The sequence below is a fragment of the Cibotium barometz genome, chromosome 17, assembly GCF_041138505.1.
Source record: "Cibotium barometz isolate CiBa-2024 chromosome 17, ASM4113850v1, whole genome shotgun sequence".
NCBI classification, from domain to species: domain Eukaryota; kingdom Viridiplantae; phylum Streptophyta; class Polypodiopsida; order Cyatheales; family Cibotiaceae; genus Cibotium; species Cibotium barometz.
The window spans coordinates 59,386,349-59,458,437 of NC_141062.1; the positions used below are offsets into that span (position 1 = coordinate 59,386,349).

General features: G+C 44.0%; 1 protein-coding gene across 1 annotated transcript; it reads left to right on the top strand.

The window, feature by feature from the left end:
- Positions 1 to 6,770: 6,770 nt before the first annotated feature.
- Positions 6,771 to 55,786, top strand: LOC147630235 (pentatricopeptide repeat-containing protein At1g07590, mitochondrial-like). Its single transcript, XM_086811902.1, has 3 exons — positions 6,771 to 6,939; positions 7,019 to 7,433; positions 53,913 to 55,786. The coding sequence occupies exons 1-3, from the start codon at positions 6,884 to 6,886 to the stop codon at positions 55,167 to 55,169; spliced, it is 1,728 nt and encodes a 575-aa protein (XP_086668028.1). The 5' UTR covers positions 6,771 to 6,883; the 3' UTR covers positions 55,170 to 55,786.
- The last annotated feature ends 16,303 nt before the right edge of the window (positions 55,787 to 72,089 follow it).

Consider the following 72,089-nt stretch of genomic DNA (forward strand, 5'->3'; position numbering starts at 1 on the left):
GAGAGGGAATGCATGTCAATGCTATATTCTATGAAGAAGTTTATGTTTTAGCAAATAAATTTCTATTCTATGTTGACCATCAAGCCTTACTTTCAGGATTTGGGTCCGGATGATTCTTCAAGGTGGCCCCAATGGCCTAAAATCTTTGCTTGTTGACATGTTCTTCAATAGGTTCTTCTATGAGGGGAGCCAACATTTTCTAATTGTTGATGCCTAATGCTTTTCATTTTGTTGACATATGTTGGAAAAAACTCATTTGATTTCGTGTCCAAACCCAATAATTGGATTTTAAGTCTGATTTTAGAGTTCTTTCCCTCAACCCCCCATATTATTGTTTGATTCATGCTATTCCCCTTTGGAGTTCTCTTTTGGTGTAATGTGCTATTTGAATGCATCACTCAATCCCAATGTAATGATAGATAGAGATTTTTCATCTCCGCAAGAATGGGAGCAATGGGGATCTCTTATCCTTAATTAATTCACCAATGATGGATATAGGTTTTTCATCTCTAGGAGAACGGGAGCATTGGGGATCTCTTATCCTTGATCAATTCATCAACGAATGCCCCATTAGGGGTTCTCTTATCCTTGATTAATTTACCAATGAATGTCCCATTATGGGTATTTTGAAGGAATAGTCCCAGACTGCGGTGGCAAAAGCTAAAGCAATGGATGGAGAGGGAGGAAATCCTAATAAATGGAAAGGTTATCTAATGCTGTGCTATGGTGAAATGGAAGTCAACAAGCCAAAGCTATGGGAGATTGATTCTTCCAATGTCAACGATGTGCTCATATGGATTGCTTGTCAATGCTCCTCCAAAACTCTACCTCTCTTTTCCATTGCTAAACTGCCATAGAATCCCCACTAACCTCAATAAATATTGTAACCTTGCATGTGATTTCCAAAAACACAATTAAAGAAAGAGAGAGAGAGAGAGAGAGAGAGAGAGAGAGAGAGAGAGAGAAGCAATCCACACAATGGCTCCCACCCCAATTAGGAACCCATTTGCTATTAAATTTTTCATTTACTAACTTGCTTCTTCATCCCTCTTGATGAACAAAGACATGCAACATTTCCTTATTAAAAAGATGCAGGGGAGAAGAGAGCTTGAGCTCTTGCACAATCACACACACGCACACACAAACCCTAGACGAGAACACACAAGGTGAGAGGCTGAAAATTCATCTTCTTCTTCACACAACAAAAGAGGTCTTCAAAGAAGATAAAGTGACTAACACACATAATAGAGTATATACAAGGAGTCCATAATGTGAACATGCTAGGTGGAGTGGGTAGGTGTGGACTAGTCAATGTAGTCTAGCTGTAGAATCTCTGGTGAAGATATGTCAGTGCCAACTACCAAACCCAACAATGATATAAATGTCGAACGGTCATGCAAGCGCCTCGTGAGTGTTAGCTCATGTTGAGCTTGACATCTCAATACTCCCCCTCAAGCTCAACTCCAGCTCATGAACTCCAAGCATATCTCGAAATCTATGGAGCTTCTCAGCTCCCAATGCCTTCGTGAAGATGTCAGCGACCTGATCTTGTGTGCTGACATAGGTCAAGTCGATGTTGCCTGTTAAGACTGTCTCCCTGATGAAGTGGCAAAGTACCTTAACGTGTTTCGTCTGCGCGCATGGAAAATTGGGTTCCTGGCCAATTGAATACTGCTAAGATTGTCACAATATATGACAACCTTTCTCTCCACATGCAATCCCAAATCAGCAAAGTAGCTTGCGTAACCAAGCTACCGCACATACTGCCACCGCAGCTCTTGTGTACTTTGCCTCTGTACTCGACAAGGCAACTATGGGCTTCTTCTTGATACTCCATGTCACAACAGCATGAAAACATAAATCCACTGGTAAATCTCATGTCTGAGATACTACCTACCCAATCTGCATTTGTGTACCCATATAGCTCCAATGGTACACTTGCTGCATTAAAAAATGCATAGTCAACATTGGCCCTCAAATACCGAAGTGTGCGTCGCACACTGTCAAGATGTGGTTTGCGCGGAACCTGCATAAACTGGCTCTCTAAGCTAATAGTGTAACTCAAATCTGGTATACTGATCATGACATAGATCAAACTCCCCACAATCTTCCTGTACATAGTGGGATCCTCCAACACATACCTGCATCCGCACTAAGCTTGCCATTTTGATCTAATGGCATCGAGATTAACTTACAATCAGACATCCCATACTTGGACAACATGTTCAATACATACTATCTCTATGATAGCCAAATACCCTCAGGTGTACAAATAACCTTAATTCCTAAAAAGTAGCGTAGATCTCCCAAATCCTTCATCTCAAACTTCCTTTTTAGAAGACTTTTCACATGCTCAATCTCATCCAAGTTGTCACCCCCAATAATAAGATCATCTACATAGATGGTGATGACCACAATACCTTTATCATTCTTGTACACATACAAAGACTGATCTGCATCTGCCATATGAAAACCAATAGTGACAAGATACTCAAAAATCTTGTCATGCCATGCTCGTGGGGCTTGCTTTAGCCCATACAAAGCCTTACGAAGCTTACATACATGCTTTGGGTGACCAGTATCCTCAAAACCAGGTGGCTGATTCATATACACTTCTTCTTGCAAGTCGCCCCATGCAAGAACACATTTTTTACATCCATTTGATGTAAAAACGAGCCTTACAGCCACCGCAATCACAACTCTCATAGTTGCCATATTTGCAACCAGGGCAAATGTCTCCTCATAATAAATCCCATGTGTATGCGCATATCCTTTGGCTACCAATCTAGCCTCGTACTTGCTTACAAACTGTTGTATTCTCTTGAGTGGTACTATACGGCACCCAAACTGTCACAACCAATGACCTCAATTGCATACATACACCCAATGGTAACTTTAAGACTCCTTTTGTAGTACACCCAATGTTTGCACAACCAATCGTCCTTCTTGTAGTTCCAAAAACAAAGTTCTAGAGAGAATCGAGACTTACCCCCGCAATGCCCGTGTGAACGCCTGGTGAACTGAAAAACGGAGGTCTAGATGCGCCCGAAACGCGTTTTTGGCTAGAAAAATTCTATCCAATGAACTATATAGTTGCCCTGTAGCTTTGCTCCTACAAAGAAAGCTCCTCAATCGAAGTTCGTTTACCGGTGCCTCCCGAAGAGCTAACGACAAGGGTGTAGTAGTCAACACAAAGGGAGGAGAGCAGATGAAGCTCTTACCCTCGTACCACTTCTTGTGCTTCTCCTGCTTGCTGCTCAGCCCTTAGCATGAACTAGGCTCTGATACCATGAAAAGATGCAGGGGAGAAGAGAGCTTGAGCTCTTACAAGCACACACACACTCACACAAACCCTAGATGAGAATACAGAAGGTGAGAGGCTGAAAATTCTTCTTCTTCTTCACACAATACAAGAGGTCTACAAAGAAGATAAAGTGACTAACACACATAATAAAGTATATACAAGCGGTCCATAATGTGAACATGCTAAGTGGAGTGGGTAGGTTTGGACTAGTCGGTGTAGTCCAGCTGTAGAATCTCTGGCGAAGATATGTTAGTGCCAGCTACCAAACCCGCCACTGATATAAATGCCGAACGGTCATGCAGGCGTCTCGTGAGTGTCAGCTCATGTTGAGCTTAGCATCTCAACACTTATCAACACTAAGCATACATCTACCCCTCGACAAAGTCTTCAATATGATCATCAACGAGGATGCGATCAACATCAGGAAGGGAGGGATGTTATCCTATTTTAGGCTTAACAAGGTTTGCCACACCCAATTATATGCCAAAACATGAGTAATCTACATCAAATGTCAAGGATAAACAAGCCAACCTCATTTACAAACAAGCCATGAAGCAATGGTGTCTAAATCGCAAACTTGGATAGGCACACATAAAGACCCAACGGATAATTAATGGTGTTTCTAGCTCCAAGAGCATGTGGTAGTGAGCTAGGATGTACTCTCTAGTGTTGTAATGCATCAATGTATTATGAGATGAAGCAATGCACAAGCAATAGGACAAATAGAAGCTTTGGGCACCTGCCTGGCCATAGTTTAAGTGTGTGTGGACACTTAATAGCCATGTCATACATAAGGTAATTTCTCTCATAATGCAAGGACACTCTCCCATTGTGTAATTGAGATTTTCCTCTTGCTAAACCTGTCTCTAATCTTCTCTCTAATTCATGCTAGTGAGTGTGTCTAAGTGATATGAGGTGAGACGCCCTAGTGCTTATAGTGCAACGCGACGGTGTGACAACACTCATGGGAGAAGGCAAATGGTAAGCTACCCATGGCGGTGTTGAGCTTGGAGACCTCAAGGGTTATGAGCTTAGCCATTGAAAAGATCCCCATAACATGTTGAAGTGAGTAGAGGTGAGTGGTTCCCTCTTTACTGTCTCTTAGCCTTAACACTTTGCTTGGCCTTGAAGTCCTAAGATCTAGGTCAGTGTTGGATGGGAAAACCCCCCTTGCCCAAACCTTCCTATCCTTCTTACTACCTCTCAGAGCTACTCTTAAGATGTATGTGTTACTGTTCTCGCTTGCATACATCACCTTCTCCATCTAAACTTAAATGTCTTTTTTGGAGTCGATTGAGGTTGAATCCATTTTGCCAAGGTTTTAGCAATTTTAGGATCTATTTTCAAGGCATCAAAGCTTGGCTTCCACATTAGATCCTGCCAATTAGTGGAGGTTCTCTACACACGGAGGTCGCGAAGGGGCCAGAGTTTCCAAAGCCCAAATCTAGGAAGAGCTTACCCTAGCAACCATAGCACTCCAGAGAGTTGAGCCAATGGCACGCAACCGACAACAGCTCATGGATGAGGTCCACAACCATATGTTCAAGCACTGTAAGGATTTTGAGAGGGCCATCGATGCAAAGGATGCACCCATTGCTCAACTCGACCAACACTTATCAGAGCTCACAGTCGGCGGACCCCAACCAAAGCAGGTTGCCCTCGACAACAATCGAGAGAAAGGTGGATAGCTCAGCTCAACCAACACTTATTAGAGCTCAAAGTCAGACCCCAACCAGAGCAGGTCACCCTTAGCAGCAATCGAGAGAAAGGTGGATAGCCTAATAGATGCGATACCGACCTATATCCCTCCCCAACCATCCTTTGACCTTCTTGAGCTGTAGCACTGCACCAAATTCTAACATGTGCACTAATAGCATCCCTGCATCCGAAATTATTTTTACTTATTATAGTCACATGTCCTCGCCTATGTTTTCTTTGTAGTAAGAATGAAAATGAATCATCAACCTATCTATGGTGTGCATGCTTCAGTTGCCATAAATACTTAGCTTTCTATACTTGAAGCAACAATGGGAATGAATCATTGACTAGTTAGCACTTTACATGCTTAGCAAAACATCGATTAACAAAGGCTTCTATGATTTCCAAATGTATTGTGATAAAACACCAAAGCCTTACTTTATCAATGTGTGATTTCCAAATGTATTGTGATAAAACACCAAAGCCTTACTTTATCAATATGTGATTTTGTTGACTAGGCTAGCCACCTCATGCCTCGATAAACATAATATCGTATTCTCAAATCTTTGCATCTCCCTTGTATTGTGCATTTTAAATGTACATGAAAAACACAAGCACAAGTTGCCTAAAAAATCTAGTTAAAATTCAGAACAAATATGGGTCCCAAATTTTCTTTAAGATTAATTAATTAGTTCAAAGAAGAGAACCTTAATGATATGGTTTTTAAAGAGAAAAGAACCTTAGTGAATAATTTTGGCTCTTTACGCGCGTGGCATGCAAGACTCGAGTTTTTTGGAGGGTTATGGGGAAGGTTTTAAAAGCCCTCTCCTCACATTTTCAATCCGAGGTAATAGGCTCCACGTGCATGCAAGAGAAATAGAGAGGACGGTGGTTTGATGAGAGAGAGGCGAACATATCTTCTTGTTCGTGTGCGTGGGTGTGTGTGTGTGGTGGCAGAACTTTTATTACACACACACACTACGGGAGAGAGAGGTATGAACGCCGGTAGAATGCAACACGAGGGCATATACGACCAACGGTGGGACTTGAACTCGGGTGGATCATGGCCTTTATAAGGGCCCTCGCACTAGCCAATCTGCCCCACTTGTGAGTGGCAGAAAGGTAGTGCGAGGGTCCTCTTTTAGGGGTATTAACGTCGGTAGAATGCAACACGAGGGCATATACGACCAACGGTGGGACTTGAACTCGGGTGGATCATGGCCTTTATAAGGGCCCTCGCACTAACCAATCTGCCCCACTTATGGGGTGGCAGAAAGGTAGTGCGACGGTCCTCTTTTACTACACACACACACTACAGGAGAGAGGTATTAACGTCGGTAGAATGCAACACGAGGGCATATACGACCAATGGTGGGACTTGAACTTGGGTGGATCATGGCCTTTATAAGGGCCCTCGCACTAGCCAATCTGCCCCACTTGTGGGTGGCAGAAAGAAAGGTAGTGCGAGGGTCCTCTTTTTTACACAAACACACACTATGGGAGAGAGAGGTTTTAACGTTGGTAGAATGCAACACGAGGGCATATACGACCAACGGTGGGACTTGAACTCAGGTGGGGAGAGAGAGAGAGAGAGAGAGAGAGAGAGAGGTCTCTATGCCTTGTGCGTTTGCCGTCCATTGCGCTATTGGAAGACCTAGATACGAGAGGGAGAGAGGCATTAATTAATTAAGGTTAATCAACCTTGATTAATTAATTAATTAACCAGGCCTGGTGAGTAATAATTGAGTAGCAAGTAGCAAGTAGCAAGTTACTTACTAGTTGCTACTATGGGAAAGAGCACAAGACAAATGCGTAGCTAGGTCAAAGCAACAAAATTGCTACGCTGCATGCAAACTACCGGAGAATTAATCTGTCTTTATCATGTGGGGGGCTGTCTGTCGGCGGAGAGGCCTTCTTCGAGGGGGCAGTGGCAGGAGGTAAGTCACAAATCGTATGATATGTTCTTTTTTCCCCTTCTGGAGTTTACTGTTTTGAACTGATGCAACTATGACACAGGCGGACAGCTGCACAAGCAAGGAGCTTGCTGTTGGAGGGCAAGTGGTATGTGCATGAAGAAGCTCTTTTTCCGACGCTAGACAGTCAGTGTTGTGTGCGCCGCTCGTGCACCACCACCACCACCACCACCGAGACGTATACGTTCGCATGGGGGCAGGCTTTCGAGGAGGGAGTCAGGGAGGAGGCGGAGGCTGAGGCAGTGGCTGCGGCAGGGGAGGGAGAGACTAAGGGTCCAGTGGCAGCGGCAGGCCAAACCGGCAGGCTGAGTCGGCTGCTTATCCGGCTCAGCCCTGATGCACCCGTCACCCCCGTACTCCAGCAATGGCTTGAGGAAAGCAACCCACTTCCCAAGAATGTCGTCATCGTGGCACTCACGAATCTGAAGCGCCATCGCCGATACAAGCAGGCTCTAGAGGTAACGTCTTTTGAACGGAGTGTAGGCCGGCCTTTCACGCATTCGTGATAAGTGCTGAAAAGATGATATGATGTGCTTTTTCAACCCACACCAATTGCCCACCCTGCAAGGCATCAAGTCGCTCAAAAAGTAGCTCCTTCCGTGGTGCGATCAAAAGTGCAGTAAAAAAGCCATAGCACCAACACATCGTTTGCATAATGCAAACTCCACACATATGCATGCACAAAGGTTGGGAGACTTATGCTGTTTTATTAAATTAGATCAGCACATAGTCAGAACAAGCTTTTTTCCTGTTAAAGAGGGATTTTAGATTTCTCATAGAAATGTTACGTCTCCGACAAAAGAAGTGATAAGTTTTGAAAAACCAATTTTCAACAATATATGAATATTTTAGAAACCATCATATACATATAAATGAGCAAGAAACAAATAAAAAAAACTTTGAAGCTTGAATTTGAAAGATTGAAACACAAAAGCATAAACTTCTAGACCCTGAGAAGCTTTTTGATTTCAACAAGGGACTACAAGAAATTTTGAAAGTGAGGGAGAGAGGTGAAAAATTTGGGGAGAGGAGATGGGAAAATTTGTTGAAATCTAGAGAAAATTGAAGAATGAAGAAAAAAAAGAGGGAAAGAAAGGAAGAAGAGAGGACTAAGAAGGGAGTGTAAGGAAGAGAAGAGAAATAGGGGAAACGAGAAAGAAGGGAGGATAGAAGAGAAGGGATTTGGGTGATCTCAAGCTGCAAACAAGCTTACAATGGGTTGGAATGGGCTGCCTGTGGGGAGCTGAAACAAGATGAAAACAAACACATGAAATGGGTGAGCAAAAGAGGAGGGCCTCCAGGGCGGGGCACGGGGGGGAGGGGGGGTGTGTGTGGGGGGGGGGAGGATGGACTTCAGAAAACATGGGCTAGTTTTCTTTTTTGAGGTTTTGTGGAAACATTTTGCTGGTTTTAACCCATGAAATGTGTTTTATTTGTTTCCATGGCTGAACAAGGAGTGAAGCCATTCTACAAGTTGTAGTATGGCTTTTGCATGCAATGTGGATATGCATGCTACGACAATTCCAAGAATTTGGTTCACATTTCATGGAAATGGCATAGATTGAAGGTCCAATCTCATATCTATCCACATGTACATTTTGTCATGGCTTAGCTAACAACCACAACAAATAAGTTCATAGCTTATGCCTATGCATGTTGTTGTGGCATATTGATTTATATTGAATTTTGGAACTGCTGTATTCATACATTTGAATAAGGGCCACATACTTGAATATGTATTGCGATATCGATAATTATGGTTTAAACTTTGGTAGAGGAGAAGAAAGAACTTGACCGCTTAAAGTACCTTTTACCATGCCTGAGCCTTTAATATTGCTAGAAACAGTTAGTCTTGCTCGTTTTTTTTTTCCACATAGGGATCTTGTTAGCAAAATTGCTGCCCACCCGTAGGTGAAAGGTGTCCATCGGCTGGAGCAAGCCGGGATCAAACTTGAGACCTTTTGCTTAAGGGTTAGATCAACAACCAACTCACTTACACTCCGCAGATCAATCCTGCTTTTTACTCTCCACTCTCAAGGCAGCTTTAGTGGTCCATTACGCCATTACATTGCTTAACATTCTGGGGAAGACGACATGGCTAGATGGCGTTGCTTCTAAGTGTCCAATTTTTGGGGGTTGCTTGGATGGACCATGATGTTTCTTGAAGAGGACAAGACACTAATACTCCAGCAGGTGATGCAAAGGATTGGTGCCTGTAACTACACCGGCTCGGTGTGAATGTCCTTGGGCACCGTCTCGTGAACAATACATGTGTCAACGCTTAAAATGTAACAACCGCAATGCACAAAACAAGTGAAAGATACATCATTGCCCAAGATAATCTGCAAGAGACAAGCACTGCATAGTATTACCACCACTGGGGCCACGAATGTGCCGACCCCCCCTCCGTACTGAAGTATATTATTGGAGTATTTTAATATGTACAAAGTTCCTAGGGCTTGCCAACCAGATAATCCAATGCAATGTAAATATGAAGACAAGTTATCCAAACAAAAGTGTGTTGAAGTAGATTGTCGATGCCGGACTCGTCGAATGAGGCAAGTAGCCTAGCCACACCAATCTTATACACCTGAAGGAGAGCGAACGTCCAGACCATGCACAAACAGATGCTCTCGTACTAGAGCCTTGGCTCACACCCTCGTAGAGACCGTGGTTCAAGCCTCCTTGGGTGCAAGTACACAAATAGGTACATGCACACGAACAGGTACAAGTACACAAATAGGTATTGGTTCACGGTTTCCAATAGCAAGCACTTAAATAGGTACATGCGGAGTTGGTTCACAACCAGTTCATCAGGTGCAGTAGGTACTATTGTAAGCACAGCAGGTTCAATAGGGTTTCCAGCAAGTACTGTAGGTACAGTAGGGGTTTCCAATAGGTACTACAGGTGCAATAGGGTCTTGCAGAAGGTACTGTAGGTATAGTAGGTTCTTGCAGCAGGTACTGCAGGTATAGTAGGCTTTATGGTTGGTGTTTCAGCTAGTGCAGATGCAAGACAACGGATATAGCTGAAGGTATGGGTGGCACAACACCTTTGAGAGAAGGTACTATCACCCACCTGTGTTTGTGAGAAACCCTAACCATGTACATGGAATCTTGTATCAAGAATCTTGAAGATAAATATAACTTGGACATGTTGTTGACTTAGCACGACAGGCTTCATGATTAGAGATGAGTTCTTATTCTAGAGGAACCCATGAATGGACATGCTTCCATCCCTAAGCGAGGAAGTATAATTGGACATGCTTCCATCCCTGAGAGGGGAAGTATGATTGGCCATGGACATACTTCCATCCTTAAGTGGGGAAGTGTGATTAGACATGCTTTATAAAGCATGATGGATTATGCACTTTTACCTTTAAGGGGGAGAGCATAGATGGATACAAAGTGTATTGAACGGATGGTATTCACCTTAGGCACATGCACATTAAGTTACTTGATGAACTTGCATCGAATATTGTTTTGGGAATACGTGAACATGTAGGCATTCATCCTTAAGCATCAAATGCCTGCATGTTACTGGTTGTTGATCTAGTTGCTTGTATTTTGGAGGAGATTAAGTATTCTTATCACCTAAATTTCAACAAATTTTAAAGATATACTAACTTTTAGGATCTAAATTTGATTTAAGGGATTTCCCTTCATCTTTTGGAAAAACGGAGGTCAGAATCAAAATCAGAACGGTCGAAAACCCTAAGAGCCAAAAAAAAAAGAGATGATGTGGCATTTGCTCGCCCGTGCTAGCTCAGCAACTTTTCCTTCCGCTGAACATGCAAGCTCGTTTTAGAAGTTTAGTTATCAGCATCTCTTTCTATTTCTTGAAGGGGGAAAGTTACTTGTGAAGAACCATGACTTTCTATTTTAAAAAAGAAGAGTAGACTATTTCTTTCTAATTTGAGGAGAGAACTATTAAGAAAGTTTCTCATGCACACTCATTCTTTCTATTTTCAAAAAGGTATTCCTGTGAAGGGGCCCGACCGTTTTGGGTCTATGCTGTGTTGGTTTCTCTCTTCCATTCTTCTATCTCTCTCAAGTGATTGTTGAAAATTTTGAGTGGTTTGCTTCAAAATTCAGCAGTGATTAAAGTTGGCTAAGTGTGATTAGCAGTGAATAGTTTGTTATGCAATCGCGGCGAGTTTCATTGGTATCAAAGCGGTGTTATCTTCCTTACCTTGTTGGTAACTATATTCCTATGAAGGGGCCCGGCCGTTCCAGGTCTATGCTGTGTCGGTTTCTCTCTTCCATTCTTCTATCTCACTCAAGTGATCGCTGAAAATTCTGAGTGGTTTGCTTCAAAATTCAGCAGTGATTAAAGTTGGCTAAGTGTGATTAGCAATGAATAGTTCGTTGTGCAACCGTGGCGAGTTTCATTGGTATCAGATCGGTGTTATCTTTCTTACCTTGTTGGTAATTGAAGACAATCCTTGGGAACAAGCCTTTTTGCCACTAAGAAGATGTCTAACCACAGAGAGAGATCAAGATCATCAGTTGAGTCCGTAGAAGTTTCATCTTCAAGAAGAAGAGGTGGTGATGCTGACAGAGCAACTAGGGGACATGATGAAGGGCCCCAATCCTCAAGGTCGATAAGCCATGGAGAAGGCACACGGTATACTTTTCATGCCAATGGTCAAGCAACGCTCCTTCGTCGACTCAAAGTAATGGAGGACTTGTTAACCGATCCGGATGTGCAAGCGGTGGTATCAAGGAAGGCCATCAACTATTCAAAGGTATCTCATTTTGAAGATTATGTGAAGAAGTCAAAGTTAGGTGATTCTTTGGTGTTTGCAAAGGAATATCTTCATGAGAAGGGAATTATGGGTTTGGATTTATATTGGCAAGCGGTTTTCTTGGAGCCATGCCTCTAGTTTACCACCAATGGAGTCACCAATGATGGTGCGGTTGCATTGGACATCAAGGAGGAGGAGAAGCAAGAGACTTGTAAGCTAGGAGATAGAAGTGTGAAATTACTATATTATGATGGGAAGGATAGTGACATCACAAAGATCTTAGCTTTCATTAGGGAGTTTGATTAGCTTTCAAAAATCGTAATTATTCTGAAGAATCGAAACTCCATCAAGTAGCTATACATCTCAAAGAAGTTGCTAGTAATTGGTATCTAACACTTGTTATCAGGAACCTCAATCCAAAAACCTAGGAGGAGTTCAAGGAGATGTTCAAAGCTCAATTTTTGCCTATGGACTTCAAGAAGAAGGTGTGCATAGAGTGGGACAAGTTGGATCAACAAAGAGATAATGTGCAGAAGTACATTAATCGGTTTTGGGATGTTTATCTTAAAGCCGCTCAATACATTGACATTAGCAATAGCGAAGTCATCTGCAAGTTTGAGGGAGGTTTGAATCCTCTCCTAGAGTCCCTTATGCATGTTTCCCTCAAAGACACTTTGAAGAATTGTATGGAGTCTGCATTGAATGCGGAAGCTCGTGATATGAAGTGGATGGTCAAGAGGAAGGGGCCTGCTTTGGACGAGCCGCACTCAAAGAATGCAAAGAACCAAGAGAAGCAAGAAAAGAAGCCTTACCCAACCTCCAAATCATCCAATCTTAAAGATCAAGCCAAAAAGCCTAACCCAATCTTTAAGCAGCTGACTAAGGAAGAGCTAGAGCAAAGCATCAAAGAAGGAAGATGCTTCCAATGTGGACAAAAAGGGCACATGGCAGGGGAGTGCAAAAAGAAGGACAGTGAAAAGAGGACCGAAGAAAAAGAGACATCGAAGCTGAAGGTTGGCACCATCGCTGATGTGCAAGTTCTCGAGTCCAACCACGACGCCAAAGAAAGGCCCATGGAAAGCATTTGGTAAGCTGAGAAAGCAGCCTGTGGTTGTTATGATTGACTCTGGGTCTACTCATAACCTCATCTTTGAAGAAGTAGCCTGAGCTATTTCATGGAAAACATCATGCATTGTCCAACTGTTAGGCAACTTTAATTTCATGGAGACATCACTATCTTTTTAACTATTGGGAAAGGTCCAAAACTACGGAAAGAAAGCTTGGGACAACGTTTTCCCACTTGTTTCAATCTATCTTTTATGATGCGCAGATAGACCCTATCCCCTTTCTTGAAGTGGATATCTCGTCTAAACTTACTTGCCTGTCTGTGAACTGAATAATGGCCAGGTTCAAAATTGAGAGCCAAACTCTGCGGAACCGACATGCAGATTAGTCATGCTATCCAAGTCTTTTCCAGAGATTTTGAGAATGGTAAGACTCCTGAATGGTCTGGATGCTGGTCTTTCTACTAAGAACATCTGCTCCTGGGTTATGCTGACCAGGGATATACTTGATCATTCCTCCAAACTGGTGGAAGAGCTACCCCTGTCTACTGTGTTGATTACTCCATTGGGCACTTAGCATCGTCGGGAGCCACTTAAGTGCTTGGTGGTCTGTGGTGACTGTGAAAATGCGTCCGTAAGGAACAGGTTTCAAATGTTTGAGTACTGACTGCTATTCTAGCTTGCCCTTGAAAGTCTTGGAAAGACGAGAGCCAACTTGCTAGGAGGTTCTGCCCTAGGGGCCAAACGCAAGATCTCTAAGGACCAAGAGTCGGACTAAACTCTACACGGTTGTAGAAGCACCAATGATGGCCAATCTCTCGAGCCTATGCACTCTTCCCAAAGGATGTAGGAAGGCTGCAAATTTGAGGCTGAGAGACGGGGCTGATTGGGACTGTTCTAGGCTATGTATGAATGCTGAGTTTTACCTTCACCAAGTGGCTGTAGCAAAACGATGCTGATAAGGATGCTGAAAACTGTATGTATGCTGAAAACGGAAGGTGATCTGTAGGGGCTGAATGCTGTAGATGCTGCGTTTTGATGAATGAAGGCTAAATGCTCAAGCGTTGATGTTCCTATATGCTGATGGATGAAACGTTGATGGCTGATATGCTGAATGCTCCAATCGCTTGACAATTGATGCTGGTCAACTGGCTACAGAGCTGGCCGACTACATCTTGTCATGGATAAATGGATAAATGATGTAAAAATGCCCAATAAATGCTATCAATTATGGGAAAAATACTGGATAAATTCTAATGAATGCTAGATGTTATCTGAAGGCTTCTGCAATGGTCTAAATGCAATGGATGAATGCCATGCTTCATGCAGAGTGCTTTCTAATGCAAACCCTAAGGCTTCTATTGACTCTACATGCATGAATGCATCTCTTCAAGTGGGTTTAAGGCACTTGGACTGACTGACTGACTGACTGACTGTCTGTCTAAGGCTGCGAAACGTAGTTCATGCCTGACTTATCATGGAGTGAGGATTACAATGGGATCACGGCGTACGACAAATATCGTCCTAAAAGGTGCTAATAATGTACAATGTTGCACTGATGATGATGAGCCATCTTGTCACCATGCACTATAGTGCAGAGTGCATGTGACATTGTTATGCTTCTCTTGGGATCTCTGTATGGCTTTCCTGACCTGTGAAAAGGCAGTGTCCAAATCCCTGACTTCCTGATCTGCTGCAAATATTTCATCCTTGGTGCGTAGAATAGGAGGCAAAACAATTTTACCATAAACAATTTCAAAGGGTGCCTTATCCGTAGAAGTATGTACTGTATTATTATAGGCAAACTCAACAAGTGGTAAATACTTCTCCTAGTCTGATTTGTGATCAAAGTCGTAAGATTTCAATAAATCAAGGACTGCTGGATTTGCAATTTCACTATGCCTATCCGTCTGTGGATAATAAGCAAAAGAGAAGTTCAATTTGATTCCCATATGTCAGAATATGCAGCGGAGATGAAGACAAGATCTGAAAACACTAGAGCAGTTGCACAGCAGAAAAACGCAGAAATGAAGAGAGAGAGAGAGAGAAAAGCGTATAGCTCTACTATATACACGAGAAAATCCCGGATACAAGATATGAAGTGTGGGGGGACAAGGGGCCATTTTATATGGCCCCAGATGACCAATCGGCATACTGAAAAACAGCCGACAGCCACTAGAAGTGCTTACGACTTGCTCTCCTCCAGTCGGCCAGCAGTAGTTAGTCGGCCAGCTACAGGGGACAGCCTCGGGGTAGCAGAGTCCAGTCAGCCAGCATCTGGAACAGCCGTCAGGCACAAGACAATCTCCCACACCAAGAAAAAATAGGAAAAAATATGGAGAGTGGGGAAAAATGAGAAAACACCTAAATCGGGCAGGCACACCCACAACAGAGGCCCTGGTTTAAATATACAAACAAGAGATGACTGCTAACACCCCTCTCAGCTCTTGGATATGGAACCAATCCCAGGGAGCTAGAGCGCCGCCGGAGCATAGCCTTAGGTAGAGACTTCGTGAATGCATTGTCCTCTGTCAAGCAATAAAGAAGCAAGATGTCACCAGCCAAGATCTTCTCACGAACAAAGTAGTATTGTGTCTCTATGTGCTTGGTCCGGGCATGGAAGACCGAGTTCCGAGCAATAGCTATACAGCTCTGGTTATCACACTGGATGACTGTGGGCTCCTTTGGAAACCCAATCTCGCCAAGCAACCTCCGCAACCTCTTTGAAGAGCCAAGGAAGGGGGGGAAAAGATAGGTTCAACCTAGAACTTGTTTAATTTTTAAAACCTCGCAAGCAGCACCACAAGAAGCCCGGTACTTTGCCTCTGTCGATGACAAGGCAATAGTTGGCTGCCTCTTACTGCTCCATGAAACCGCTCTTGAGCCAAGGGAAAAACTATAGCTTGATGTGGATCTCCTCCCCAATCTGAGTCACTCCAACTGTGGAGTCTAACTCCATCCATCAATCCCCCTCCTCTGTAAAAGAGTCCAAGATCCTTCGTACCCTGCAGATACTGCAAGATCCGCGATCTTGCGTCCCAATGAGACTTCAACGGCGTCTGCATGAATGAGCTCAACAGCCCCACAGAAAAGCTCAAGTCCAATCTGGTGTTTAGCAACCAGATCAATGAACCAACCAGCTTTTGATACAAAGAGGCATCAACTGGCTCTCAAGGATCATTCACTGTCAGCTTCGTGTTCGGGTCCATCGGCGACATAATAGGCTTGCAGTTCTCCATCCCAAAGGCCTCAAGCAACTCATGAACATACCGCTGCTGAGAGACAAAAAAAAACCTCTGGGTGTGCCAGATCTCCAATCCCAAGAAGAAGTGGAGTAAGCCTAAGTCGGTCATCTCAAACTCCTTTGACAAGGTAGCCTTCGTTACTCTAATGTGCTCCACATGACCGCCGGTGAGAATGAGATCATCCACATAAAGGATGATTAACGTGACCATGCCGTGTTCCCGAAAGAGATACAGGTTGGGATCTGCAACCGATCTCTGAAATCCAGTCCGGAAAAAGAAGGAATCAATCTTCTGATTCCAAGCCCAAGGAGCCAGTTTAAGACCGTACAAGGCCTTCCTTAACTTGTAAACCATCCCTTTTGATCCTGGAACCGCAAAGCCTGGAGGCTACTCAGCATACACCTCCTCCTACAGGTCACCATTAAGGAACGCAAATTTGACATCCATCTGATATACGGGCCACCGCTAAGAAGAAGCAAGGGCAAGAACGGTCCGAATCGTGGTCATCCTCGCACTTGGTCTTAAAGACGCACTTGACACCAATGATTGATCGTTTCGATGGCCTCGGTACCAACTCCCAAGTATGTTGTTCCTCATCTTTGGAAAACACAATGATATCATCAAAAAAAGTACTTATAAATTGTCTATGTTTTCTCAAAATCTTGTCCATCATACGATTAAACGTGGCCGGTGCATTGTTAAGTCCAAATGGCAAACTCATAAAGTCCAAAAGGCAGTTTTATGTACATCTTGTGGTGCCACACGTATTTGATGGTATCCACTTTTGAGATCAATTTGGCTAAAGTAAGCTGCACCTTCCAGATTGTCTAGAATATCATCAATATGTGAAATGGGAAACTTGTGCTTTATCGTTACCTTGTTAAGAGCACGATAATCCAAGCACATTATGTATGTACCATCTTTCTTTTGCATCAATAGCATAGGTAAACAATGAGGAGAAGAGTTGGGTTGTATCAACCCTTCCTCAAGCAAGTCATTTACTTGCGCCATAATATCTTCTTGCTGACTAGCACTTACCTTGTACAGAGGCCGATTGGCCGGTGTGCTTCCAGGTATCACATTAATACGGTGGTCTTCGGGGGACGCTCAGGTAGTAATTCACTAGGCAATGCATCTTGAAAACAATCACTATAGCCATGTAAGAAGTCCACACGCTCTCGAGTTAGTTAGTCAACATTCTGTTGGGGTAAAGGCACTATGCCCACCCTTGTAGTGTGTACAAGCCCATAAGTTTTATAGTACATAGTACACTTAGTACTTTTAATGTACTAAGTGCACACTGTGTACTAGAGAAAATATACATGTGTGATAGGGGAGTCACACACTCATACTTGGTGAGTTGACTCATCCCCACACCTCTCTCTCTCTCTCTCTCTCCCTTCTTCTGTGTGTGTGTCTCCCACATGAAACCCTAACTCTCTACAACTGAGCTTCTTTAGCTCCCTTCAACTGGTATCAGAGCCTGCAGGTGAGGATTGGTGTGTTGCTTCTGCTGAAGCTTCAAGGCACGATTGGAGTTGTTGATTCCTGTCGGTGAGATTTGAAGCCTCTCCTCCTTTTGGCCCACATTCTCCATCGCTTCCAGCCGACCAGGCCGTCGAGACTACAGAAGCTGCTACGCAGGCTGTTGAGAACGCTGGGGTCGGCACGCAGGCTGTGGAGAGTGCAGCAGTTGCCGCGCAGGCTGCAGCTGAGGCGGGCGACGACAACTTGGTCATCACCGTTTTGGCCTGCGTGCCATCCCCGCTTTGTGCCCGAACCCTTGTTGCTGACCGAGTCGGCTCAGTCTTCTGCTGCACACCTGAGGAGCTCCCACCTGAGGAACTGCCGTCTGCACAGTGGCTGCCCTTCAACCACACTCCCGCCTGAGGAGCCCTCCATCGCCTGAGGAGCCCGCTGTTTGCTGCCCTTCAACCCTGCTCCCGCCACCTCAACAACTAGCAGCACCTAGACTTTGGAGTGCAACCTGCAACAGCCCATCAGCAAATCCCGCTGAGGTATTTGCTTCAATTTTTTGGGATTTGCATGTTCATTATCATCAATTGAGCAGGTACAGGTCCTAATGGCTCAGATTTGAGCACAATTGGCAACATTGGGTGACATTGGTCACATTCCGGGTCAATTGGCAGGAAATTGGATGTCAACATTTGGGGCTTTTGATGTAATTGTGCCATTGGGCATTCATACATGCTGTATGATGTGAGCAATCTCACATTCGGGGCTAAATTGCAGGAAATTGGAGTGCAAATCAAAGGGCTTTTGTGCCAATTGGGTTGATTTGCATGCAGGCGTTGGCATTTGATGCTTTGGGCAATGTGTTGATGCCTGTCAAGCACTCAATGTACCAGTAAATCAAGGGGCTTTTATGTATTGGATGTATATGTGGCCAGGGGGAAGCATTGTGAAGACTCTGGATGCCTTCATGTGCATTAATGTACCATTCATGATCAGAAATTGATCTTGAATCAAGGGGCTTTTCAAGATTTTGTGCTTGTTGAGCTTGGCAAAGCAGCAGGGAAGACTTTTATGCCTTGCACCCTCAGAAATCCACTTGCAGTCAAGGGGCTTTTGCCTAATTTCTGTCCGGGACTGTTGTATGTAGTGGTGGGGACTGTCAAGGTCTGATTTTCACTCATTTGGACAGCCACGAGAGCATTTATTGCTACTGTACTTGCTGGTACAGATTTGGTACAACTTTGTACAAGTTTTGGCATGGCTGTACATTGATTTGAGTGAGGAAAAGGCTCATTTTCAGCTGCTGTACTTGCTGGTACAGATTTGGTACATCATTGGTGAGCACTTAGTACTGTTGTACAGTATTTTGGAAGGGGAACAGAGCACATCTAAGGTGCTGTCGTAAATCTGCAGCAACCAAATTTTGGTGATTTTATCACATTCAGTGGGAGGAGAGTTGCATTCGTGCTTCCACAGTGGGAGATAAACTTTGGGAGAACAACTGTGAGCACTTTGTGTGCTTTAGTGCAGTGTTTGCACATCTTGCAGGGAGTCAGGCATTGACAGGTTGCATATTGCTATGGCAACCACAGGTGAGAGCTCTTCATTGTTTCACATCAAGAAGCTTGAAGGCTCACATAATTATGATATTTGGCAAACCCAGTGCTATAATGTGTTGCTCCAGAAGAAGCAGCACAAGTCCATCAAAGAAAGGGGTGTAATGCCCGCTTCTCTTACTGCTGAAGAATGGGAAGATATGGATGAGCTGGCTAGATCCACCATCATGTTGTCTGTGTCAGACACTTTACTTTTCAGCATACGTCAAGAGAAGACAGCTTGGGGAATGTGGCAAAGATCGCAGGACTTGTATACCCAGCAAAGTGCCTCAAGCAAAGTGTATTGGTTGAAGAAACTCATAGGTCTTCAAATGAAGGAAGGGGCGTCTATGACAGCCCATCTAAATGAGTTTAATGGTGTTGTCAGCCAGGTCATCAATCAAAAGTTGGCAATGGACGATGAGTTCAAAGCCACCTTTCTCGTATGCACTTTGCCAGAGAGTTGGGACACATTCAGGACAGCCCACTAGCAATTCAAATGCTATGCTGTCATATGCAGATGTGGAGGGTGTTCTCCTTCAAGAGGAGATGAACAGGAAGAACAACTCTGTTGGAAAGTCCAATGCAATGAATGCACGTGGGAGATCCCAGCAAAGGGGTAAAAGCCAAGAACGGGGAAGGAGCAAGTCCCGCTCCAAAAAGGACTTGGAATGCCATTATTGTGGCAAGAAGGGACATTTCAAAAAGCAATGCTACAAATGGAAGAATGATCAAAAGGAAAAGGGCAAAGGAAAAGACAAAGACAAAGATGAAGCCAAAGATTCAAAGCTGCCTCTTTTCATGTCACAGGTTGCAGAGACTTGTTTGTCAGGTATACTGCTGGCAATGAAGGAGTAGTTTATTTGGGTGACAACCATGCATGCCGGATTCTTGGCAATGAAGGAGTAGTTTATTTGGGTGACAACCATGCATGCCAGATTCTTGGCAGAGGGGATGTGAGGCTTGTGTTTTCAAATGGCTCACAGCTTATGCTCCATGATGTCAGGCATGTGCCTGAGATCAAGAAGAACCTGTTTTCTACTGGACAGCTTGATGATGCTGGTTATGTTACCACATTTGGTGGTGGAAAGTGGAAGATTAGTAAGGGCTCACTGGTTGTTGCCAGAGGCTCTAAGGTGGACACTCTTTACTTGAGGCATGCTAATGTTTGTCATCATGCTAATGTAAATGCAACCGAGCTGCCGGAAATCTCTATGTGGCATAGCCGGTTGTGACACATGAGTGTCAAAGGAATGGAGCAATTGTCTCGTTTTGGTTACTTGCCTTCTCTAAAGTTCTCAAGTTTTCAGTTTTGTGAGCATTGTATATATGGCAGGCAACTCCAGTGCCCCCACAAGAAAGCTCTTGGACAGAAAGATGCTCAGTTAGAGCTTGTGCATACAGATGTATGTGAGATGCCTCAGCTTTCTTTGGGAGGGGCAAAATATTTTGTGTCTTTTATTGATGATGCCACACGCAAGGTGTGGGTTTATCCTCTTCGTTTGAAGAGTGATACATTCTCAGTGTTTGAGAAGTTTGTTGCTCATGTTGAGAATCAAACTGGCAAAACACTGAAGGCTTTGCGTTCCGACAATGGTGGAGAGTATATGTCCAAACAGTTTCAGGACTTTTGTGATGCTAAAGGCATCAAGAGGGAGCTCTCTACTCCTTATGATCCTCCACAAAACGGGACAGCAGAGAGGATGAACAGGACCATTCAGGAGAAGGTCCGTTCTATGTTGTCACATGCTGCGTTACCTCATGGTTTTTGGGCTGAAGCTGTTATGACAGCCGTTCATCTTATAAACAGGTCACCTAACACGAGGCTTGGTGGGAAAGTGCCAGAGGAAGTATGGACAGGGAAGCCTCCGTCCTACAAGCACTTGAGAGTGTTTGGTTGTGTTGCGTACGTGCACATACGCAGGGAAATACGCACCAAACTTGATCCTAAGTCTCACAAATGCATATTCCTAAGATATGGTGACAGAGGTGAAATGGGGTATAGACTTTGGGATCGAGTGAATAGAAAGATTATACGCAGCAATGATGTCATTTTTGATGAAACATGCATGTATAAGGAGCCTGCAAGGCAACAGAAGCCTGGTAGAGTCATCTTTGATGATGATGGACATCATGGACAACAACCAAGGGCTGTAAATCAGCCATTACAGTAACAAAACCAGCCCTTAAATGGTGCTGAAAATGGTCCAAATGGACAGCCAGAGATGGCAGAAGATATCCCTATGGATATCCCACAGTTAGAGGAGATATCGGGCATGATCTTTCAACCTTATGGCATGGAACAGGAGCCACCAATAGGTGATATGCAGGCTGGACAGCAACCTGAAAATGATGGTCATTGGGTACGGAGGTCCACAAGACCCTCAGAGCCCCTGACAGGTTTGTTCCAGGGGTTGACTACTTGATGCTCACTGACTGTGGGGAGCCCTCTTGTTATAAGGAGGCTTTACAGAGGGCAGACAAGGCTCTTTGGGAGCGTGCTATGAAGTCAGAGATGGATTCTCTGCACAAAAATGGAACATGGAAGTTGGTGCATTTGCCTACAGGCAAGAAGGTTTTGCCATGCAAGTGGGTTTATAGGCTCAAAGTTGCACCTGATGCAAAGCCAAGATACAAAGCCAGGTTAGTGGCTAAGGGCTTCAAGCAGGAATATGGTGTGGACTTTGATGAGATTGTTGGGGTAAAGGCATTATGCCCACCTGGAATGAAGGGATGTAATGCATGAAAAGATGAGTAATCACCATGTAAACATGATGCCTAAGTGTGTTTAGTCTCTCACCAAGAGAATGGAAATAGCCTTCCACAAGCCAAGAGAGAAGCCATGAGCTCCAAGAAACATAAGTTTCCATTTCTAAAAATGATCATCAAAAGTTACAACCATGGTCCAAGTCCCCTCTTTTATACATGGACTTGTCCCATTATTAACCCTATTGAATAAAGTTCCTACTTTATTACAAACCATCCCTTCCCAAAGATTTTGTCCTCAAAATCAATAACATGTACAATCTCAAAGTATGAGACTCTAATGGAATCAATGGGAAGTGGTTAAGAGTTCTCAAGTACATCCAAAGCACATATACAATGAAAATTTGGATGTGTACAAGTCCACAAAGCTTCAAGCCCAAAGTGTATGAGTGGGACTGTTATGACAGCCCTTCTAGTCGATGAAGACCCTTGAAAATCCTTCATTTAGACTCCATATATTGGGCTGAAAATGATATGTACACTCAGCCATATGTAGCCCACATCATAATCTTTCATTAGGATACGCCATGAAGCTTGTTGGAGTAGAAAAATAGGCCCAATAGTAGACCTTCCCAAAGCTGTCCAGAAATTACAGCATGTATACTTCTCCTCATATTACCCAATTTGCTCAAGTAAACCATACCACTTGGTCACGGAAAGTCATCCACAAGTAAACCATGTTGTTGGACATACTCCAATGATTGCCAAGTAGCCTCATCCATGGGTAATTGCTTCCATTTGACAAGGTATTCATCAATAAGACCCTCTTAGGTGGTAGACTCTTTGACACTTGCAAAATATCTTCATACTCCTTAAGAAGAGTTGCCATTTCCTCATCTATGTGCTGTCCACTGCCTTCCATCCCCTCTTGGATAACATGTAACACATAGATAGTGCCAAAAGCCTTAATCTCTTTCTTGAGTCACCTTGGAGTGATCAAAGAGAGCTTCTTAGGTGCATTTGCAGCAAGTACCACCTCCCGGATCAAACGGAAACTCACCATCCTCCGTGATGAAAGAATGGTCTTCAAGTGACTCCTCATGTGCTTCTTCATTGCAATCCTCCCATTTTTCAATGTCATGAGAGTCATCCTTGTTCTCTTCCTCATCCATGAGGATCATAGTGGCCACAATCTTCTTTGATTTGCACACATGCCCGGGTGACCACCTCTCTTTGCACTTGAAACATAGCCCTTTGCTTCTCAACTCCTCAATCTTTGGATCATCCATTCTTTGAGTCTTCTTGAAGGGTTGAAAGGGCTTTTTCTTCATGAAGTCACTACCCTTTTTGGCATCAATTTGATATATCCCATTCTTTGGCTGTCCACCCCCAAATGATGTAGGAGTTCTTGGATTAGAGGATGGTAATGTAGAGGTAGGACCTTTCCCAAAATTGTAAGAAGTAGTGGTTGGTTTGAGTGTGTCCTTGGTGAAGGTCATGGGCTGAGACCTCTTGTACTTTGGCTCATAGAGTTCGGCTAATCTCATAGCTTCTTTGAGAGAGCTAGGCCTTTGAGCCGACACATCCGCCTTGATGAAGTGTTCAAGCCCATGCACAAACTTTTTCATCTTCATGTCTTCACTCAAGCCTTCCACGTACATTGAAAGCTTCAAAAATCTCTTGATGTAATCTCTCACCATCATCCCCTTTTGACAAAGCTCATACCATTCTTCATGGTATCGGTCAAGCACTAAGGGTGAAATGAAGGCCAAGTTCATCTCCCGCTTCAATCCTTCCCAAGTTGATGGCGTGTTCCCTTGTTTGACCAAGTGCCTCCACCATTGATGAGCATAATCTTCAAGATGTAAGGAGGAGAATTGTACCATATCACGCTCACTTTTTGGGTAAAGTTGGAAATAAGTGTCAAGCTTGGTAGCCCACTCCTCCAACTCTTGCGGAGATGACCCGTCACCTTTGAACTTTGATAGTGAAATTTTGTCTTTGACATCCTTGGAAGATATGTGGGATGGGTTATCATGTTGGGTAGAGGGCTTGAATCTTTGCATCTTTGAGTATGACTCCATAAATTGTGCAAAGTCTTTGTAATCCCTCTTGATGATATTCGACAATTCCATCCACTTCTCGTGAGCATCCCTTTGTCTTTGGGCAAAGGACATTTAATTCCAATCGAGTGCAATCTCCCCATCATTCACAAACACCTCATCCTCTTCCCTTGAATGCATTGCCCTAGAAGAGGTAGGACCCTTTGATGCATTGAGGTGAGACAAACCCGAATGAAAAGAAGGAGGAAACATATCCTTGACAAGAGGTCTCCGTGCATCCGCCATGAATCCCCGAGTGGATGCTCCCAATGGATCCTCTTGTACGGCCTTCATGGAATCCTCATTCAAGATGCCCTTGCCTTTTCTTTGCTCATAGTCACCATAATTCCCATGCTTTTCTTGTGCTTGAGACTTCCCAAACTTGTCCTCCATCACACCAATCCGTGAGGATAATGTTTCAAAATGAGAATCAAGCTTGGAGTCTAAGGTCTCCAACCGTTGCACAAGCATTTGCATGAGGGTGTCATGGTTAACCGCCGCTTGTGTCCCTTGAGAAGTTTGATTATGTACATTGCCCCCATTGTCTTCATTGATGAATGCATCCCTTGCATCCATATTACCTTCCATGTCCTCATCACCCATGATCATTTCTTGCACAACATCCCCACCCTTGCGTGGTCTTCCCTTCGGCATAGTGAAGAAATGCAAGATGTTGGTAGAATGCCCAAATGATGTCGGAATTGGACAAAAGAAGGTTCTATGGGTAGGTAATGGTGTCTACTATCCTCCCAAATGAACACAGTAAGAAATAGATGTGGGCAAATACTCTCTGTTTTAGGGTTTGTGCAGGACAGCTGAAAGTAGTAATTTGGCTCTAAAATGCAAAATATATGTCGGAATTAGGATTTTGACGGCTCTATAGAAAGCTAATGGAAGATAGAACCTACCCCTAAAAGCATTTTGATTCAGTCAAAGTGGAAGTATATTCTGTTTGACTTTGACCAGAAAGTCAACATGACTACTTTGACCAAGATTGTGATATCCGATTAAGGGGGTCTAAGGCTCATTTGAAAGCTCTCAAGGAGTAGAATAGAGTCGTGTAATCACTCGGACCTAATCCCAAAAACCCTAGGACTGAATTAGGGTTTTGTAAAATCCCAGAAATTCTCAAAATTCGGTCCCAAAGCTCAATCCGGCTACAAATGATTGGTGTTTCTCCCCTTGGTAGTTGTGAATAACTCTTCAAGTGTATCCATGGGGTAAATCTCCAATCAATAAGCTTGTTTGGCTCCCTTGTTGGAAAAATTCCGCCATAGTCTCCTTTGTAATTGGAACCAAATCTCAAATGGAAATGCAACTTCTCAAATCACAATGCAATACTCTTTGTATCCCACAATGTCATGAGCAATCATATGCACTCTTTGTCCATCAAAGCATTTGCAATATCCACACAATATGACGGAAAAAGGGGCCCCATTGCCCAAATGCATCCACAAAGTCGATGGTGAGGATTGTTGAGGACGCGCGTTGAAGCTTGCCGATCTCCCGGCCAAGCTCTTCTCACCCCTTCACCGAGTTTTCCTCCAAGGTGAAGGTTGAGGCCATGTCTTCACACCGGTGTACCTAATCCCCCTTTGTACCGCTTTTCCAAGGCAATCACGGCACAAAGAGTTCAAGCCATTCTCCCCTTGGCCTCTCCAACCAATGCCAAGGTACCCTCACACATTGCTAGATTCTATAGAAACTTGAAGTGGTAGCAATGGTGAGTGTAGGTACAAAATGATGTGGATAATATCAAATGATAGAACAAGTTTGTTGGCTTACAAGTATTGAGCATGACTCATGCCCTTTTACAATTTAGAACTCATCAATAAAGCATGGACTCATGCCTCCATCCATCATCCAAAAGCTCCAACACAAACCAACAATTCACAATGCCCTCACCATGGCATTTGCATAAGCATTGGTTAACCACAATCAAGGCATTTGCAATGGCATTCCAACAATCCCTTTCACATCATATTGACAAATGCATGCTTCCCAAATGCTCTCTTATGCCCATGTGTAAAACATAGCATTGGCATGGCTATGTATAGCATCCATAGTGTCCATATGGCATCAAGATGAGCATGAGAGACTCCAAAAACATTGCATAAGCTTGCTATTCCATCAATGGCATGCCAATTGAGACATAATGAAGAAAATCCCCCAAAATGTGATCTATGAATTGGCCAAGCTCATGTGGAATCAATTCCAATGTCATCCGGAAAGCTTCAATGGTAGAAAATGTTGAAGAAGCCTCTTGTTGAAGAAAAACGTAGCTCTCCTTTGCTCTCAAATTTGCAGCCAAAATACACCTCCCATGTGCTTGAATAAGGCTTGAAATTATGCTCCAAATAATAGCTAAAAACCCTATTGTAAGGCTTCCATGTCTTGAGGTAGTAGAGCTAGGTGAAGCCTAGCTCTCCCTCTCCCAAATTTCAGCGCTGATTTTTAGGCGTGAGCATGCTGCAGCCCGCCATTTTCACTTCATTGCCTCCTTTCATGAGAAGAGAATGCTAACAATGATGCCTATGAAGTGCAAGAGCTTAGCAATGCAAGATATGGTTCATGGAAGGTAGACTAAGCTCAACTTTCAGCCATGGAGAAATGAACAAAAGCTCCCAAATCTTGAGAAAAAAATTAGCAAGAAGAGGCTCAAATGAAAGATCTCAGAAAGCTCTACAAAAACCCCAAGGTTTGGCATCAAAACGGGTAAAGGAAGAGCATCCCATGGCTATGGAAAGCTTGAGGAAGAAGAAGATGATTACTAATCATGATTAACAGAAAAGTTAATTCCAATTAGTCACTTGCCCTAAGTTTTGGCCCGACTGCCCCAAATTTTTGGTCCAGAGGCCCAAAATTTGGTCCAAAAATGGCAAAATTGGCCAAAATCACTCAAAATTCAAGCAATTTCCATGAAATGCTCACCATATCCATGAGATTAAGCAAGATTAGAGAAGATTTGCCAAGAATCACTCAAGGATTACAAGAAAATGAGAAAAAAATTAAAAGAAACTCAAATTTTCAAGCAAATTTTCCCAACAACCCATGCATGCCCATGATCAAAATCAAGAGCTCTGATACCAATTGGAATGAAGGGATGTAATGCATGAAAAGATGAGTAATCACCATGTAAACATGATGCCTAAGTGTGTTTAGTCTCTCACCAAGAGAATGGAAATAGCCTTCCACAAGCCAAGAGAGAAGCCATGAGCTCCAAGAAACATAAGTTTCCATTTCTAAAAATGATCATCAAAAGTTACAACCATGGTCCAAGTCCCCTCTTTTATACATGGACTTGTCCCATTATTAACCCTATTGAATAAAGTTCCTACTTTATTACACCACCCTTGTAGTGTGTACAAGCCCATAAGTTATAGTACATAGTACACTTAGTACTTTTAATGTACTAAGTGCACTATGTGTACTAGTGCAAATATACATGTGTGATAGGGGAGTCACACACTCATTCTCATGAGTTGACTTATCCCCACAACTCTCTCTCTCTCCCTTCTTTCTCTGTGTATGTCTCCCACATGAAAAACCCTAATTCTCTCATTCAACTGGTATCAGAGCCAAGAAGAAGGCCAGGGGTGATCAAACCTCCTGACCTGTAAGCCATGCCCACAACAAACACCAGCAGGTGACAGGTTGAGGAAACCAGCCGCTGGAAGAGAAAGCGAGAAGGCGCCAGCCAATAGAACCGGGAGTTGTCAGCGTATGCGCAGACGATCTCTCTCTCCTTTGGAGCCTTGGGCGTCAACGACGTCATCGCTTCTACTACACATCAACCAACGGCAGTTCTCTCAGCACTAGCGTCGCCCTGCCGGGAGGCAAACGTGGGCGACGACGAGCGGATTTGCCAGCGTAAAAGTGGGCGACGTGCGGGAGAGTCTTCGTTTCCATCGTGGCCGACTCGATAGCGTAACTCGCCTTACGCCGACTCGATGGCGTAACTCGCCTTACGCGGGCTACAGGGTACACGCGAAGTGAAGTAAAGCAGGGTAGTTACGAGGGTTACACTGTTACAAGCTACGCTGCGTTTGTCGTCGCTCTACAGGCGCTACAGTGCAGGCTATTATTCCGCCATCTCTGTCACGGCTTCTGCTCACGCTTCCATACGTCATCGGCCAAAAAAAAAAACTCACACAATGCCTCCATCTCTGCCTCAACCTGCGCTTGAGAGATAAGCTCTCGCCTGTAGGCATGCGCATCTTCCTGCAACCCTTTGTTGCTGACCTGAGTCGAGTCAGACTTCTGCAGCACGCCTGAAGAGCCCTCCATCTGCACAGTTTTTCAGCAGCAGCAGCATCAATTCAGCAGCAGCAAATTCAACGCCCCTTTTCTGCAACATTAATCAGAAATTTCAGAGGTACATGCTTCAATTTTTTTTTTTGGGATTTGCAATTGAGCAAAGTACAATTATCAATTGAGTAGGTACAGGTGCCAAATTGCTCAAATTTTGAGCAAAATTGGCAAAATCGGGTGACATTGGTCACATTCAGGATCAATTTGCAGGAAATTGGATGTCAAAATTTGGGGCTTTTGATGTAATTGTGCCATTGGGCATTCATACATGTTGTATGATGTGAGAAATCTCACATTTGGGGCTAAATTGCAGGAAATTGGAGTGTAGATCAAAGGGCTTTTGTGCCGATTGGGTTGATTTGCATGCAGGCACTCGCATTTGATGCTTTGGGCAATGTGTTGATGCCTGTCAAGCACTCAATGTGCCTGTAAATCAAGGGTCTTTTATGTATTGCATGTATATGTGGCCAGGGAAAAGCATTGTGAAGACTCTGGATGCCTTCACGTGCATTAATGTACCATGTTTGATCAGAAATTGATCTTGAATCAAGGGGCTTTTCAAGATTTTATGCTTGTTGAGCTTGGCAAAGCAGCAGGGAAGACTTTTATGCCTTGAACCCTCAGAAATCAGCTTGCAATCAAGGGGCTTTTGCCCAATTTCTGTTCGGGACTATTGTATGCAGTGGTCGGGACTGTAAAAGTCTGATTTTCACTCATTTGGACAGCCACGAGAGCATTTATTGTTGTTGTACTTGCTGGTACAGATTTGGTACATCTTTGTACAAGTTTTGGCATGGCTGTACATTGATTTGAGTGAGGAAAAGGTTCATTTTCTGTTGCTGTACTTGCCGGTACAGGTTTGGTACATCATTGGTGAGCACTTAGTACTGTTGTACAATACTTTGGAAGGGGAACAGAGCACATTTAAGGTGCTGTCCTAAATCTGCAGCAACCAGATTTTGGTGATTTTATCACATACAGTGGGAGTAGAGTTGCATTTGTGCTTCCGCAGTGGGAGATAAACTTTGGGAGAACAACTGTGAGCACTTTGTGTGCTTTTGGTGCAGTGTTTGCACATCTTGCAGGGGGTCAGGCATTGACAGGTTGCATATTGCTATGGCAACCACAGCTGAGAGCTCTTCATTGCTTCACATCAAGAAGCTTGAAGGCTCACATAATTATGATATTTGGCAAACCCAGTGCTATAATGTGTTGCTCCAGAAGAAGCAGCACAAGCCTATCAAAGAAAGGGGTGTAATGCCCGCTTCTCTTACTGCTGAAGAGTGGGAAGATATGGATGAGCTGGCAAGGTATACTATCATGTTGTCTGTGTCAGACTCTTTACTTTTCAGCATTCGTGAAGAGAAGACAGCTTGGGGAATGTGGCAAAGATTGCAGGACTTGTATGCCCAGCAAAGTGCCTCAAGCAAAGTGTATTGGTTGAAGAAACTCATAGGTCTTCAAATGAAGGAAGGGGCGTCTATGACAGCCCATCTAAATGAGTTTAATGGTATTGTCAGCCAGGTACTCAATCAGAAGTTGGCAATGGACGATGAGTTCAAAGCCACCTTTCTCTTATGCACTTTGCCAGAGAGTTGGGACACATTCAGGACAGCCACTAGCAATTCAAATGCTATGCTGTCATATGCAGATGTGGAGGGTGCTCTCCTTCAAGAGGAGATGAACAGGAAAAACAACTCTGTTGGAAAGTCCAATGCAATGAATGCACGTGGGAGATCCCAGCAAAGGGGTAAAAGCCAAGAACGGGGAAGGAGCAAGTCCCGCTCCAAAAAGGACTTGGAATGCCATTATTGTGGCAAGAAGGGACATATCAAAAAGCAATGCTACAAATGGAAAAATGATCAAAAGGAAAAGGGAAAAGGCAAAGACAAAGCCAAAGATGCAAAGTCAAAGGGCAAAAGTGGAGTCAAGATTGAAGAAGTCAATGTGTCACATGCAGGTGACAATGAGGATGAAGTCCTATTCACGTCTTCACTTGATGCCCATTCACTTCTTGCAGGAGATGGTCATGGTATGCACTCATGGATCATTGATTCAGCTGCCTCCTTTCATGTTACAGGTTGCAGAGACTTGTTTGTCAGGTATACTGCTGGCAATGAAGGAGTAGTTTATTTGGGTGACAACCATGCATGCAAGATTCTTGGCAGAGGTGATGTGAGGCTTGTGTTTTCAGATGGCTCACAGCTTATGCTCCATGATGTCAGGCATGTGCCTGAGATCAAGAAGAACCTGCTTTCTACTGGACAGCTTGATGATGCTGATTATGTTACCACATTTGGTCGTGGAAAGTGAAAGATTAGTAAGGGCTCACTGGTTGTTGCCAGAGGCTCTAAGGTGGACACTCTTTATTTCATGCATGCTGGTGTTTGTCACCATCCTAATGTAAATGCAACCGAGCTGCCGGAAATCTCTATGTGGCATAGCCGGTTGGGACACATGAGTGTCAAAGGAATGGAGCAATTGTCTCGTTTTGGTTACTTGCCTTCTCTAAAGTTTTCAAGTTTTCAGTTTTGTGAGCATTGTATATATGGCAGGCAACTCCAGTGCCCCCACAAGAAAGCTCTTGGACAGAAAGATGCTCAGTTAGAGCTTGTGCATACAGATGTATGTGAGATGCCTCAGCTTTCTTTGGGAGGGGCAAAATATTTTGTCATTTATTGATGATGCCACACGCAAGGTGTGGGTTTATCCTCTTCGTTTGAAGAGTGATACATTCTCAGTGTTTCAGAAGTTTGTTGCTTATGTTGAGAATCAAACTGGCAAAACACTGAAGGCTTTGCTTCCGACAATGGTGGAGAGTATATGTCCAAACAGTTTCAGGACTTTTGTGATGCTAAAGGCATCAAGAGGGAGCTCTCTACTCCTTATGATCCTCCACAAAACGGGACAGCAGAGAGGATGAACAGGACCATTCAGGAGAAGGTCCGTTCCATGTTGTCACATGCTGCGTTACCTCATGGTTTTTGGGCTGAAGCTGTTATGACAGTCGTTCATCTTATAAACAGGTCACCTAACACGAGGCTTGGTGGGAAAGTGCCAGAGGAAGTATGGACAGGGAAGCCTCCGTCCTACAAGCACTTGAGAGTGTTTGGTTGCGTTGCGTACGTGCACATACGTAGGGAAATGCGCACCAAACTTGATCCTAAGTCTCACAAATGCATATTCCTAGGATATGGTGACAGAGGTGAAATGGGGTATAGACTTTGGGATCCAGTGAATAGAAAGATTATACGCAGCAATGATGTCATTTTTGATGAAACATGCATGTATAAGGAGCCTGCAAGGCAACAGGAGCCTGGCAGAGTCATCTTTGATGATGATGGACATCATGGACAACAACCAAGGGCTGTAAATCAACCATTACAGCAGCAAAACCAGCCCTTAAATGGTGCTGAAAATGGTCCGAATGGACAGCCAGAGATGGTAGAAGATATCCCTATGGATATCCCACAGTTAGAGGAGATACCGGGCATGATTTTTCAACCTTATGGCATGGAACAGGAGCCACCAATAGGTGATATGCAGGCTGGACAGCAACCTGCAAATGATGGTCATTGGGTACAGAGGTCTACAAGACCCTCCAGAGCCCCTGACAGGTTTGTTCCAGGTGTTGACTACTTGATGCTCACTGACTGTGGGGAGCCCTCATGTTATAAGGAGGCTTTACAGAGGGCAGACAAGGCTCTTTGGGAGCGTGCTATGAAGTCAAAGATGGATTCTTTGCACAAAAATGGAACATGGAAGTTGGTGCATTTGCCTACAGGCAAGAAGGTTTTGCCATGCAAGTGGGTTTACAGGCTCAAAGTTGCACCTGATGCAAAGCCAAGATACAAAGCCAGGTTAGTGGCTAAGGGCTTCAAGCAGGAATATGGTGTGGACTTTGATGAGATCTTCTCTCCAGTGGTCAAAATGACCACACTTAGAGTTGTATTAGCTTTGGTTGCTCATGATGATCTGAATTTGATTCAGATGGATGTGAAGACTGCTTTTCTTCACGGTGATCTCCATGAGGAGATATATATGCAACAGCCAGAGGGTTATGCAGTGAATGGAAAGGAGAAGCTTGTATGCAAGCTGAAAAAGAGTCTTTATGGACTCAAACAGGCACCAAGGGAATGGTATCATAAATTTGATACATTCATGAAATCCCAGGATTTCAGGAGAAGTGACATAGATCACTGCTTATACACCAAGAAAGCTTTGGATGGCAGTCTAGTGATCCTCATCTTGTATGTTGATGATATGTTGATTGCCGGGAAATCTCGTAAAGAGATGGATGCCTTGAAGAAGAGGCTGCATCAGACCTTTGATATGAAGGATTTGGGTGATGCAAATCACATTTTGGGTATGCGGATACTTCGGGACAGAAATCAGCATGTGTTGTATTTGTCTCAGAAGGAATACATTGGCAAAGTTTTGCAGAGGTTCAATATGGACGGGGGGAAGAAGACTAGTACTCCTTTGCCTCCATATGTGAAACTCAGTGCTATGGCAGCCCACAGTCGGATAGTGACAGGGTTGATATGGCCAAGATTCCGTATGCTTCAGCTTGTGGCAGTCTCATGTATGCCATGGTTGCTACTAGGCCGGACATTGCATTTGCAGTGGGAGTGGTTTCTAGATACATGGCCAAACCTGGCAAGAAGCATTGGGAAGCAGTGAAAGGTGTCATGAGATACCTGAAGGGCACACAGGATATGTGCATTTGTTTTGGCAAACAGGATGCATTAGTGCATGGTTACACAGATTCGGATTATGCCGGTCATCCAGATAACCGGAAGTCTACTACCGGTTATGTGTTTACATTCACAGGAGGTGCTGTGTCATGGATATCCAGGATGCAGATGTGCACTGCCTTATCTACTACAGAGGCTGAGTATATTGCAACCACAAAGGCTTGCAAGGAGGCATTATGGTATCTCGGGTTGATTTGGGTTATACAGGGGATATTCCATTGTTGCATTGTGACAGTCAGAGTGCGATCCAGTTGGCAAAGAACCTTGTCTTTCATGCAAAGACGAAGCATGTGGATGTGAAGTATCACTTTATCAGAGAGGTGATAGAGAACAAGCAAATTCAGCTTGTTAAGATTCATACGGATGACAACCCGGCTGATCTGTTGACAAAGAGTTTGCCTCCGGAGCGGTTTGCTCATTGCAGACACTTGATGGGCATTGGATGAGGCCAGTTTCAGCCTTGATATGGCCTTGTATATTATCATGTACATGCTGATTTTTTCTTTTCCTTCATTTAAGGGCACTTTGCCTTTAAGTGGGAGGTTGTTGGGGTAAAGGCACTATGCCCACCCTTGTAGTGTGTACAAGCCCATAAGTTATAGTACATAGTACACTTAGTACTTTTAATGTACTAAGTGCACTATGTGTACTAGTGCAAATATACATGTGTGATAGGGGAGTCACACACTCATTCTCATGAGTTGACTTATCCCCACAACTCTCTCTCTCTCCCTTCTTTTTTGTGTATGTCTCCCACATGAAAAACCCTAATTCTCTCATTCAGAGATCTTCACTCCAGTGGTCAAAATGACCACACTTAGAGCTGTATTAGCTTTGGTTGCTCATGATGATGTGGATTTGATTTAGATGGATGTGAAGTCTGCTTTTCTTCACGGTGATCTCCATGAGGAGATATATATGCAACAGCCAGAGGGTTATGCAGTAAATGGAAAGGAGAAGCTTGTATGCAAGCTGAAAAAGAGTCTTTATGGGCTCAAACAGGAACCAAGGGAATGGCATCATAAATTTGATACATTCATGAAATCCTAGGATTTCAAGAGGAGTGACATAGATCACTGCTTATACACCAAGAAAGCTTTGGATGGCAGTCTATTGATCCTCATCTTGTATGTTGATGATATGTTGATTGCCGGGAAATCTCGTAAAGAGATGGATGCCTTGAAGAAGAGGCTTCATCAAACCTTTGATATGAAGGATTTGGGTGATGCAAATCACATTTTGGGTATGCGGATACTTCGGGACAGAAATCAGCATGTGTTGTATTTGTCTCAGAAGGAATACATTGGCAAAGTTTTACAGAGGTTCAATATGGACGGGGGGAAGAAGACTAGTACTCCTTTGCCTCCATATGTGAAACTCAGTGCTATGGACAGCCCACAGTCGGATAGTGACAGGGCTGATATGACCAAGATTCCGTATGCTTCAGCTTGTGGCAGTCTCATGTATGCCATGGTTGCTACCAGGCCGGACATTGCATTTGCAGTGGGAGTGGTTACGAGATACATGGCCAACCCTGGCAAGAAGCATTGGGAAGCAGTGAAAGGTGTCATGAGATACCTGAAGGGCACACAGGATATGTGCATCTGCTTTGGCAAGCAGGATGCATTAGTGCATGGTTACACGGATTCGGATTATGCCGGTCATCCAGATAACCGGAAGTCTACTACCGGTTATGTGTTTACATTCACAGGAGGTGCTGTGTCATGGATATCCAGGATGCAGAAGTGCACTGCCTTATCTACTACAAAGTCCGAGTATATTGCAGCCACAGAGGCTTGCAAGGAGGCATTATGGCTATCTCGGTTAGTGGTTGATTTGGGTTATACAGGGGATATTCCATTGTTGCATTGTGACAGTCAGAGTGCCATCCAGTTGGCAAAGAACCGTGTCTTTCATGCAAAGACGAAGCATGTGGATGTGAAGTATCACTTCATCAGAGAGGTGATAGAGAGCAAGCTGATTCAGCTTGTCAAGATTCATACGGATGATAACCCGGCTGATCTGTTGACAAAGAGTTTGCCTCCAGAGCGGTTTGCTCATTGCAGACACTTGATGGGCATTGGATGAGGCCAGTTTCAGCCTTGATATGGCTTTGTATATTATCATGTACATGTTGATTTTTTCTTTTCCTTCATTTAAGGGCACTTTGCCTTTAAGTGGGAGGTTGTTGGGGTAAAGGCACTATGCCCATCCTTGTAGTGTGTACAAGCCCATAAGTTTTATAGTACATAGTACACTTAATACTTTTAATGTACTAAGTGCATTATGTGTACTAGAGCAAATATACATGTGTGATAGGGGAGTCACACACTCATACTTGGTGAGTTGACTTATCCCGACACGTCTCTCTCTCTCTCTCCCTTCTTCTCTGTGTGTGTCTCCCACATGAAACCCTAACTCTCTACAACTGAGCTTCTTTAGCTCCCTTCACATTCATTCTTCCATGCTCAGCATTCTCTCTTACAAACCCAAGTAAGAACAAGCGGATTTCTTTATTACTTTATTGATCTATACATGACTGACAATAGGTATGATACTTCATGAAGTACCAGCATCTACAACAATCTCTCTATGTCTATGCATAAAACTGATCTTCTTGGCTTTGTATGATTTCTTTGGCTCCATGCGAGTATGCCAAGGCATTCCCAACAAAACATCACAGCCTATGAGAGAAGAAACCATAAAACTCTCATGATCGAGATAGCCCTATATGTGAATGCGGAGCTTGCAATAATTGGCGTTACATTAACTCCTCCACTCTCAAAAGCTGCATCTGCATCCATTTGAGTGCCATAATCTCGTACATCCAACCCTATGGCAATGGCCATCTACACAGAAATGAAATTGTCCATGGATGCATTATCAAAAAGAAATAATGCAAGTTTTTCTTGTAATTGTCCCCATGCTTTACATACGAGTCTCTCAGTAGAAGTGTGTCTTGTGTTTCCGTGTACATCCGGCACAACATTTACATGAGGCACTACCTGCATTCTTTGGGTTTCATGGGCACTTAGGATATATGTGATCTTTACTACCTCATCCAAAACATTTTCCATCACATACATAATCTATCCTTTGCTGTTTTGACAGCCCATGGTCATTACATTTGCTCCCCCAACTTCTTGAATGAGCCTTCCTTTGCATCTTGGGCATATTTCTAATCACTTTTTAAGGGCTGTCCGCCCTTTTTCTGATCATAACGAGCCCTCTTCTTACCCCTGAAAGAATCTGAAAATGGCTTAGATTTGTCTTGTTTTATGTGTAACTTTTCAATTACAGTAGCCAAATGTGTTAACTCCTGAAGAGTTTGATTCGAATACATCTCAAGACTTTCTTGAATGATCAGATGCAAATCAGACTCAAACTTTCTTTTCTTCTCTTCATCAAAAAGCATCATGAAAGAGGTAGCTTTCAACAATACCTTCCAATATTTGGCAATATAAGTTTGCACCGATAGCCCATCTTCCTGCTTTAACCAATCCCATTCTTTGCGCATATTTTTAGCAAAGTTTGGCAGTAGGAATTGGGAATAAAACTGAATTTTAAATTTAGCCCATGTGCGAGCACCACTATGATCCAAAAGTTTGACCATTCACCAATCACTGGCTGTGTCTTTTAGATGCATACACACATGCTTGAGTTTAGACTTCTCCAAGAAGTCTTCGTTGCAAAAAGCAATTTCCAATTGCTGAATAACAGCAAGAACTTTGGTAATTTCCATCTTTCCAAAGAAATTTTCAAATTTAACGTCCTTATCCCCTAACTTGAACGCTCTGGCTCTTCTTTGAATGAGATTTGCCATGCACGTTAGTCTTAAGAGTCAGGGGATTCATCTCTAACCCTCTTTCCACTATCCCGAGTGGTATTTGTAGATCAAGTAGAATCCGCATGACAGGAACGCTCTCGGCGTGAAACGGTATGATGGGAATAAGATACAGCCTCTTCCGAATCACCTAAATCTGCATGTGCTTCAAGGCAAGAAGCCCTTCTTCCACTAAAGTCTTCGGATCTTCCTTTCAAATCAGAAATAGCCAATTCACGAGATCTTTGTATCCCATCTCTACTGCCATAGCCTCAAAGGCTGCATCATCTATTGAAATTTTCCTCTTTGTACTCAAAACTTTTGACACATGGAGATCTTTTCTCAAAGACCGCCATTCTGTTGTCTCATCACGATAGTGTCTAACTTGACGCCTAAGGGTCTCCAACTCAGACCTTACATCAACAGGATCTGTATGTACATTTCCAATAGTCCCTTCTGCATATGCCCTCTCTTGCTCAAGAGGAGTATGGGCAGTTCCAATAGATCCTTCTACATGTACCCTCTCGTGCTCAAGAGGCTCAAGATGGAGAAAGAAGCTTTTGAGGCTTTGAAGTTTAATGCTAGTAAAGCACTGGTATTGGTGGTTCCAAATTTGTCAAAGTTGTTTATTGTAGAATGTGATGCTTCAGGAGATTGTATTAGTGCAGTCTGAAACCAAGAAGGGCATGCAGTTGCTTGTGGAAGCAAAAGATTACAAAATTCGAAAAAGAATGCTCCCACATATGAAAAGAAGTTAATGGCCGTCATACATGCTTTGAAGATTTGGAAGCATTACCTCTTGGGTGGTGAGTTTATTATCAAAATAGACCATCAAAGCCTCAGGTATTTTCTATCTCAACCTAAGATCTCTGAAAAGCATCTTCGATGGGCCAACTATTTGGCACAATTTCATTTTCACATTATAGCATCATGGATTGTCACAATCCATTGTGGGAGACAAAGATCCAAGAACGACCAGTCTTTTTTGGAGGGCTCTCTTTGATAACTTGGGTACGAAGCTAACTTCTTCTTCTTCTTATCATCCCCAAACAGATGGTCAAAGTGAGTTAGCAAATCTCACCATCCTGGATATGTTGAAGTGTTATTGCTATGAAGCCAAAGTAAAATGGGGGAAGTAGCTACCATTGGTAGAATATGCTTACAGTAACATAGTACACACTTCTACAGATAAAGCTCTATTACGGCAAGCCACTCTTGTTACCTATACTTAGAACCAAAGAAGAAATTTTCCACGTTGATGAGTTTGTGCGAGATATGGATACAACTTTTGCTCAAGTCAGTAAAGCAATACAAAGGTCTCAAGTCAAAGAGAAGAAAGCAGCTGATAAGCACACAAGAACTCTTACTTTTGAGGAAGGAGATTGGGTTTGGTTAAAGTTTGATAAAATCGAACTCATAAAATGAGCACCAAATTCCTTTTCAAATCAACAAATAGATTAGTGATGTTTATTACAAGTTGCAACTTTCCATGTTAACCTTTTAAAACTCTATGCAGGACCGCCTCCAAAGGAGCCTGTTATGGAGGAACCACCGGAAGTGGATGAACAAGAAGAGATATTGCAACCAGAATAAATTATCTTCCACATGGTTAGGGAGAAAGGAAGAAACATCACCAGAAAATTCCTCTTGAAGTTCCAAAACTATTCTCACGTGGATGCTAAATGGATGCCACAAGTGTATTTCAAGGACTATTCTTAAATACCCACACCTTATGAAGAAGCTGTCGGGCTAGAGGCACTTCATTCATTGTCTTGAGGCCAAGACAGATTCTAAGGAGGGAGGGATGTACCCAGTCTCCTACTTTGTTCTTCAAATTGATCATTGTCTTGCTCAAAACTATTCCATATGTGTGTTGGTAATTGCTAGATAGCTCATGGAGAATGAATTGTGATTTGTATATCTTTTGAGTAGCTAATTAAGCTAGAATGCTCATTTCTATTTACGTGTGTCCATTGGCCAGAACATCCAAAGTTTTCAATCAGGTGGTCATAGACCAGATGACCAAATGACTGGAATTATCACTCGGGTGGCCAAATTGACCAAAACGCCCAGATGAGTGATGAGTGGTTTCGAAGGCGAAACCAAATACTCAGATCATTTGAACAAATTGTGAACAAGTGAATCTTTACAACGAAGCCTTCTTGGACCCAAAGCATGCAACTCCTAGAATATAGGAGAGTTGGTATTTTTGGCAAACTCTGACGGAAACTCCGTTCGCTTCAAAACCTCCAGATTTTCACAAGGATCAAGACTTACTAGAGCACCTTTGTCAAATTCTTTACGAGTTGGGATATTTTTAGCATAGAAGGTTATGGAAGAATCACCTCTTAAATTAAGACGTGTGGCATCTAGAATGAGAGAAGTGTCCCTACACTTATCATTTCACCTTACACTTGTCAGTTAAAGTAGCCACTTGTCATTTGGAGCTTACTCTTTCGATTCTAGAGCATTGAAGCCTCAAACCTATAAATTGGAGGACTCCCTCTTCATTAGTAAGGTACTTCTATCTATTGCAAAGGTTCAGGCACTTTGTGCCCGTGGTTTGATTCAATAAATTCCTGCAAGGTGTCTATTCCCCTATCAGTGAGGTCTCATTTCTCTTCTTTTCTGAATCCCACTTTCTTTCACTATTTGTGATTGTTGATTAAGTGGGTTTGTTACATGTAGTTCATTAATTTTGTCACTTTCACGTGTCCTTGTGTTACAGATCATGCATATCCTAAACTTGCAACCAGATACTATGGGCCTTTTTGAGTGATCAAGAGGATCAATGAAATGGCTTTCAAGTTGGCATTTCCTAGTCATTGTGTAAGCCCAACGGAGCGTGCAGTGACAGATTCAACCACGTGTACAAGAGATATATAGAGAGAGAGAGAAGGGGAAAAGAGAGATGGGAATAGGAGTTTCACACAGTGCACCACGCTAAGTGGGGAACAAGCTCCGCCCCTCTTCAAGAATTTATTTCAGTAACAATCCACGGGCTTTTCCAAGCCAAGACCAATACAATATCAAACAAGACTGCCGATGTCGAGGTCGGGCTACAGTCGAGGTCGAGGCACAAGATCTCTGATGCCAAGCTCACCACGAGGATGACCCACAAGAGTCTTACAACGGGCTAGTACCAATATCAAAATCTATATCAAGTCTGATGCTCTCCAATACTCACAAATGTCTGTACTCAAACTGGAGAAAGTTTCAAAATTCCATGAGGGTATAAGCTTCTTATATACTAGATGGGGGGGTCCTTGCTTTTGTTTTGCCTTGCTTTTGCTTTTCTCTTTAAATATTATTAATAGTAGCCAAAGTTCTTGATTTGTGCTTTTATGGCTTCAGGGCCTTGCTTTTTGGCCCTGGAGCTGCTTTTTGAAAAAGCGACTTTTAGCTTTTTAATCCAGTTTGATGTCCTCTTTCCAATGGTACCCTCAGCTTTAGATCAACATAGTTTGACTTTTGCTTTTTCTTGCTTTTTGACCAAGACTAGTGCTTTTTCCTTTGCCAACCTAAAGATCCATGCTCCCATGTGTCCATCAACCTGTCCAAGAGTCCGAGCATGAGTTCCATCATGTGAAAAGAGCTCGGAGGGCCAAATAGTAACACATTGGTATATATATATATATACCTAGATGAATCCAGGAACATGCCCAAATTCATCTTTTAGGAACGTGCATGTTATACACTCATGGTAGTCAACCCACAAGACTATATAACTATCAACTCCATTATGCATAGTATGGACTAGATACTACGACATCCCCACTAACGTCATCAGTGCCCAATATGTAAGTCTCCTTCGCAAGTATGTGAGCCAGAGCCTAGTGAATCGGTCATTGAGGATCCACCAGAAGTGGATGAGCTTGGGGAGATTTTGCAACCAGAACAAATTGTATATCACAAGGAACGCAAGCTTGCTCTACAAGCAAAGTTGTCAGGCGTTACCTTGTGAAATTCAAGAACGATCTTCCCATGGATGCTAAATGGGTAAATGAAGAGTTCTTTAGAGATTGCCCACACTTGCTTCAGATGTATTTGGATGCTTTTCAGCTGCAGACAACTATTTAGAAGCCAAGGAAGATGTCACCATTTGGTCACACAACTGGTCCACCCGTGCTTTCTTAGGCAGTGTCTCTGTGTCTCCATAGGGTGGCCGCATCGGACGCAGGCCGCCGGAAGACCGCTGTAAACAAGCCAAGTGCCAACTGCTGAGCCCCTGTGGGCGACCAGCCACTGAAAAGTCGAGATCCTGCGGGCCTGTCGACTAGCCCAGAGCCGAGCCCAAAAATCCTCCAGGAACTCCTGTGAGAGTCCCTGTAGCCGCCAATGCCCCGCTGCCGCTGGAGAGACCGTCCTCCTCGCCGTCAAAATATGCCGCCCCAGCCGAACAGTATACTGGAAAAAGGTAATCTCTGTGGCCTCAAGGGATGCATAAGGATCGTGCCACTCATACTCCCCGGGGTTCCACTGTAGCCGGGCCAAGGGGCGCGCTGCATATGCCCATATGCGCCAATCCGGGAGCACATCAGCAGGATCGGGGTCTATATGCCACTTCCGAGAAGCGGCGGCCACTACCCGAATCCTCTGAAAGGTGCACTCTGCAACCAAAGGCGACTCCTCCTCCACTCGCTGGAGTCTGCCCTCATCCTGAATCTCATAGTAGAGGCAACTGCCATCCTCAGTGCAAGCTCTGACAGCAATCAGGATCTCCAACTGTGTAAAGGCTCCCATCCACCGTGGGGTCACTGGCTCGAGAGGTGTGAACCACTCCTCTGTGAGTGCCTCCTGAATATCATCTCTCATAATCAACCCCCCTCTGAAGTGACTCAGCCTCTCCACCTGGATCTCCTCTGGGAGATTGCAGAAGGCCTGCCAGTCTCCAAAACTACGAGCTGGGCCTGCCGCTAAAGGCCCCCAGGCTAAACGAGGCCGAGAACCCAGCATATGACCCTGCTCTGTGCGAACCGCTGGGCTCCAGATGAGCGGCTGTCTGGCCCGCTCCTCAACACAAGAAGGTCGTCGCTGAGAGAGCCCCGGTCTCAGCAGCTCCCAAGCTCTCAGGATACTCAAAGCAAATCTGTCCTCCCATCCTCTACTGAGGCCTGTCCTCCTCATCTCTATGAAGATCCAGCGAATCTCTAGTGCCCAAGTGCCCCCTGCTGGGGGCGCCCGAGCCTGCAGCCACTGCAAGAGGAGCTCTTTCCAAGGCTCACCGCCTGGAAGCAACCCCCGATAAAGATCAGCCTCTGTACCTAGCTGATGCAAGAGCTCGAGAAGATCCAGCAAGACGTAATGTACCACATGGTCACTAACAGCACCTGATTTGCCACCACCACCCTCCCAGCCAAGGATAGTCGAGCTGTACTCCAATACAAAAGCTTCTTCCGAATGCTTAGAAGAAGCGGGGCAATCTGCTGCTCAGGTGACAAATCTAGGCCAATCTGGCATCCCAAATACCGCACTGCTGTGCTTGGACGAATCCATCTAAAACCGGGGTCCGGGCTCCATGCCGGAGTGGGAGCACTACTGATCCAAAAGGCCACTGTCTTGCGCCAATTGATCAATGCTCCCGAAGCTGCACTAAAAACCTGGAGCGACTGCTCTGCCCGAAGAAGATTGGCCTCTTGGCCATGCAAAAATAAGCCCGTGTCGTCTGCAAACTCAGCATCTAGCAAGTCCTCCCCCCGGACTGGGAGCTGAAGTCCTCTCAAACCAACCTCCTCTGCCGTCAAATACATGCTCATAGCCTCCGCAAAGAAGAGAAAAAGAAAGGGGGCGAGGGGACACCCCTGACGGACTGATCTGGTCAGCTCAAAACTCGGCCCCCGTCCTCCTGCAATCAACACCTGGCTGTGAGCTGTGGAATACAGAGCCGCCACCCCTCTGATCCATCCTGGCTCAAAGCCCAGGCGAAGCATAGTGCCCTCTAAGAAACCCCAATCAACTCTATCGTATGCCTTCTCAAAATAGAGAAGCATCACGACCAAGTCCTCGCCAAGAAATCTAGCTCTGGCCGTCGCCTCCCAGAAAGTAAAGATGTTATCAAGGATACTGCGCTCCTTGACAAATCCTGTCTGAGTAGCATGAATCAACTCCCCCAGGAAGGGCTGGATCCTCAAACTCAAGGCCTTTGCTAAGACCTTGTAGACAGTATTGAGGATCGTAATAGGCCTCCAATGCCGAATATCATCTGATACTCCCTCCCCCTTGGGGATAAGATAGATCAAGCCCTCTGAAAAGCTCTGCGGCATCACCCCAGTGTCCAAAACATGCTGAAAGCCCCTGCGGAGGCCTGGTCCCAAAAGGTCCCAATAGCGCATAAAAAAGGCCGGCGTCAGTCCGTCCTCCCCTGGGCAACTATGTCGCGGCAGGACCCTCAAGGCCTCGGCAAGCTCAATCTCTGAAAGAGGCGCACCAAGAACCGAACGCATACGATCTGTGACCCTCCTCTGCACATGGGCACACACAGTCTGTCTGCAAGCATCTCTGTCCTCAGTGGCTGGCTCCGCTGAAAGCAGGTCTCTATAAAATGCAGTGGCTATGGCTCTGATCTCCCCGGGCTCAGTAGCTACCGAACCATCCGGTCTACCAAGCTGACGGACTCCTGCCCGAGCATGGCGGGGTCCAGTGATCTCAAAAAACTCACCAGTCACTCTATCACCAAGCTGCGTCCACTGAGAGGCCTGACGACGATAGTAAAACTCATGTCTCTGCTCCTCGGCCTCTCTAACCTCCTGGCGTGCCTGGCTCAGCTGGGACGCCAACCACTCACATGCCGGCTGCTTCTCCTGGAGGCGCTGTAATGAGGCAAGGCTGCGTCTCAGCCGATGCTCCCTCTCGCGAATCTCTCCCAGCCGTGTCAAAGCTGCAGCGTGCAGAAAAGAGCTAAGCTCGATGAGTCCCTGGGCACACTGGCCTGCTGCATCCTGGTCAGAGCACTGACTATCATGCCAGATCCTCTCAATGTCCTCAGCGAGACTGGGATCTATAAGTACCCTCTCTGGGATCCTCAACTGCAAGCTGGGCTCCCGTGTCCTCTCCTCCCATGTCAGGATAACTGGCGCATGATCTGAAAATGAGGTGCCAGCGAGAATGCCGACGGAGCCCCCTCGCTCCCCTAACCAGTCGCCCACATAAAAGCGATCAATCCGTGATAGATTAGTCCCTCCCTGTCGACGATCCGACCGAGAGAAACTAAGACTGTCCTGAGAACGGGAGAAAGCCCCATGCTGCCATGCATCAGTGATCCTCAGTGTCATGCAAAACCGATCCCAAGCTGCAAGCTCCGTGCCGTGCACTGTAACATGACTACCTCCCACCCTATCGGCCGGGTCCTCAAGCATGTTGAAGTCTCCCCCGACACACCAATGTGCGGCCTCTGGCAATGCATCCGTAACCTGGGTCCAGAACTCTGCTCTGGCACTAGCATGATTAGGGGCATAGACGTTGAGCACGCCCAATAGCTCATCATGCATCCTCAGAATGACATACTGTGCTCTACCAGGCACAATGATCCCTCGATCCACAATGGCCTGCCGCCATACATCTTCAATGACCATGCAAACTCCTTCCTGTCCACCCAAAGGACCAAACCCTGCAGACCAAAAGGTATCCCATCTACCAGGCATCACCGAACCATATCTCCGGATCTTGCTCTCACCCAAGTGGTGCTCCTGCATCATCAAAATATCAATGCTGCCACCAACCAGGCATCTTTGAAGCTCCTGCCTCAAGCAACCTCGATAGCGTATAAAATGTGCTCCGCCTAGGCCCTGAACATTCCATGAGATGATCCTCATTGATGACCTGCTGAGGTAGATGCTGTCTCAGCCGTGCGGCGGGCTTTCGCAAGCGGCTTGGATGGAGAGTAGTCCCCATCCGAGCGGCTGCGAATCTGTCCACCCGGTGTACTGCAAGAATCCCGGATCAGGCGCCAGTGGCTGTGGCCCATGGCGACTGCCTCCCGCTCTGACAGAGCAACCTCGTGTATACATACATATCCAGGGTCGCGTGCTAAGTCTGCCACTATACGCACGACCAAATGACGAATCCCTGAGGCATCCACACTCCCGGGATCCAAGAAAAAATGAGCCAACTCCCAGAGCCGGCCTATCACATCTGTCACCTCCAGGTTGCTCACATGATGTGAAAACTCAACTGCCTGAGTCTTCAAAGTGCTAATAGCGAGCTCTAGAGTCCACTCCCGGTCGCAAGGGCCACAGAGAGGGAACGAGAAGGCCACTGCTGAATCAAGTGCCTCCTCCCCGCGGGCCGGAGGTATCACTACATGAACGCGGATGGGTGTTGGCTAATGGGGGCCCTCTGCTCCAAAAAGCCGAGTGAAGGCGTAACCGAAAGCCTCCGATCGCTGTCTAACACCGAGGCGACTCAGCCGACTGCGGATAGATGATATCCGTGAAGCCCGGATCGGCATGGCAGGTCTCCTCTGTGGTGCTCGAGCGAGATCGGTGCTCAGTGCCCTTCGGACTGCGGGCGAGCGCCAGGGGATTGCCAGGGTCTCCTGGGAAGGCGAGGCGGGTGGGGGAGGAGGAGGGGGGGCGAGGGGGGCGGAGAGGGAGCCGCTGCCGAGACCGGAGCGGGGGCGGGAGGAGGCGAAGGTGGAAGCGAGGCAATGGGAGGGGATGGGGGTGGGGGTGGGGGGGTGAAGGAGGGGGTGCTGGCATTTCCTGGTCCTCAGTCGCTGCAGGGGTCTCCTCCTGGAGGGGAGCAAAGCTGTTCCTCACGGGAACCCAGTGAGGCTGAGCCTGTGGCTGCTGCTGCAGCGGTCTCTGTGCGTGCTGCTGTGACTGTCTCCCTCGGCGGCGCCCCTGTCCAGGCTGCCACTCCGAGGTCTCTGTGGCCTGAGCAGGTGTCCCGGAGGCAGCCTGCCGTGCCGCATCTGTGGGCGGGCCATCAGGGGCCTGCTGCTGTGGTGAGGGTCGAGGTCTCCTGCGAGGGCAGGCCTTGGCCAGATGGCCGACCTGCCTGCATATGAAGCACTGGTTCGGGAGCCCCGAGAACTCCACTCTCTGATCAATCCATCCCCCCCCTATCCTAGGTAGCTGAATGACCTTAGGTAGGGAGGAGATGTCAGACACCAAAACTCTGACGGAGGGTAGCCCAGCTGCTCTGGCCACCACTGAAGCTGCTGTGGGGCCAGTCTCGAGTACCGAGCCCACCAATGCTCCTAGCCGAGAGAGAAGCGGAAGATACTCCCGGCGGAGTCCAGGGAAGCAAACTGTAACATGAAAAAGGCGCTCTCCCTGCTCAGCCGCTGCTGGATCAAAGCCATGCTGCCAAGGTCTAAAGAAAGCCCGAGCACCCCTGATGTCAAGGGGACTCATGGCAAGGACCTTGGCAACACTCTGGGAGGTCTCGAACTCGATCTGATAATGTCCCCGGCCCAGAAGCTGTACGTCCAGGATCTTGCCCACATCTGCAAGAAGGCGGGCCTGGAGAATATCCCGGATCTCCCCTCTGCTGGGGCGAGTGCCGACTATACGGCAGATGGTGGAATGGGCCTGAAGGCGTTCCACCTCTGCAGTGAGGCTCGCTTCGTCGTCCGGCGAAAGAGAAAGCCTGATGGGGGTGTCCTCGGGGGCGGGCGAGGGGGCTGCGGATGAGTCCCTCTGAGGCGAGGCGGGAGGAGTCTCCATCAGAGTCTGAAGCTCAGGCGTAGGCGTAGGCGAGGCGAAAGCGGAAATCCTGCAAGAAACGGGCTGCACACAGAGATGTGTGACTTGTTTTGTTGCCTGGACATTGTGTGGTATTTTGCCTGTGAATGTTCACGTGCATCGGGGACGCTTGTTGGACATGTGTGTGCACACCTATTTGGGACTAAGGCGGTAATTTTATGTGTTTCGTAGGTGGTAATTGTGCACACTTAACTCTATGTAATTATTATTGCCTTGCTTACTAAAGCTTATGGTTATAGGCTAAAATTTGGGCAGACAAACTTATAAGTGAGTTCACAGCAGGGTGGACTATAATAATGTACCAAGGCCATTTATTAGTGATGGGCACCCGGGCATATGGTTTAAATCCCACGAGTTGCTAAAAGAGGCTGGGGAGACATTTTTAAATCCCATGAGTTACTAAAAGAGGCTGGGGAGATATTTTTGAAACCCACGAGCTGCTTTTCTAGGAACCTTGCTGTGCTGGACAAGGCAGGGTACTTGCCAGGGTATGTAGGTTCCACACGTGGGGAGTCTAGTGCTTGACAGAGCTGGTCGACTCCTTCTAGAGGTGGTACAAGGCTGTTGGACAGCATACACAGGTGTCATAGGGCTGGTCGGCTGCTTCTACATGTGTCAAAGAGCTGGGTGGCTTCAAAAACAGCTGTTAAAGGTTCTAGAGAGCTGGTCGATTGTTGTTTTCTCTCTCTTATTGCTGGTCATCTTGCTGTTTGGCAGCCTATACAGGGCTGGTCGACACCTTCTCCTCCTATACAAGTTGCTAAACGTTTTGGTCAGAAGGCTGTCCATGACTGTTTTTGGGACTGTTTTGGTTAGTATGCAGGCTGAATTCAGTCATGACGACAGAAAGGAAGTCGCTCTGGGCAAACATGGAGGACTTATGTATGATGTGGTGGAACCTACGGGTGGCCAGAAAGCTTGAAACATGCTGGTTGTGCCAACAACTTTGTGGACAGCTTTAAGCCAGAGAGTGTGATCATGTACCAGCACTCGGGTGGGCCTGACAGGGTGCCCCAAGGTACTCAAGAGAGCGCGGTTGTTGATTGCATCGCCCGGGTTGGTGACTAAGGGTTTGTTTTCTTTCCTGTTTTTCATTGATTTGGATAAATCTGGTGCTGCTAGTGGAGTATGAACCTCCGGGCACCCGCATCTTGTACAAGAAAATTACTGCCCACTCTTAGCTTATCTTCACCCTTAAGGTACGTAGCACCCTTGTCACCAGAGCCTGCACCCTTCAGGTACGCAGCACCCTTGTCACTAAAGCTTGCACCACTTCCCCACGCGGGACGGCAGCCCTCTCTGCTCTTCGTCTACCACCTCAGGTAGCGCAACACCCTTGTCACCAGAGCCTGCATTACCTCATCTTCCGCTGCCACTACCACCTTGGAGTGCCTCTGCATCTACCGACACGAGCCTTCAACATCGACCTCCTCTCGGAGTGCTTTGCCTCATGTCGACGCAAGCCTTCGTCACCGACCGTGCTTCAGCTCCGACATCATTTTTGCTTCTGCACTGGTCTTTCTACTCAGTCACCTCACATCAGAGGGCTCTTGTACATATGTTCACTCACGATTACATATAGACTCACTCACCCATTTCATGCTATGTGTTTTGCTCTGATCTCTCGTACATCTGGTCCTTTCGTCCTTTTGCCCTCACATGGTATTAGAGCTATTGTGAGAAAAGGGATTGAAGACCTCGAGAGCACATAGCATGGATCGTCTACCCGCACTCCCAGAGGACCAATTTTTCTCACCAGAAGTTGATTCTCCAAACTCTAATCTGGACCACACAGGGAATGGAACTTCTTACTTAGTGGAGAGCCCCGTTCAAAATCTTACTTTGGGAGACGATCAAGCCATCTACATCACCTCATCTTCACCACCTTTGCCATCACGATCGCCCTCTCTGACTTTATCAGATTTTATTTCCAGAGGGAGATACATTCCTTTTGCCAGTGCGTTAGTGTGGGACCCTGACATCCATCATCTTCTCTCATGGTTCCCTTTTTGGCCTAAGAGGGGGGGTGTGTGAATAGTTTTTTGTCCATCCCTAAAAAGGAATTTATTGGGCTTTTATTGGTTTTATTTAGGATTTTTGTCTCTTTGCTGCTGGCCGACAGCCTCTAGGCTGGCTGACCAGCAGTCCCTCACCATATGTATAGGTTAGCCTCTTCATTCATCAGAGTGTACCAGGGGCTGTGTCGTGTGCAAGCTTGCCTTTTGGTGATTACAAGATGTATATGTTCTTGATATTTGTGACAGATGTATTGGAATGTCTATGATGTGATGGATGCTGAATGTATGCTGTGTTTTGGCAATTAGTTTATGTATTCACATGCCCGTCTACGACAGTGACCTCTCTACGGACATTTGGCATCATAGTTTGACTTGTGGCATATGTGGTGGTAGCATATGTACACACCTTGTAAAGGGGGGTCTCTCCTATAAAAGGACCATCATTATAATGTTATGTTTATGTCTTCGTGCCCTCTTGCTCAATCACACTTGTAAACCTTGTGATCAACCCCTAATACCCAACAATGACAACTGTGGAATGAAGGTTGGAAATCACCTTGATTGTGTTGTTTTTCTCACGAGCCAAGTGCAGGTTTATGTAATGCTTGCTCTTCTATCGGTGCTTCACAAGGCTGCAGTGATTGGCCTCAACTACACAGCTTGACAAATAATGCATGCATCATTCAGTAGGAGAAAGCAACACAATTATGGTGGCAGTAGCTTTTTGATGCTTATGTCCTATGTCCACCATTGCAATAGCCCATTCTGTTTTTCCTATTTTGAAGTGATATGTGGCAATGGTGGACTAATAAGTTTGTCTTAATTGCAAGCATAGTTGAGGGAAAACAAAAACGGAAACGGAAACGAAAAGAGAAATGGATACATAAATGAAAACAGAAATTTCCAGGATGGTGGAAAGAGAGACCGAAATGCCACGTCCTGAAGCATGGCTAGGGGAGGGGAGGGGAGGGGCCGAAAGTTCATGTGTTTAAACACACATGTTATCACAGCATGACATGAATTTTAAGGTTTATGAGAATAGAAGGGAATAAAATGGATATCAGTTTATATAATGGGCATTTTGTTACACATTCATGTTGATTTAGGTGGAAAAAACTTCAAAACATGTGGTATAGTCGAAAACGGCAATTTGAAACGTTTCCCCTAGTGGCTAAAAGGCTTCGGCCAATGGTTTTGGGGTCACCAAAACGTTTCGTGACAAAAACATGTTTTGGCTCTCTTAAGTAGCCATTTTAGCCCACTATGATTGCGAGTGGCTTATTGTATGCACTTCATTGTGCACTTCTACGGAGTGAGCTTGTTTTATGAGTAGACTCTGATGTGATGATTGTGTGTGTAAATCTAAGTATGCAATCAAAGAAAAATGCCCAAGAAGGTGTAGACTATGTAGTATGGGATGTGTATGTCACTTGTTTTAAGTGTTAAACGAAAATGGGAGAGAAAGAAGCTTAAGTTTAACTTGGAGACATGGAACTTGAAAGTAGCATAAGGTCTATTGTTAAACGAAACTTAGGAAGCTGAACCTAGGTAATGGCAACAGAGTCTCGAGTTGTCATCAAAGACTATGAATCTTGTTAAGGGGATAAGAATGTCATAACTCTAAGCAGTTGATTGATAGCTTTTGTGTTACATGCTCTACAGATTTTGACTGAAGCGGTCTGGAACGGTTGTGTCGAACTCATTAGCCAGAATGCCTTGACCCATGTCTTTCCTGTTTTCAGGTCTATCTTCAAGTATTGGTTGCCTTTGCATATACAAAATCTGATTGGTTTCCCAATCGTGAACCAGCCTTATGTCTCTCATGTAAGGCCTTCCGAGGATCATGGTGTACCACCCACCCTCTTCTCTAGAAATCCATCACCACAGTGGTGGAAGCTTAGCCCAAAGGTCTTAATCCTTGCATCTTGAAGGATGTCAATGGTTTAGCTGTGTTCCCGTCGGGGACCAATTACTAGGATGCTTGAGAGATTAATGTGTACATAATAGTTTGAGGGAATTACGGCATTTGGTACATGTAAGGCATGAATGCAATAATTCATATCTCCCTACCTTCAATGTGCAAACTTGCCTTTGCAGGAAGAAAAGCTAGCCCAATTGATGGGGATGCATTGATTGACTAAGGACATGCTTTACAACTCTCTGACAAGAGATTCAAGCAAGAAGGCAACAAGTACAATGGTGAGTGAGTCCACCCATGGAGAAGGCTTAGCAAGAGGGAGTGTGTGCCGTACAACTTTTAAGAGAGGAAGTGGCATCGGAGACAGAGTTCCCAAGTAAGGAGCAAACTCCGAAGGATAATCTTGAGGCGCAAACATTGCCAAATCTAAAGGTGATTTAGACCGTGGAAGAACAACACATCAAATCCTGTACCAGTTTTCACTAGCCCACTTTTTCAAGTCCACCCCGTACCAGTTTTCACTGCTGATAGTGGACTTCTCTCTCAATCCTAGTTCAGCAATGTTGGGGAAGCCCTGGGATTAGGAGGAAGCAAACTAATACGGGTGGCTAAGGTCATTATAAATAAATCCATCTATACTCACTATTTATACCAGGATGGTTATTTATAGCGGCGGTGCACTCTATATAAGTGAGACATGGGTTAACGTTGTCATAACCTCACTATTGATCAAAGTTCGACCAAGACTCCAGCTACATGTGTGGCATAGCATAGATCGGCATGCCGAAGGACTGGCATGGATCTATGGGAGTCAGACCTTAGGCCCTGGCTCGGGCGTGGTTTGAAGCATAGAACCTACGGTTGGGAGGTGAGCTAGCTTGCACCCTCCTCCTAGGGGGTTTGTACTAATCACTCGTGTTTTGCATTTACGAGATCTGTGCAGTTGTAACAGAATTAGTCTCTAACTTGTGACATTACTTATCTTTTGGAAAAGAATTAAGTAATGTTATAACTTTTTCATAGAGGACAAAACATGTCTAGATAAAAGCTCAAAATCTTGAACCAAAAAAACCTCAAAATGTTTCTTATCACTATAAAATTGTTAGCATTTTGTGAGTTTGAAAAGGGTAAAGGAGCATTTTCTTTACGTATTTAGTGGCATTATATTGGAGGGAGAGATGGCCTTGAAAGTGTGCTGGTGAAAATTTGAATCGTTATCCTACCTATCACGGTCATTTGCAGTCTAGACGTATAGCTTGATATAGAGCAAGGCCACTTAAACCTTCTTTGTTGGAAAGTTTCTGGCATGTTGCCAATTGGTTCTCCCAACACTTCTGGCAATCAACATTCCACTTGATGAACATTGTGGAGAACATATTCTTGATGGTTTGCTCCCAAATCACCAACCATCCATTTGGCAGTCTTGATGGTTTATGTACTGAGCATGTTGCTGAACTTTAGGCAACTGAAACTGACTTGAATCGGCTAATTTTGACTGCAGTGAAGGGTGTGTTTGCTGTTCACACATGCTGCCCTGTTGCTCCAACTTGGTCGCCTTTTTGAGATGCATTTCTTGAAGCTTCTCTGGAGTGCGTTTTCAGCTCCTGGGGTTGTGTAATGATGTGCGATTTGTTGTAGATGATGGCTTGACTTTGTTTGACCTCGAAACCCTAGGAATGACCTAGAAACTTTGATATGACTTGATAACGTTGGTTGCAAACAGGAGAAACACAAATCCTAATTGGTTGGTAATGCAAAAATGCAAACCCTTAATTGGCTATTAATTAAAAAATTCAAATCGTAGGTAATGCAAAAATGCAAACCCTTAATTGGCTACTAACGAAAAAATGTAAAACCTAAATTGGTTGCTGATGCGAAAATGCAAACCCTAATTGTGTAGGACCTTGTTGATGCTATGATACCAAGTAACATGCTAACTAATAGTGGAAGACTGATGGTATTAACACAATTAATTACATCAACGCAAAGACTTTTGATAGACATAGTAGACAAGAGAGAGATTTGATCTAATATATTGTGCATTGATATGAATGTAAATTACAATGAATGGAAAAGCAAAACCCAGAACGGGGCGCTTTCGTGAGATGATGATGATGCCAGATGATGCATGTACTCACGGTATGTTGGGAAGCCCTTAAGTTTGCTAGCCACCCTCTGTCTTTGAACACACATGTAAACTATGCATGAATGACTCTGAGTCCCTTGCCCTTTGTTTAGTGTATTATGGGCTGGTTAGCTAGCCTTTAGGGTAGCATTGATATGAATGTAAATTACAATGAATGAAAAAGCAAACCCTAGAGAGCTTGAACATTCTTGTTCTAGAAACAGAAATCTATGATGAAGCTGCAAATTTCATTTACGCTTAATACTTTCCAACTTGTTACTACTGGTTATATTAGTAGTAATTATTGTTATAGACATACCTACCATATTTGAAGTTAGGAAGTTTGATCTTCACTGTGAACTCGTATCCCCAGTGAGAATATGACCAGAACACCTGTAGAGATCCTGTAAACCGGAATGGGAAGGAGTCATGTGCCTGGAAGCACCACTATCGAGAATCCACTCCCGAGTATCCGTTGCGGAGAGTCCTCCAATCTCCTCCCTGCCTGAAGAAAATGAAGTATCGGTGTCCATCACCTGCAAGTGCACAAAAGCCGGAGTCTTCATGATTGCTGCTGAGGAGTCTTCACCCTTCTCGGTCTTCCGCTTGGGACACTGCCTCCAATAGTGGCCTTTCTCGCCACAATCATTACAGGTCCTCTTTGCCTTCAGTTTCTCACGGTCAGCGTCGGACTTCTTCTCAGAAGACCATTAATTGAAAGTTCAGGTAACAAAATCCTATGTGCAATCTTAACTCCATGAGAGTCTACTCACAAAGCTTGAAATCCATCATGCATAACATAGACTTCATGCTATGACATCTCCACTCACGTCATAAGCATCCAAGAGTAGGTGCAGGTTCAGTCATGTTTGCTTTAAATAGACAAATCTTCATAAGGGTTTTGGAGATGAAGGGCAGACTCAGCCATGAGGAAGGCTAACACCACAGCGTGCATAGGCTGTACGTACAGGCGCGCATGGACGCACACACACATGGTAGCTGGCTGGTTAAATAGACCGCTTAAAATAGAAAGAATTAGCATAAACCAGCCAGCATTCACTTGGATGAAGACTCCACATGTCTGCTAATACAGGTATTTCACAAGCTCAACAAAAACAATCTCAACTCCATGGGAGTCTACTATAAGCTTTAATTATAACTATGGTAGATCAGAAGCATAAGCATGGGCATAATAATGAGAACTCCATGCTCAAAGCTTGTTAGGGTGAAGCATTGAAACTTCACACTCAGTTCATCAATTATTTTAATGCAACTAGTTATATATGAATAAGAATTGGCCTCCTTTTTCAGCAGAAGCATACTTATCTTTTTTATTTTGCAGGTAGCAAATTATGTTTTCAGTGCGAGTCTTTTTGAGATGGATGACGTAGATCACATGTACAGGCTCTACTTAACTGGGCAAACAGGATCTATTGAGGATGTTGAGAAGTGCTTTACAGAAATTCCATCCAAGTGGTCAACTGAGTTGGTATACAACCAGCTCATGTCCTGTTACATTGCAAGGGGCATGATTACTCAGGCTGAAAATGCTCTCGAAAAGCTAAAAAATTCGGGTCACCCTGTTTCAGCTCTGCCATTCAGCCAATTCTTATCACTATATAGCCACCAGCGGCAGTTTGATAAAGCTTTCAAATTGATGAGGGAAATGACTGCAGCAAACATCATACCTGACACAAGGACATATAACATTCTTATGAGCTTGGCTCAGAAACAAGGCAATGCTGACAAGGTGCTAAGTTTTTACCAGGCAATGAAAGATGCAGGCGTTTCTCCTGATAGCTTTACCTATTCCTTGGTTACTAAAGCCTACATGTCAGCAGGGATGGAACATGAAGCTCAGTCTCTAACGGATGAGATGATGAAACGTAGCCCCGAGGATGGCCATCTGGCACAGGACCTTCTACTTGCAGTTTATGGAGACCAGGGAAATGAGAAAGAACTCAAGAAGCTTTGGAATCATGTTCAGAGCTCCAGTAATCTCTCAGCTCGCTCTTATGGGGTGATGATAGAGTCATTAGGAAAGCTTGGTCTGATCCAGGAAGCGGAGCTTCTTGCTGCCAAAGCTGAAAGGAAGAGGGGAAGGTTAGTGGCAAGAATATTCAATGCAATGATGGATGTTTATGCTAGACATGGAAAGATGCAGGCAGCAGAGGAGCTGATGGTGCGAATCATGAAGGATCGGTTGAGACCAAACACTGTGACATATAGGCACCTAATTGCTGGCTATCTTAAAGTAGGTCAAGTAGATAAGGCATTGGAGTATTTGAGAACTTCAAGAGAGAGTTTGAGTTATGATCATTCCAAACCTTGGTTAGTCTCTTTTCTGCTTGTCCTTGAAAATCTGGCAGAGAGAGGGGAAGTTGAACTTGCTGAACAGACTTTTGAAACCTTTACAGCAGCAGGCCCGTACAGGAGCACTTTAGTTTACAATACGCTGCTGAAGGCTCATGCAAGGGCCAAAAACCCTGCACCCAATTTTATCCAGCGTATGTGTAATGATGGCCTTCAACCAGATGCTGAGACGTTGAGGCTTCTAGCTCACATCGATTCTTCAAGTGGAGAAGCATCAAGTAACTAGAATTTTATTTTCCAAGGGGTCGATGAGTTTTGGCTGCAGGTCTTTTAAAAATTTGGATATGTTTCGGTGCCTTAAAGTTCAGTGGGATACCTTTTGCTTCTCAAACAAGGGAAAATTTCAATTTATAGTAGCGAGTGCCAAGCTGTCCTTTGATTTTATGGCTCACCCCTTGCAGCAGTGTGACCCTGCAATGCAAGTCGAACTAAGATGAAACTCAAGAAGGGTGTGCTTCACTCTGAACAGGTTATGGTAGCCATGGGTATTGAAACTTTTATCATTTGGGAGGTGTGTTGTGTAGTCTTGAAAAGATGCCACGAATCTCATGATCTGAGGTTGGAACTATAATTGGAGAAGCGCACATGAAAAAGATGCCATGAATCACGGTTGGAAATATAAATTTAACTCGTATTTTTAGTGTTAAATTGAGGAAGGAGTCGTTTGCCACGTTGACACATGCAAATATGCTGCTTCCGAAGATGTGGTTATCAATACATTATATTGTGTACGTCTTTTGAAATGAAATTCAGCCGCAAAATATGTTGCTTCCAAAGGTGTGGCTATCAATATATCATATTGTGTACATACATCTTTTGAAAAGCTCCAACACATGTTTTAAATCTTAGAAAACTCCGTGGAAGTGGTGGCCTTTGGTATCCTATAAGTACTACCTAGAGAGAGAGAGAGAGAGAGAGAGAGAGAGAGAGAGGCGAAGCCCTCCCCTTCCCTTTGTGTGTCACTTCTTCGATGTGTGCCTTGAGAATACGAGGTGGACAAATCCATCAAAGAAAGTGGGCACTTGCAAATGCGAGACCTTATTGTCTTGCATCTTTGTCTCAAAGCTACTACTCTTTTGCAAGAGTTCCACCTGCCTGGAGTTGGATTCTCAGATACGCAACACTTCGATTGCTAAGGCACCTTACGCATCCTAATTTTTTGCCATCTATTGGAAATTAAATCGTGTAATCAATGTGATTGATTGCACGCCCTCAAAGCACTTCTCATAGGTAGTCATTGCTTATCAATCAAGGAACACAAGGGCAACCAACATATATGTTGATGAAGATACCTCAAAATGCATAAGCCTCTCTTGGATTTGAGAGTAACCATGGCTAATATCGGCGCTGTTCTCGGAAGTGGGTAGATTCTTGCTATCTATGTCAGCTATTATTGTGATGAGAATCTTGCTATCTGTGTCAGCTATTATTTTGATGAGTATGTATACATATATTCACGCCAATCTTTTTAATAGACCCCAACTTTCTAATAGTGCATTAAATAATCGGGCCCTACAGGCTGGATTAATTAAACCTTAGGATGAAAAAGAGTAAGGTTAACAGTGAATACCTCCCCTGCACATCGTCCCTACGTCATCAGCCTCAGGGTCGAGCAAGCTCGTGGCCCTAGCTCCTCCAGAGAGTCCAGCCCTACCTCCTGTCTAGCCATGATGAGAGAGAGAGAGAGAGAGAGGAAGCGTTACATTTGCGAGGATGTTCGGGTCGCTACCTTGTTTCAATATCTCCCTCAATTAGGGCTTCCGATTAATATTGCCTGCGAAATCAATTTTAAAAAAAACACGATAAATTACCCAGCGACAGGAGAGCGAATGCAGCACGATGAAGCTATCAGCAGCGATCTTCGTCTTTTCTCGTGTGCTGCGGATGCAATCTGCAGAAGAATCCGAAGGACAGAAGGGGTTTGTGGAAAACAGAAAATGATTGATTGACGGACGGGCATCTATGCGAGCAACCTGGACAAAGGGCTGGGCGTGGCTGTCAACCTGGCCAGCGCGGCCAACTGCCCCGGCCTCAACACGCAGGGCTTGTCCATCGCCCGCATCGACTTCCAGCCCAACGGTCTCAACCCGCCCCACGTGCACCCCCGCGCCACCGAGGTTTATCTCACAAGAATTACAACAAGCGAGCTCAGCCAATTGCTTTCTTTGGTGGTGACTTTTGAGATGGACGGAGAGAGAGACAGAGAGAGAGGGCGTCAGCAGGGTGGCGGAAATACGCACGGGTGAGAGAGAGAGGGGGGTGCGGTTGACGGATATGAGACGGATATGCACAGTTGCAACCGTTGGAAAAAAAACCTTAATATAACTCAGTTAATTAATATTATTACGAAAGTTTTTTTATCCTAAGGTTTGTAGGAAAAAAAACCTTAATATCACTCCGTTAATTAATGGAATTTCCTTTTCCACTCGTTGTATGCCCCTATTCGGAAACGCCGCTAAACGTTTGTTAACTCGGTCGTTACGGGTGCTGCACAAAATATCTTTTTTGGGGTTTGCACAAGGTGTGGTTGGACGATGCTCACTGCGATGACTCCCATTTCTCCCTCTTCTAGTTGTAAGTTATGGTGGGCGATGACACCACCATGATGTTACCTACTCCTACTCCTATTAATTCATACCCTCTTCTCCTACCATTATTATGCATGGGTTATTTCTCACCCTAGGAGACTTCTCAAACAAGGACTCACCGAGCACCTCAAGATGTCTAAGGATGAATTGATTTAAGTTCAATGTCAAATCCTGAATGTTGAGTGTCAACTGCTCATGCGAGCACCATGTGGCATTGGCTCGTGTAAATGCCATATGTCACTGTGCCTCATGTCACTAAAGTAGAGAGAGAGAGAGAGAGAGAGAGAGAGAGAGAGAGAGAGAGAACCACACTCTTCACGTATGCACATAAAGAGAGAGATTGAGTTAGAGAGGGACAACCATGCTCTTCATGTATGCACACAAAGAGAGACGAAGATAGAGAGATACAACCATGTATGCACACAAAGAGAGATGGAGATAGAGAGAGGCATAGCCCCGATCAAGATGCACACTAAACTGTGTAGAAAATTGATAGAGGAAGAGCTATCTAGAGAATCCTATGGCAACTAAACATACCAACAAAGACGATACCTTTTCTAACGATTCACAATAATTTAGAAAACTATTGATGAGCCTTAGTCATTGTGAGGAATCTTATAACATATTCTTGGGAAATTAATATTTTTGGCACAAAATGGAGAGACAAGGGGCTAAAACATGTTCCCTCCATTTTTTTAAACCGGCATCTATGATAGCTTATTCCACTTAGAGAAACATGGCAGGACGACTGTATCCTAAATCAAGTAACTTGAGGCATCTCTATTGTAAAACACAAAGCTTCGGTAATCCACACAAAACTTTGTAGGGTAAGAAAGAATAGACTCCCTACACTTGGGGAGGTTTGTTCAATCCCAAAAAAGTTAGTGATCTAAAAAATTTCATGCTTTTGTAGCAATAGAGCTTACTTTAACCTTGCACCGAAGCATGTGTCGTTGGGTCTTGCCTTAGAGCCGCAATCAGCAACTTCCCTATGTGGATGTGCTAGCTCGTCTATCGCATCCTCACTCCGTTGTCACATCAGAATGCTCCTTGTCAAAGGGATGAAAGGAGAGCTCTCAATGCCTAGATGGAGACAAGAAGAGATGGTCATTCGCACTAGTTCTCTCCCACAAAAAGCAAGGGAAGAAGAAGCTAATAGAAGAGGGACACCTACAATCATTCCTATTCAAGCAAGCATCTATCGAGCAAGCATGAATTCAAAAGCATACAAGTAAGCAAGAAGAGGGAAGAAGGAGACATCATAAGAAAACTATTGCAAGGAAATGATTGTCCATTGCTTATTGTAAAAAAAGACACAAATAAAAATGACTAGTTTTCACACTAGGCTGGCCAAACTTAAAAATGGTCCAATCTTTATTACTAGTCTTAAGCAACTATGTACATGAAGTAGACTTTCCCTATTTGACATTAATTGTATGTTTTATATGTTCTAGTACCATCTTACAAAAGTTAAGTGCCCGTTCATGTGGGTAAGATGACGAAGCAATTTACTGTAAGTCGAGTAGGCTTTATACGTTCTAGTACTGTCTTACAAAAGTTAAGTGCCTGTTCATGTAGGTAAGATGGCGAAGCACTTCACTGTAAGTTGGGTAGGCAAAACCATGTTAACCAATGGAGTGGTTAATATACCTCCCTTCCTAATGGTGACCACACCCTTGTGTCACGCAAGTTGGGGGTGAAGTTGCTGGTCGGGAAGTGGATGGTCCAGGATATGCCATGGAGTTGGCGGCCAATGATAATTGATATAGTCCTAGTTGTCCCCGAAGGGTATCCACTTTTGGGTGCCAGTGATTGAGAATCTGGACAGTCAACATAGAATTTTGACGTGTTAGGGGGTTCATCTGGAATGTGCTCAGTCTCGTCAGTGTGGTTCCTGGGGTGGTGTTGTGACTGGTGGTAACACCAGAGGTGGAAAATCCAATGTTGTATATGGGTTTCTCAGAGTGTTCAGTTCATTGTGCTACCTGAGTAGTATGGTCATCATACTGTAGGTGGGTTTCTTTCTAGTGTTGGGTTCAATGCTAGGATCAAATGTCAGCTATAGATGTAGCAAAAAGTGATGGGAAGCTTTGGATAGCCCTGCTGATGGCAGGTAGCTTGCTAAGGTGGCATGGAAAGTAATAGGTGATGTAGAAGTTCTTCATGCTCGACCTCCGTTGGTCGTAAAAGTGTCATGGGCCCTTCATCATGGGTAGTTAGTAGAAGCGTTTTGCACCCTATGATTGGCAAAATGAGCAGCTTCTTCAGTGGCGCATACGTTAGCTAGGGTGAGGTATTGCTATATTGAGTTGGAGTTGAAACAGATGTTTCATGTATTAAAGTGCACCCTATGATTGGCAGAATGAGTAGCTTCGTCAGTGGCGCATACGTTAACTAGGGTGAGGTATTGTTATATTGAGTTGGAGCTGAAGCAGAGGTTTCATGTATTAAAGTGCTTTAGAGGAACCTGTAAGGTCGATGATTTTCTAGGTGATGCGTCGTACCATAGGCTAGGATTGTCCCCCCATCCAGAGATGTATATCTAGAGGGTTGGCATTGAGGTTAGTTATAGGTGCATGTGTTTGTGCATGACATGAGATGTGAGAAGTGAAAAAAATTATGGTGTTGTGAAATATGCATGTGACGTGCATGGACAATGGGAAAAAGGTGTGCCTGTGTGCATAAAAAGAGATGGGAGAAATGAAAAAAATTATGATGTCATGAAATATGCATGTGACTTTGTTGCTTTCTTCAATATTTACTTGACATCCCTTTTCTTGGGGAGTCAAGATTATTATATTGTTTGAGGTATGGCAAACAGAATTTTGAGCATGGCTTTGTCCACATTTGGAATGGAGTTGGGTGACAGCCTTTGTGGCTCGAGGGATTTGGCATTGTCCGAGAACTTGGGAGACAGGTAGTGTGGATCATTGGGTGGTGTGGGTGAAGACACAGAAGGTTCTTGCCTACTGCTGATTTGAGGACGGCCCATGTGATGAGTCTTACCACGAGGCTAGGCTTGTACTCGCCATGGTTACCCTACTCGGAATTGTACCTGGATGCTTGTCAATGATGAGATTCAATGCAAGTTTGTGAAAGAACATTGCGTATGGGTATTGGGAAAAAGATGGGCTTGTGTAGAAGCTTCTTTCGATGAAAACTCCAACACTTTGCTTTCTTCTACTCTTATTTATTTTGCTTTCTTCAACTCTTACACCTGGTTTGAGATAGGAAATTTGTGGTTGATGTGTAACGAGGCTTGCTGATATAAGGTAGGTGTGACTGAGGTTGGTTTGTCCATGAGAATGGAAGGATTTAGCACAACCAGTATGGCAGGGACATTGGTAAGTTGCAAATAATGGGTGGCTTGCCAGATATGGCGCGAATAGATGCGGGTGCTTCTTGAGCCTTGTTTTGAAAAGTTGGTGGTTCTTCAACCCACTTGCTTGAAGCATGGCGATGGGGTGGTAGAAAGAAGTGAAACATGGCGATGGGGCTTACGTGGCTTCAATGTTAGATTAACAGACAATGCCAACCTTGGGCAGGTGGTGTTGCTTTGACTTTTTAGGCCTATCTCCCTTGCTTGATTATCATGGATGTAGGCACGTTTTTTGCCTTGGAGGGAGATGCATGGCCTTGAGCGTGATTGATTGATCACGGCTTTGTGTGAAGTCACCTTTTGGGTGGATGCATAGACCGTGATGATTGGCATGCCCATGTGATTGGGCAAGATGGAGGATTCTCCGGTGGCATCTTCATGAAGTCATAGCATGCCATGCATAGATGGAAGGCTTTGAGCCCTTGTGCATGTGTAGATGCAAATTGTGATTCATGGAGGGAAAGAGGGTTGGACTGAGCAAGAACAAGACTCAATGAAGAAGACGAGACCATGCAAGACAGCTGGATCAAAGGCAAACATGCAAGAACAAGACTCAATGAAGAAGACGAGACCATGCAAGACAGCTGGATCAAAGGCAAACATGCAAGGTGCAAATGTTGGAATTGTGATTCATGGGAGGGAAAGAGGGTTGGACTAAGCAAGAATGAGACTCAATGAAGAAGATGTGACCAAACAAGATAATTGGATTGAAAGGCAAACATGCAAGGTGTTGGCATGGGGCATGGATGGTGTATGCAAGAATGGGATCCGATGTCAGAGTGCCTTAATAAGGTGCGGTTGAGGCCATGGGTGCCGGATGGTGGATCACAAGGTAGGAAGGACGATCTAGTTCTATATGCCTAAGTGTTAATGGTGAACAGATTGTGAGTGAAGAGGATTGACTGCACACCAAAAACTTACAAGGGTCTAGCTGTAAGTGGAAGCTGATTTGGGTTTGTGGGTGGCTTGGCAATTTAGCTATTCGAGCAATGGTGGCATTGCCTTGTTGTCGGTTTTGGGGGGGGGGGGGGGGGGGCTTTGTAGCTTTGGTAGGTGGCTTTGCATTACCACATCTTTGTTGATCGTGGTGTGAGCAATTGATGTGGCAGTGCTTTGAAGTTGTCGATAGCTATGATTTGGTGGTGATCAAGGCTTTTATTTGGATGTCGATTGCTTGGCTTGAAGGGTGGGAGAAACCAAGGGTTATGTTGTTGGAGAGGTGGTGGCCGGTGGCTCGTGTTGTGGTAGCAATGAAGCCTTGCTTGCTCTCTCTCCCACTCACTCACTCTCTCTCTCTCTCTCTCTCTCTCTCTCTCACACACACACACACACACACACACACACACACACACACACGCACACACACATGCATGTACATGGAAATTGGGATAATGTGGTCCAAAAGGGTTGTACCACAATTGACACCAAGGGACGTGGAGAGAGAACTAGAACCCTTACGGTATCCTGGCTTGGCGAGGATAAAGGGAGTGATCTGGACCGCTCCATCTTTTGTGAATCAAGAGGGTATGGTGAGATCACCCGGATAGGCAGAAGCCAGTGCTTGGTTTTGTGATAAAAGGAGGAATGAGGCTATAAAAATCAAAATCCATGAAAGTTGTATGGAATCGAGTAGTGTGAGGGTGCACATACATGTGCAAATAAATGTGCATGCATGGGGAGTGTAAGTGTATGTACACATGAATGTGAATGGCGGGGGTGGTACACATTTAGATGCACGTGCACATGAGGATGCAAGTGTTGCAAATGTGTGAATATATATATTCGCACCACGTGCATGTGTGTGTTTTAATTGTTTTTTGACAATTTGTGGTATGTTTTTGGGTTTTTATGTTTCTTCTCATACCCGGTGAAGGTAAAACTCTACACCTAGGGGGGCTACATTACATATGTACACATGGGGTAGGGTTTGAGGCTTATCATACGCACACTCAACGGGTAGAGAATTGTTTGCCCATCCACGACAAAAGCTTGGATTCCACAATGGTTGGCTATGCTCGTATGCTTGATTGAGCTATGCTTTTCTAGTTCTAGCTTGTGAGTTGGTGTTGCAACGTAGCACACACATGTTGTAGGGTTGTGGTGACCTTTTTGAGCCCTAGGGTTACTTGGAGGGGCCACATAAGTATCTGCACGGTTCTCTTTGAAGTTTGGCACCATGGGCGGCTCCTCTTAGATGGGAACAAGGACATGTAGGGCCATTGGACATGGGCAAGGTATTACCTATTATTGCTCAAAGTCCATGGGCTCTTCCAGCTTTTCTAAAGGTGGTGTCAGTACACGAGTCGAGGTAGAAGCCACTACTCTCCATTCATGCTTAAGTTTGGCTTTGGGTCTCCTCACTCACTTGGATTTGACGTTTGAGGGTGTGTTTTATGAGGATATGGGGCATGGGTTTCCTTGATTTTGGCATCCAGATATGAGAGTTTCTTGGTAGAATCCTTGTGCTTCTAGCCATTTTGTTGGGATCCAACGAAGCGTAGACTTTTGGGGTGGTACTCAGTATTGAGGCTGTCGAGCTTGGATCTTTTTGGCTTTTGGGGTCATGTGGACAACGAGATATTTGGGACCCATATGGAGGTTCCCTTCATAGAATCTATGGGCTTCTAGTTAGCAGCTTCAACAAGGCTTGGGGTTTGGGTAGAAGACTGTTGTATGGGACTTCCACTTAGAAGATCTTCGCTCATGGTTGAGCTTCAGGGCCAAATATTGGTTTCTTGCATGGGTGTCGTACTTTCCCCAGCTAGCTAAGGTACTCTTGGTGGGTACCCATTCCTTCTTTGGTGATCTCTTTGAAGGATTATTGAGGTTGAGGTTTGAGGGGTGGTCTTCTTCTTCACTAGCAAGGTTTACGATCTCCATAATGGTTTGAGGGGGTGGTGCTGCGGTTGGAGGTTACCTGAAGTGGTGGCTCGTAAAAGTGGAGGACAAGGCTTGGGATGTTGATAGGTTTGGGGTGCACTCATCCACTAGGGATATAAAAACCATTTTGAAGGGGAGCTCAAGCATTGTGGACAATGGAACCTGTGGCCCATGATCCATCCTCCTTTTGAGGATGATGCTTTGTCTCATGGTACTTTTTTGTGGGGGCCATATAAAGCTTACATGATGCAAGTTTAGATCCAATAAGAAACTCTACTTCTCAAAACAACCGATACATTACCATGATAAGGGTGGGTGGGCTAATGAGGTCCGTCTCCCAAGATAAAAAGTTTTGACTAGCCCCTGTGCCAACCGACGTAGGCCATGCATCTAGGTGGTCTTTGTGGTGGAACTCAAACTCAAGGCGAGTAGTTCCACTGCTAGTTCCGTTTCAAATGTGTCAAAAGTACAAATAGGGATGTGATTTCGGCACTATCCAATCATGCAGACCTTATCCCAAGCTTCTATGGAAGAGTGTCCATGGTTGTTAGAGCATGAATCCAATCCTTGAAGTTGGTAGCATTAGGAAAAAAGGGAGCTCATTTTGGGGCCTTTTACAGTTTGGAAAAATAAGCTCTCAACCAATCAACAGAGGGTCAACATAACGTTGGAAATTCACAAAAATAAGAGAAAATAGATAAAAGAAATAATACTTTATGTAGGTATAAGCGTGCTACATTAATGTGGAGATTGGTTTTTTATTCTCACAAGATCTTTGGACATGAAGATAGAATCTAGTCTGACATTTTCTCTGACAAGGGCCTTCCCGCTTCCACCTTCCTTTGAACTTTGAAATATTGTGCTGCCTTTCCTTCGAAAGGTCTAATTCTACACCACTGCCTCATTGTGCAGTAGCCTCTTCTTTTCCAAAACTGCTCCCTTGATCCTATTTGGCTTAGAGTAAGATGTTTCTTGTCAACTGTCTGTCTGTCCACTTTCTCTTTCTTGAAACTTCACTTTGTTATCTTGTTTACATTACTTTGCTATTGTTACAGATTCACAAGGTCTCCATGGTGAATAAAAACTATGGCCGTTCTTGTGGAAGACGCTATGTGGATGATAATGCTATGAAGGCAGAATTATACCACACATCCTTACACCCCGTCGACCTGCTTCTTCTATTTCTTCGGTAGAGAATTCAAGTACAGTCAAAACGGAAGGAACTTGGGAAAGGTTTAGTGTTTCGAAAGGAGCATGGGTGCTCATGCAACCTAGCAAAAGAAAGAGACCCCAGACCAAAAAAAAAAATGGCATCATGGAAGGGAAGAGTACGAGATTTTAAAATCACCAGAGGGAAGATATCGGTGAAAGAAGTTTTGATTCAGCATGTGTACATGCATAAAGAACTTGTTTGCGAGACTATCCAAATGATCTTCCGCAACACATGCCTAATTGTATATTTTTCTATTGTGGTTTTGTTCTTTATGAGGTGTATGGATTTTTAAGATGAAGCTTTCTTTCTTTGCTTATTGACATTCTTGTGTTATTTTATTTCAGATTTATACCCTTCATCGTATGAGACATGGCAAAACATCGATTGTATTCTGGGATTTATAGATGTTTTGCATGGATCAATAGGAGAACAACAATACCAAGGTCGATGTGCAAAAGAGCTAGCTCAATCGGGTATATTTTTTACTGATCATTTTTATCAGTTGCATGGAATTCAGTGGATTGGCCTCTCCCACATTTTAGTGTTACAGAGGCATATAGGGCCAAGCTTTTCAAAGAAGTACAGAAAGCTCTGAGGCCCAATATTGCCACAAGGATAATAAAAATTTCTTTATGCATGCCTCTCACAGTTTTTGTAGACTTGTTTAATACCTTTCCAGTGAAGGTTTCAAAAACAATGTTCACAGTTAAAGCAACAAGTCTGGCATGCATGCCACAATTTTTGGATAAAGGTTGGGATAAGAAGACATGTAGTTCAGTGTTTTGTGAGGTTGTCCAACCTTCTATGCAACTGAAGTACATGGTTGCATCACAAAATTTTATTTTTTCTTTTTATTATAAGCGCAGTCGAATGCTAGGCACAAAACTGGTCCCAATGGATCAAGATGAAGATTCTTTTGGTGTAGAAAATAAACTTCTTGATATTGATGTTGTTGAGAATGGTGATGTGCTAGTCAATATCTCATTAAGACAATGTTGCTCCCTAGCTCAATTGCGCAATGACATTCTATTTGAGACAGAAGGTTCTATTTCAAAGGACTTTTTATTTATCTACAACAATAAGAAGGTACACCATCTGACTTATCCTAGTCTCATTAAGCACTGCTATTAGTTTACTTTACCCTATTGTTTCATATTGCTTTTTTGCAAGTGCTCAAAAGAAGAGAGAGTTTAATAAAATGCAAAGACATTGAAAATTTGAAAATTGAGATAACACAGACTCCATAAACAAAGGTATTATATTCAATAAAGTAAAATTTTGTACAGAAGTGTTTAATTGTATATGTAGAACATATTCTTGACAACCATTTTCTATTTATCTACAGCCTGATCCAGAGGCTGCTCTACATGGTCCAAGCTCACCGTATCATCTTTTTTTGGAGAATCTGTTTTCTGCTGCTCCATCCTGTCTTGTACAATCTCTTGGTACTGCTCCATTGTCTCCTCTACTACCCCTGGAGCATCTGTTTGCTGCTGCTCCATCTTCTCCTCAATAACATCAGCAGAGCAGGTCCTTGTTCCTATGGCTTCTCCTCATCAGCACTAGGTCCTTGTTTCTGTGGCACCACATCTGCATCATCTGTGTCATCAAGGTGTATGACACCTTCTCGGACTTTAGAGCTCTCACCCAACTCGACAGTAGCTGGTATAATAGGTTTTGGGGGAGGCATACTTCAAAAACTTCCAAATTGTATCAGCTCTGAAACTATATACATAGTTTGAGCTGAAGCTATCTTCTCTCATCTGCAATGGCATATGATGATTTAGAACACTTTGTACCAATATCAATTATTTCGAAGCTAAATGAAAATTATTTTTTCTTACAAGGTCTGGCTGTCCTATCTCAAAATAGCTTGAAAGTATATATTTGGCAGCACTGATCAGCACTCTCTAGTCGTCGCAGCTACTTGAATCATCTTGTTGTGGTGTCTGTACAGTTGGAAAGATATGTTAGAAACTGTTAACATCTGAACAAAACAAAATTATTCAATAGGTTCAAAGGCATAGCATGAAATAGACATCAGTAGAGGGAACGACTTTCTACCTCTAAATTTATTGGCTCTATTGAATCCAAAAGATTGACATTAGGAGGACAGTGATCCAATGCATCTAGAAGCCTTCTAATACAGCTGCAATACATATAATTTAGTTAGTGTGCATTAAATCAAAATAATGAAGTTTAAAGTTAAAAATAGCACACACACCACTTACAATTTCAGCTCTGTGTGTGTGTGTGTGTGTTTTTAAGAGAGTTGAATATAAAGCATTGCTTTTGCTGGATATTAATAGAAGCAAAGCTCCAGTGGTCACTGCGTAAGGAAAAAAGCATTAAGAAATCAAAGGCTACAAGAGTTCTCAATCTTAAAGAAGAATCCCAAAAGAAGCAGTCACCCACATACTTGTTATGGTATGGAAGTAGCAAAACATCGATAACATCAAAATTGCAGTGTCTGAATCAATTGGAAATATCCATGGGAGATTCCTTTGCATCTCTTAACTTGAAGGCAATGGCAAGATCAATAATATGAATTGTATGCTATACAGCGTGGTTAAGCCAGCTTCTCATCATGTTGCATTGGACCAAACAATAATTAGGGTAGGGTGTAAAGGAGGTACAAGAAGGATTGTTTTGCAAACAAATGTAAAATAAAAGACACTCACTAGAGCATTGCAAGAATGATAGTATTTGAGCAATACTCATTATTATGAGCCAATGCTGCCATGCATGGTTTTGTCAAGTCAAAATTATTCACTGAAGTTTCATCCTCAATATGGACAACTATGTTAGGGCCCAACTCCTGCAACCTTCTCTGTATCTGCAGCTCCCTCTGTATAGTCTCCACATCTATAACAGATTTGGATTCTTTTATTTGCTGCTTCAGTGACTCCTCATAAGCATTAGCACACCTGCACCATGTTTCGATCTCTTGGCCTTTTGCTGGCATGCTCATTGGCTTCCCCTTCCTGCCATGTGCAACTCTTCCCTTTGGAGGCACACTAAATTTCTTGATACCTACCCCAGCTGTGCTGCTGCTGCAAGCCCTATTTGACTTTCTTCACAAATGCAAGGCTCAGAGGAACTTCCACATATACCACAGTATTTTCAACAGGGAGTTCACTATGAGCTCTGTACTGGAGCATCACAGAGATTTTCTTTCAGACCATTGGGATACCTTCAAACAACTGACAGAGGCAGGAAGAATTGTGGAAGGTGAAAAGGTTTTTGTGCATATAAATCATATTGTCTCCATTGACAGGCTGAGGCACCATGTGAATAGAAGATTTGACAGCCTGCCCGAGGAATATAAATTCAGCTGTAACTTGCATACCAGAAAGTGTAGAGTGCTTGAGGAAACCATGGCATTCCTTATGTACATTGTCTTCCGTCAGCACTCTTTAGAAGAGCAAGGGCAGGCAGGAGGCTGAAGAAGAAGACACATCTGAAGCAGAGGAAAAAGAGGATGTTCCAACAGAAATGGCAGAGCAGGAAGAAGATATCAACCTCCAGGATGAGGGGCTGCAAGTGGCTGCTCTTGACCTTGTTCAATTGAGGACTGAAACTCTTAGGGCAGCATAGCCAGTTGAAGATTTTGATGTTCAGAGCAGCAACTATGCAGTGCCCATGCTTCCAGGTGTCTTGATTGGTGGTAAAGATTATGTTTTCCTCCATGATATAGAGTGTGTGTTCAATTTGAGGGAGGACTATGCCATTTCCCTTATTGCCCAGGCTTCAAGGCTTGACAAGGAGGTTGGCATAGAGGATGACCATTCACTACTGGCTTTGGAAACAACTTTTGATCCTGCAGAGGCCCTTACTATTTGTTTCAAAGAGGCTGAAAAGTTCCAAAAGCCAGATGAAGCTGCCTTCCAGCTCACACATGAAGCTATGAATCTCTCAGCACTATACAAGGGAAAGCTTAAAGAAGAGGCTGGACTGGAGGGGAGAGGAATAAATCTTTGGAAAGATGAACTTCTTGTTGGTTGCTGACAAAAATGAGAAGGTATGATCTTGTTACTTCAAATCAAATACTTTATCTTGTGTTTAAATGTTTTGTAGTTGTGTATTGTCTCACTCCAATCTTTTGATATGTGGCAGCTACAAATTGAGGATGACACATTCCTCCAGAGAACAAGTGGAAGCAGGCCGGCTGGGTTTGGCAAAATGTCAAGCCTAGCTCATTATATTCATGATCTAGGCAGTGCTAAGATCTTGATTTACCATAGGCAGTTGAGCAACAATGGAGAAGCCATTGTTTACTTCTTTAAATGTTTGTCTAGGGTTTTAGGTGGACATGATCTTTCATGGCAAAAGTAAAAAAAAACATTTTGATAGAGAGGTTGTCTGCCATAGATATATTTGGGGATTATGTGAATAAGCAGGACTCTAGGGCCTCTTACTTTTTGTCTTACACTTCTTATGCACTAGCATGTGGTGTTAAGGAGCCCAAATGTCTGGAGGGCTATGGAAAACACAAGCTCATAAGGTTTCGAGAGCCACCCATAAGGTTTCGAGAGCCACCCATGATTGCATCAGGCGACACAATCCAAGAAGAAGAACACGTGGAGATAGCTGAAGACAAGGATACCCCTCCCAGACAAGCAACAGAGGCAAGCATTGATAAACAGAGGCAAGCATTGATAAACAGACAGTTGACATCAAGCCAACAAGGAAGAAAAAGAGTCCAATCAAGATCAAAAAGAGAGTTCCAATTGGTAGGCCCTGGGAGTAATAGGATTTAGTCATCAAATATAGCACAAACATTATGTTGAAGTTGAACTGATTTGTACAAAGTCTTTGATCCTCTACCTTTCCCTCATCAGTTCCTTGTCCGTACGGACGATCAGTACCCTTTTGCATTTGTCCCCATCATCGTACGACACTTCAGTACTCTTCCCACACTCAGTAGCTTCTAAAAGCGTTTGACACCACTCAGTACCTTATTAGTAAGGATCAATAGTGTGTCTAGCATAATTAAGTAGTATTGATTGAATTTTTTGTGTGTAGCTCATGGATGTATTGATGCTTGTTAATATAGATCACATGTTTCACAAAAGAAATACTTTTGATGGAGTCTCAAAACATATAGGCATAACACCAAGAGTCACTTGTTCCACAAAATAAAAATCTATTGATTGAGTTTGAAAACATGTGGACATAACACCAATCAGTTACAAACTGCTATTCATGTTTACTTGTCCATTTATGGTTTCTAAATATCTTCGAATCCCTCCATTGTCTATGTCTCTCTGCTGCCATTGAATTGTCCAAAGTTTGTCTTCGTCTTTGCTTTTGGGCTAGAATAAAAGCAAGCTTGACTTTGGAGCTAGCAACTTTTCTTTTAGCATGCAGCCTCTGTAGAATGCCTCGGTAAAACCATTGGAAGACTTCCTTCAGGCTATTTGCCTTTTGACTCCCTCCGTAGTGTTGTGTGTGTCTGAAAAATGCATTACATGCCATGTAGTGAGACTTCTCCATGCCTTGGGTAGACCAAATTGCTGGGCATCCATACTTTTTGACAAAATAGGGAAGGTGGTTGTAGATGATATGCTGTTTTCACAGAGACATAAGAATGCATAGTAATAAAAAAAAGAGGATCACACTTAAGTAAAAGAAGAAGACAGAACTTTACCATGTAGTGAGTTATATTGCAGGCTGTCCACGCGTCTTTCATTGACTTCCCAAAATGTTTAATTGCCTCTTCAAAGTTCTTGTAATCACTCTTTGTCCATGTTACATTGTCACAGAACATGAAGAGTTGATCAAGAGACCTCCACACCTCTGCCTTCACATTTCGTGCTTCCCCATTTGCCTCATATGATCTTTCACGGCATTATGGACTTGCTTCCACAATCCATAATTAATCCTTGAAACTATTCTACCTTGCCTTACTTGCTGACTACTGTGTTTGGGTCGAGACAAGAATCTTCTTGCCTTAACACCACCAATAGAGGGCTTGATTGGTACCTCCTTGCCATTGGTAGACTTTTTAAAATCCTTTGTGATATGAACATCACCTCCATGCAGACCTATATCGGATAACACTTTTTCTAATGCTTGAAGAGCATTCTTTCTATTTTTTTCGGGATGGAGTTTCCAAGCAAATCCAATATACAAGAATACCAATTTCTCAATAATTCGACATAGACCATGCAATGTGCATATGTGAACATTACATAGTGGAATGTCAAGAATGGCCTTGAAGTCAGAGTCAACTTTATCTCTATTAGGTGCTCTCTTCCACCATTTGGAATCCATTACTTGAGCTGATTCTTTGCAGTAAAGACAAGGAGACTTTGAGTTGCCTCCTTTACTAACGTTATACATGTACTTAAGTGTTTTAAGATCCCCTGCCATGTGCCACTCTACTTGAAAATCACCTTTTCCTGCAACATGGAGATTCTCTCCTTGCACTTGTCTTTTAATTATTCTTGGTATTTCTGTGTGGTGAAACACCCAATCTAGTGTTTCATTGTCTTCTGTCTTCACCTGTGATTATAGAAAACAAAAGTCTTACTATAAAAGATTTGAAAACAATGACTAAAATCAAGTACGAAACAAAAAATGATCATACCTGGAATGAGCCTAACCACCATATGTGTTTCTCCGACTGCACACTAAAATACTTCGAACTCGCTTCAGTCAATGATGTATCAAGTGCTCCATTCATCAATGTAATACTAATCCTTTCCATTTTCTTTTCCTTTACAACCTCACACTCATCCAGTTTGATAACAAATTTCAAAATGCCTTTGCACTCCTCAAATGTTATTCCATAAAACTCGACCATTATTCTTTGAAGTTGTTGTAGATCTACAAATATATTGTTCCAAGTCATAGACAGTGGTTCCTTTACCACCATGAAATATTTCTTCAATATGGATATATTGCCCAATAAACTCATCTATACTTTCATTCAAATGACCTCTTATTCTCCACACGGTTGCTGGATTTGGCAGTAAAATTCGTTTAATCCTTTCTCAAAGTTGAGGATATCGCATGGAAAATCGAACTATATCCCTTCCTGCTAACTCCACTAACATTAAGAGCCTCTTGGATTGTAGTGCC

Coding starts and splice junctions, on each gene's coding strand:
- LOC147630235 (XM_086811902.1), top strand. CDS start 6,884: ATGTGGGGGGCTGTCTGTCGGCGGAGAGGCCTTCTTCGAGGGGGCAGT. Junction 6,940..7,018: donor CGAGGGGGCAGTGGCAGGAG/GTAAGTCACAAA, acceptor ACTATGACACAG/GCGGACAGCTGCACAAGCAA. Junction 7,434..53,912: donor GATACAAGCAGGCTCTAGAG/GTAACGTCTTTT, acceptor TTTATTTTGCAG/GTAGCAAATTATGTTTTCAG.